Source organism: Hesperophylax consimilis, chromosome 20 (genome assembly GCF_061612785.1).
Source record: "Hesperophylax consimilis isolate HC1 chromosome 20, BYU_Hcon_1.0, whole genome shotgun sequence".
NCBI classification, from domain to species: domain Eukaryota; kingdom Metazoa; phylum Arthropoda; class Insecta; order Trichoptera; family Limnephilidae; genus Hesperophylax; species Hesperophylax consimilis.
The window spans coordinates 6,934,151-7,006,239 of record NC_142855.1 but is presented as its reverse complement, the minus strand read 5'-3'; the positions used below and the strand labels follow the sequence as shown (position 1 = coordinate 7,006,239).

Below are 72,089 nucleotides of genomic sequence, written 5' to 3'. Positions count from 1 at the left end.
TGAAGCAAACATAAGAGTATCACAATTAAAAACATAAGAGTATCACATATTAAACTTATATTGGTTGCATGGAATTGTGCTGAGTTCCAGTGGCAGAGGTTGTAGGAGTAGGTAGGGGATTGGGAAGATAGTGGTCTTTGTCAATAGGGAACAACTTAAGTATTGGGTTTCTATTGAGGTTGATTTGACTGTTAATGACTTGGCCATTAATTTGTTTCACAAATAAGTTTTTAAATGTAGGATTCTTCGAATACGCGATCAGTGTGTTCAAGCTCCCTTATTATAAGGGCCTTGTAATACTAATTAATGAATGTTTATTAATTAAACAATTACCATCACATAACAGCAGTGCCATGGACCTTCCCAACCGAGAGAATTTTTCCATCAAGACGGAACCAGGATCCCAGGAAGAAGGCGCAGGTGAAATACCGTATATGGATATAGACATCCACCTTCCGGATGTAAAGAAGGAATGTTTGCAGTATGCTGAGAGTGTTCAGCCAACTAGTAAGTTGCATTACGTATATTATCACAAAGGAGTTTTAGACGACGCAATACAATATTAACATATATGTAAGTGCATATATTTGTATTGTAAGTGTGAGTATAGTTGGTAAAATCTCGAACTTTTTATGGTTTAGTTATGTTTGGTTTGGAGTTTATATGTTTTGAAAAAATAAAATATCTTGATTTTTGATCCAGGTTGTGATATGTTTTTTGTGAATGTTTGCGGATGTATTTGCAGTTAGTAGTTGCTTCAGAGTAATGGGCATACAATTAAACCTTTGTAAAATTGGAAACTGTCGAACTAAGAAAACCTGAACTTATAATGCCCGCAAACAATTGCTCAAGCTTCAGCCTCGCCATATTTTACCACTAAAATAAGGAATCTCTTCTAAATGTACTCCATTTCAAAAATAAGTTGAGATTATAATATAAAGTGTATTTTTGTGTTATAATACATTTGTATCATGACTTATTACGGTTGATATCGGAATTTTTCTCCTCCGCTGCTCATCTCACGAGGGAATTCCTGTATCGAGATGAGCACATAATAATTACAATAATATTTAATCAAATCAGTAAAGTACATAATATATACATAGATAGATTATACCGAATATGGGCTTTCTAAGGTATAATGACCGAATGACAGAAGCTACCATATGACCACCACTCTCAGCTACCATGGAATTTTTGACCATTTTCTTGAATAGATTTAACGAACCTATAGTATTTTTAATATTTTTATTGTGCATATTATAAAGCAACGGAGCTTTATAAGAAATATTCCTTTGTCCAAAGTATGTTCTGGTAATCACCGGCTGGTAAATTAAAGAAGAACCCAATCTAGTGTTGCGCATTTGTCAAGTTGATTCAGTCTATACTGATTTTAGCAAAGCATTCGACAAAGTTAATCACTATCTGTTGTTAAAAAAGCTTCATAAATTAGGAATAGCAGGGTATTTATACGTGTGGTTTAACAGTTATTTAAGTAACAGGCAATTGGCCGTTAAAATTTATGGCTTTATTTCTTATACATTTACTGCTACCAGCGGTGTCCCACAAGGGTCACATTTGGGATCAATTTTATTTTTGATATTTTTGAACGATGTGCTCACTATATTCATCGATGTTGAAGTTTCAATGTTTGCGGACGATATGAAAATAAACAAAGCTATAAGAAATATGAACGACTGTTGAATATTGTCAAATAACTTGTTTAAACTATTTGTTTGGTGCCGAGAGAACTATCTACAACTAAATATAAACAAATGTCTAGTTGTTAGATTTCATAGAATAAAAAATCCAACTATTTATGATTACTCCATCAATGATGTAGTTCTAACCGCTATAACCGAGGTGAATGTAAACGGTTTAGTATCAATACCAGACATTCTGGCTAAAATAGGATTTTATGTCCCGGATAATTTCGCGCGAGGCCGCCAACACAGGCTTTTGATTCTTCCTAGGTGCAGAACTAACTTACCAATGGTGATGCCCTTGGGAAGAATCACTAGGTTAATTAACTGCCTCGCAGGAAATGTGGATATTTTCCACATGTCCTACAACGTATTTAAACGTGAAATATTATTATTCAATACTTAAAATTGTAAATCTAAATTTGAAACTTTTTTCTTTGTCCCACTTGTAAATGTACCTATTTGTTATTCACTTTTTTGTAAATGTTAATTATCGATATTGCAATGTTCTGGTTCATACTGTTTTTGCAAATAAACAATAAATAAATAAATAAATAAATAAATAAATAAATGATTTAGGTGTAAACTTTGACCAAAAACTGAATTTGAACCATATTGAAATTATATCAAATAAAGCTTTGAAAACGTTGGGTTTTGTTATAAGAATTTGCAGCCAATTAAAAAATATTCAAACCTTTAAAAAATTGTATATGTCATTGGTTAGGAGTCAAATTGAGTACAACTCGACAGTGTGGGCACCTAGTTACGCTAGTCATTCACTCACGATAGAAAGAATTAAAAAAAATTCTTAAGATATATTAATTTCAGAATGGGTATTACAAGGGAATGCGTAAACTATGATTATCTACTATGTCAAATCAATTTATTAAAATTATCTGAACGTAGAATAGTTAATTACTTAAAGGTTTTATATTAAATCATAAATTGTATAATTGACCGCCCTTTTTTTTTATTTTTTTTATTTTTTTTATTTTTTTTTATTGAATAAATAGTTAATACATAATATCAAAAAACAAGTCCTGCTAAGCCGATTGAATTGGCTTGTCAACAGGTGCTTAAAGTTAGTTTCAAATACATTTTTAAAGTTATAATTTACATCTTATATCTACAGAATTAACAATTTTTTCATACAATATTTCATACATATTAAAATAAATATTTTTTTTCCGATAGCCAATTTTTCACCATATATTTAACCTTATTCATAGATTTACATTGCTTTATAGTGTCAGGTAATAAATTAAATATCTTCGGTATGTTGTATTCAAACGTTCTCTGTCCGTATTTATTATTAAATTTCGGAACTATTAACCCGTCATTGCGCGTGAATCTAGTACTGTATTTATGTTCTAATTTTTCTTTATGCTGCGGGGTAAATATATACTGAATTATGATTTTTTGCCATAGTATAGCCTTAACAGGTAAAATTTTGGCACTCTGAAACAGCAACGGTGTATTATGTCTCTGTTTAAAAATATTAGGGACGACTAGTAATTTTACAATTGCGTTTTGTACAACTTGGACTTGTTTCAGATTGGTTGTACTAGTATTTCCCCATATGGTTAATCCATATCTTATAATAGATTCTGCCATTGACATATAAATTATTTTAAGTGTTTCAATTGATAGGAAAAAATTTAATGTGTACATTCTGCCAGCAATTGATCTGAGTCTTTTACAGGTTTTTTTAATATGTTTGTCCCATTTGAAAAAGCAATCTACTGTAACACCAAGATAGACATATTCTGTAACTAATTCTAAGCTTTCACATTTACAATTAGTCGGGATATTTTTATGGATGCAATTAAAACTATGAGAAATAATATTAGGATTGAATTGAAATCTGGCATTAGGTGATCTTATATGCATAACTTTGGTTTTTTTAGCATTTATTAATAGTCCTGCATCATGTGACCATTTACAAAGTTGATTAAAGTCAATTTGCATGAGTTCAATTGCAATTTTTAGATCTTTATGTGATATGACCAATGCCGTATCATCTGCAAATACAAAATGTTTAACAAAAGAGAAAAGTTTTTTCATTATATTTACATAAATTATATATAGTGTAGGTCCCAATATGGAACCTTGTGGAACTCCTGCAGATACATTCTTTGTTTTACTAAAAGTATTATTTATTTTGGTACATATTTTTCTATTTCTAAGATAATCTTTAAATAAATTTAACACATTTCCTCTTATTCCAATTTTTTCTAAGGTTTCTAGCAGTTTTTTAGAGTTAATTGTGTCAAAAGCTTTAGAGTTATCGATAAATAACACAATAACATGTAATTTATTATTTAATTGATTATTTATGTAATTGGAAAAATCTTGCAGTAATTTTTCAGTATTTTTTTTTCTTTGAAAGCCATATTGATTGGGATCTATGATAGCGAATTTTTCAATGTAATTATTTAATTTATTTGATAAAAATTTTTCGAGAATTTTTTCTAACGCAGGTAGTATACTAATAGGCCTATAATTTCCCAGTTCAATGTGTTTTCCACCTTTAAATATTGGTCTAGTAATGCTACATTTAAATTCTTGTGGAATTTTTGCTTGCTTTATTATCGTATTGATTAAATGAGTAATTATTGGCCCAAGAGTTTTTATATTTCTTTTTAAATCAAACATTCTTATATTGTCAATACCTGTGCTTTTAGAGTTCTTCATTTTTTTAACAATGTTTTCAATATCAGTTATAGTAACTCTTGGTATAAATAAACTGTGAGGCAGTTCTTCCAGTACAATATTAGTAGCTTTGTGATTGCATTTATGTAACATGTTGCTGATGCTATCCGAGAAGTAATTCACAAAATCATTTGACACAGAATCCTCAGTTCTATCTTTTAACATATATCGTGTTATTGTTTCATCACAATCGTTTTTGGGTTTACGTCCTAAAATATTATTTATCACATCCCAGGTTTTTTTTGTATCATTAAAACAGTTTTTAAATTTATTATTATAGTAGTTAGTTTTATCTTTATTTATAATTTTATTGACAAGGTTTCGTGATTTTTTGTATTCTGTTTCATATGTTTTGTTTGTTGGTGTACTTTTCCATTTTTTATATTGTTTATCCCTTTTATTTATTTGACATAATAATTCACTGCTTACCCATTCATTTATTGCATAAGGTCGTGTTTTCGGGTTTTGCACTATCGTTTTAGAACTACTCTTGTAAAATTTATTAAATAAAGATTTTATTTTTTCATATAATGAAATACAATCCTTATCCTCTATAAGTTTACTCCAGTTATAATCTCTGATATGTCTATCAATATCCTTTTGTGAGATGATTTGAATATACTTATTTGCAAAGTCTACCTGACGTTTATGACATTTTATATTAATAGCAGTGATAAAATGATCGGCAATATTATTTTCACAGACGCAAGCTGTTATTTTCTTGCCTCTAAATTTGACAAATATATGGTCAATACACGTGCGAGTAATTTGTCCATTTGATACAGCTTCTCTGGTTACTACATTGATGCATTTAGTTAAATAATGGTTAGTAAGTAAGTTTTCATACGAAGTTACAATATTATCTTGTTCATCAAGCAAATTAAGATTTATATCTCCAAGTAAGATAATATTTTCCTTACTATTAATTGTCTCAAGATATGATGATAATTCCGTCAGAAATGAAGATTTACTGAAATTAGGAGGTCTATAGATAGCTATTATATTGACTTTAGTTTTGTCCTGGAGTATGAGCTTTCCTGATATATTTTCAAAATGTATTGATTTTAATGTTTTTAGTCTAAATTCAAATTTGTTTCTTATATACAATATAATTCCTCCTCCTGACTTATCAGTCCTGCGGTAGTTATATGCATTATATCCAGGAATATTGTAAATACACATACTTTCATTTTGTACAGATGTTTCACATAGCATCAGAATGTCAATATGCTTCAAACAATTAATTAAATATATATGCAATACATCCCAATATTTTTGTATAGATCTAATATTTAATTGAATACAAACAAGATTATCAGACGAATTTATGTTTTGTTTTTTTATCCAATCTTCTAAATTATTTACTGTACTACTTTCTATTTCATTATCATTATCTATATAAGAAAAATTATTCTGCGCCATTTAATTCGTGATGGTAATTAATTGTTTTCTTGTTTTGTTTAACAGACATATTTTGAGTATAAATTGAAGAATTTAATGTTAAATATTTAACAAAATAAAAGTGATTGTATTTGAAGCTAATTGGTACAAGTAATTTTTGATAAAGGCTTAATAAATATAAAATAAACTGTATGTTCACATCTAGTGTTATTTCAGAATATTTTTCATATTTAAAAAAAAATTTAAAAGCTGTTTTTATAATTATGAATGTGAAATATAGTACACAGTGAAAAAATGCATGTTTAAGTAAACAAAAAAATGTTTTTGAAGGTGACGTTATGATATTACTATTAAAAAAATAATGTAATATAATAATGTTATTTTTGTTAGTTAATTTGTGATTTTTTATAATTTTTATAACGATATTTATGTAATAAAATGTAATAACACTAAATCTATTTTGAGACAGGTTTAATCTTATTTCTAGTCAATATTCTATTTTTTCTTTTGCTAAAAAGCTCATTTTTTTATACACAATACATTTCGTTTTATCGTTTGCAGAATGCCTGATGTCAATATTCCAGTTCATTTTTTTATTTTTTTTATCACAATTTTTACATTTAGGTTCTTTATCTTTGTTAGCACAATCTTTGTAGGAATGATCACCAGCACAGTGTGTACACAATGGTTTGTCCTTTTCTTTATGAAGACACCTTAACTATTATACTTGATTTCTTTACATATACCTCGCAAACCAACATTGAGGCATTATCTGCCGTTCTATTGTGATAACTCTAACACATAATCTCAATTCTATACCCCCGTTCGCCATATACAAAATTTGGGTAGTGACTATAAAGATGTTGTTGATATATTCAACACATCTTTCACCAAATATAAACAAGTCATTACCCAGTTTATTTCAGAAAGAAGAATATCAAATATAATATAATTTAACTATAGAAACTACGTAGCTCTGTTTATCTTACCACATAATCTCAATTCTAAACCCCCGTTCGCTATATACAAAATTTGGGTAGTGACTATAAAGGTGTTGTTGATATATTCAACAAGTCGTTCATAAATATTTCAACCAATACATACGCAACAACTGTCATTGTAGCTCTCTTGGAATATAAAATGTAATCTGTTTATTGCAGTGTAATACAGTAATTACTGTGCTGATAAAATAAAATAAAAGTGCCAAGTTACCCGTGTGAGTGTTAGAAATGAATGCTGTTGTAAACACATGCGTAATTTTGTCTTAATAATTTTGACAACTTTAACATTGACATCAGTGTGTGGTAGTGTGTGTGACAAGTGACAACTACCATAGACAAAGTACCTCGGCAAGGTGCAGTGAGAAACGATTTCTATGCGAGGTGCAGTCGGGATTTAAAAGTGCTGCTATAATTACAACTATTGCTCCCATATAATTCAACAGATTTTTTTTGTATTTATTCTCGCTCTGTGCATTAGTCGCGATACTGTGTCTACATTCAAATTAAAAATAAATATTTAAATTCCTATAAACATGAGTCGACAGAGGAATGCACAAAAGAAATCAACGACATCTAGTGACGCTGAGGAAGATGACAATAAAATCATTACTTATATCGATAAAAAATTTCGAGAAATGAACGAAACAATTAATACGAAACTAAATATTCTGCCAGACATAAAAGACTCCATCGGCTTCATTTCCGCCGAGTACGAAGACCTGAAAAAATGTTATCTGATTCATTGGGCACAATAAAAAGTCTACAAGCTGAGAATGTTAAGCTAAACTCAGAAGTGCGCGATCTTAACGCACGCGTGTCCCACATGGAACAGACAGCCAGGGAAACCAACGTCGAGATCCAGTGCGTACCTGAGCATAAATGTGAGAACCTGATATCGATCGTTTAACAACTTGGAACCGTGATTTCTCGCCCCTTTGCCGAATCGGAAATACTCAACATTCATCGAGTCCCCAAGATCAAAACAGATTCCAGAAGGCCCAAGTCAATCGTCGTGAAGCTCCCGAGCGTGAGGACAAGGGATGAAGTCCTGGCTGCAGTCATCAGCTACAACAAGAAAAACATGAACTCCAAGCTAAACTCAACACATCTAGGCATCGACGGCATCAAATCACCGGTATACGTCAGCGAACACCTCACACCAGAAAACAAGGCCCTGCATGTAGCCACGAGGATTAAAGCGAAAGAAGCTATTTATAAATTCGTGTGGATCCGTAATGGTAAAATATTTGTACGTAAAGATGAAAACTCAGCGCATGTAGTGGTGATTCGCAACCAGGACTCGTTAGCTTCGCTTGCCTGATTCCTACCGTATTTTGTTTAATTTCAATTGGTATATTATCTGTGAATTATGTATACTGACATGGACAACCTAAGAATTTACTACCAGAATTGCAGGGGTTTAAGAACTAAACTTAATGAAGTTTATCTAGAAATACTTAATAACAATTTTGATATTATTATTCTAACTGAAACATGGTTGAACGACTCTATATCTGATGCAGAAATTTTTGGCTCGCGTTATAATGTTTTCAGAAGGGACCGTAACAGTTCTTCTAACCATAAAAGTGACGGAGGGGGTGTATTGATAGCCGTTTTACAAGAGTACCAAACTAACCGCTGCAAGCATTGGGAAAATACCTTGGAAGACGTATGGGTGACTATCAAATTCAGCCAGAACAAATTAACGAGATGTCTCTATATCTGTGCTCTTTATATACCTCCCCCGTTGCTTGTTGATAATTTTGAATACCTTTTAAAAAAATTAGCAATGTTATGGAAGGCGTTGGTGAATCAAATTTGTTAATTATAGGAGATTTCAACCTGGCAGGTATTCGTTGGAACCGCAATGAGCCTAACCAGACTCAAAATATAATAATGACATCGGCAACCATCTTGTGAACTTTCTTGCCATAAATAACCTCAATCAATTCAATGACATTGTGAACAGTAACGGTAGAATCTTAGATCTCGTTTTATCCAATTCACATGCACTACAAGTCAGGCAAAGTACCGATATCTTAAGTCGCATCGATGTACATCATCCACCCTTAGAGATTGATTATAGTTTTGATTTCAAATTAACAAAAATGCTAAAAAATAAAACCTTACTTAAATATGATTTTAATAAAAATGATTACATTCAATTCAATCGGGAATTACAAGAACTAGATTGGTCATTACTTTTACCTGAATTCATGTCGGTAGATAATATGGTTTCTTTATTTTACACTCATCTGAATCGTATAATTGAGAAATGCGTAACCAAAATTGTAAATTGTAACAAGCAGTATCCCCACTGGTACTCACCAGACTTAGTTAAACTTATTAAGGAAAAAAATAAATTTCGACTTCTCTATAAAAAATATAAAAATTCTCGTGATAGAAATTCTTACGAACTCTTACGCACCCGTTGTTCCAAACTCATTAGTAATTGCTACATTAAATATATTCAACAAATCGAATCGTGTCTGGTTAATCATAATAGCGTTAAAACCTTTTGGAGATTTATCAAACAAAAGAAAAAAAATAACAGTACTATCCCCCAAAATATGACGTATGGAGAAAAAAAGTCATCCAATGGCGAGGAAAGCAGTGAACTATTTGCCCAACACTTTTCATCAGTATATGAGAAAGATAACATAAGAGGCAACGAAGAGACTCAACCTCATCCCTTTCCAATTGATCAATCAAACGGCGTTCTGCACACAGTAAATATTAGTGTGCACGATGTAAAAATAGCAATGCTTAACCTCGACCAGAGCAAAGGTCCGGGTCCCGACAAAATTCCACCTATCCTAATTAAAAAATGTGCACACAGTCTCGCACTCCCTCTGACTATCATTTACAGGAAATCGTTGTCTTCATCCGTTTTCCCAACAAGATGGAAACAAGCAAATATTGTACCTATACCTAAAAGTGGCGACCTTCACGACGTCACAAACTATAGACCCATCTCCATTCTCTGTTCATTTGCTAAAATTTTCGAAAAAATAATTTGTCCAAGTCTGAATTATCATCTCAAAAATCTTATTACTCCAAAACAGCATGGATTTCTCTCCCAGAAATCTACATCCTCTAATTTACTTTGCTATGTCACTACCTTAACCGAAGCTGTCGATAAAGGTCAACAGATAGACAGCATCTACACTGACTTTAGCAAGGCCTTTGATAAGGTAAATCACAGATTATTAATACATAAACTAAAACGCATGGGTGTTCATGGTACCTTGCTAAACTGGTTTTACTCCTATCTAACTGACCGTGAACAAAGAGTAGTATTTGATGGTTATGAGTCAAAAGGATTAGATGTACCGTCTGGAGTACCTCAAGGGTCCCATTTGGGCCCGATCTTGTTCCTTGTTTTTATAAATGACTTGTGCGATGTTATTTTGGATTCTGAAATTTTATTGTTCTCCGATGATTGTAAGATTTTTAAAATTATCCACACATTACTTGATTCAATACTTCTTCAAAATGATATCAACAGAGTTTCTAAGTGGTGCATTGACAATAGAATGTTTTTGAATTCTTTAAAATGTGTCCACATAACTTTTACACGTAAACGCAACTCTATCTCAACTCAATATTTTATCGACGGTACTAAACTCCAGGAAGTCACAACCATTCGGGACCTAGGCGTAATATTTGATAAAAAAAACTAACTTTCACACCTCATATCGACAGCATTATTTCTAGATCCCTGAAAATGCTAGGATTTATCAAACGAAATAGTAAAAATTTTCAGAATCCCAAATCAAAAATAACGCTGTACAATTCCTTCACCCGAAACGTGCTGGAGTACGCAAGTTCTATATGGAGTCCAACCTACAAAGTTCATATTCAGCGAATAGAGCGGGTTCAAAAACATTTTATGTACCACCTAGCGTATTGTGATAAGCGAGCTCGATCACTTCCTCACTACACCGATATACTAAATTTCTACAATGTACGCACCCTTGAACAGAGAAGACTAAATATTGATTTAAATTTTCTTTTCAAAATTGTTAATGCTCTAATAAACTGCCCTTTTTTACTCTATCAAATTATGTTCAACGTTCCTAGAATTGGTTGCCGACTTATACATTATATTCCGTTACATATTAAAAAATATAAAACTAAGCTGGGGTATGACTCACCTTTACCGAGAATGTGCCGTTATTTTAACGAGACATATAAAAGTCATCCCATTGATTTGTCAATGTCATCACTGGCCACCTTCAAATCAAACGTAAACAAGACTTAAAGCTACCTATCGTGTTGATCTAAAAAATAATTACTGTTGCTGTTATTAAATGTATATGTAAGTGTATGTATGTGTGTATACATGTATGCATGTAGGTGCATACATGTACATTAGTCTTTACTTACAGTGTTGTGTTCATCAATGTTGTGTTTGTCTGTAATTAGTAGTATCAACCAAGTTTAATTAATGTAATTGTATTTCGAGAGCTTTGATATGAATCACTGTTGACAAACCTAAGAAAAAAAAAAAAAAAAAACACATCTTTCACCAAATATAAACAAGTCATTACCCAGTTTATTTCAGAAAGAAGAATATCAAATAAAATAAAATAATTTAACTATAGAAACTACGTAGCTCTGTTTATCTTACCAAAGTTTTGTAATTCTCCCAGTATTATATTTTTCCATCTTGCATAGTGGAGTGTCTAGTTTCCACTTTATTTCTTTTTGACTTTGTTTTTGTTTAAGAGGTTGTGTTTTATTATGTCTTGTATGATTTTAATATAATTTTGTTTTTTTTTTTTAAATTTTGTTGTGTTTATTAAAATGTTCTTGGTAAAAAAATAAGAAAATAACATGTAAAAGCACAGCCTGGCGTGAATTTATAAATAAATAAATAGTTTTTTTTTTGATCTTTTGGGAGTATCAATGTTGTCGAAAAATTTACAGAGAGCCGTTATACATTATGTACAACGTACTTGCTGACATAATTTTTCTTTCACAATACAATAACTGTGATGAATACATTTTATAAATTATTTTTTGTTCAACATTTAAAGGCTCTAGGGTAGTCTCGTGACAAGTACCGAAACAGACAACATTATATAAAAGCATTGTTTGAACAAGCGCGTAGTATACAGTTTTTAATGAAACTATTTCCAATATATTTCTCAGAGTCTTGAATATGTAGGCTACCTTTCTTATTTTGTTTATTAACACAGTAACATTATTGTTCCATTTTAGATTTCTATCGATTATTAAGCCAAGATATGTTATAGTATTAATTGATAATTATTCGATTGACATTAAAAAACTAGATATTATCAAGAATAGAACACAATCTCTGAATATGTTCTAACTGCGGCCATCTCTTGTAATGTTTATTAGTGAAATCCCTTGGTGATGGCATAATTTATTTTGTTTAAAGTCAAATAATTTAAGGTTAAATTATTTTATATGAAAAAGTGAATTTGTCTTTTTAATAATATATATTATATTTATTCTCTTTGAAATTTGTACCCGCAAAGTATATGTTACTGCAAGCAGCTAAACATTCAACAGTTCTTTACATATTATTGTATTGTTGTATTGTTATTCCAGGTAGCATTAATGTGGAGACTGTTCCGATCCAGGCAGGACACAGAGAAGAAGACGGAGGTGGGATTCCTTATACGGAAATAGACATAGACCTGCTGGATGTTAAAAAGGAATGCTTAGAGCACTCTGAAAGTATTACCCAGACTGCAGGTAAAATCAGTTTTGGTTTGTCTGAATTTGTTTTTATAATTTTATTTTATTTATTTATACGCCCATCGGGCTTTTACATACATAGTTCATAAAAAAATAATATTCTGAAGATTGTAAGTTCACAAAAGTAATAGTAAAAATACATATAACCATATCCATTTGACATATTATAACATCAAGTAAATAATAAATGCATACAATAATTATTTGTAGGTATAAACCTGTTGTACAAAAAATAGGACTATGCCTACTCCAAAGTGATACAAACTTAATTTAGTTATAAAGAAATTTTAAGTTTATATGTAAATGCTAGGTAGTGGCAGCAGTAACATGATACAATACGACACACAGTGTATGAGGCCTTTGAGTTATAAAGTTAACGAAATGATAATTGGCAGTATTGTTAACAAATACACTGCGTTTGACAAGTTTTCGTGGCCTTTTTAATCGAGGGCGTTCGGTCTTCCATTTAACATACATATTTTACATAAAAAAATATTGTGAAGATTATAAATATAGAATAGTAAAGCAATAATATAACCTTCACAATTTGACATATAAAACCAAGCAAAAAGCAAATCTAAACATGATAGTTTGTAGGAATAAGCCTGTTGTAAGAAAATAAGAATATGTCTACTTCTAAGATATAAAGACGAAATTTTTTTATAAAAATTTTAAGTTTATATGAACATTATTTTCTGTTTTCTTTTTAGATACATACTTATTGAGCTTTATTCACTATCTTTTCAGACACACTATCGGACCTGAAGACACTTCCTGGAGGAAAATCTTATTCATGTTCCCATTGTAACTACTTCAGTCACAGCAAGTCAATGTTAACACAACACTTGCCCACCCATACTGCAGAAAAACCTTATTCGTGTTCCTTGTGCAGCTATTCTGGTTGTCAGAAGGGAATTTTAAACCGGCACATGCGTATCCATACTTCAGAAAAACCTTATTCTTGTTCCTTCTGCAGCTATTCTTGTTCTCAAAGCGGAACTTTAAAAAATCATATGTTTACCCATTCTGGAGAAAAACCTTATTCTTGTTCCTTCTGCAGCTATTCTTGTTTTCAAAGCGGAACTTTAAAATATCATATGTTTACCCATTCTGGAGAAAAACCTTATTCATGTTCCTTCTGCAGCTATTCATGTGTAGAGAAGGGAAGATTAAAACGTCACATGCTTACACATACTGGAGAAAAACCTTATTCATGCTCCTTCTGCAACTATTCATGTTATGAAAAAAGAAATTTAAACCGGCACATGCTTACCCATACTAGAGAAAAACCATATTCATGTTCCTTCTGCAGCTATTCATGTTCTATAAAGGGATATATAAACCGTCACATGCTTACACATACTGGAGAAAAACCTTATTCTTGTTCCTTCTGCAGCTATTCTTGTTCTCATAGCGGAACTTTAAAATATCATATGTTTACCCATTCTAAAGAAAAACCTTATTCATGTTCCTTCTGCAGCTATTCATGTTCTGTTAAGAGAAATTTAAAACATCACATTCTTACCCATTCTGAAGGAAAAACTTATAATTGTGCATTCTGTACCTATTGCTCCGCTTTCAAGGGGAATTTAATTCGTCATATGCAAATCCATACTGGAAAAAAACCTTTTAAGCGATAAGATAAAACCCATATCGTTTTCGTTGCCAGCATAATTCGAAGAATATAAATGATATTAGTCACATTAATTTCCACGATCGTAAAATGAATCATAACAGTAGCATCAATTACTTGTACGTACATTCATTGTACATCTAAGAATTGTAGATGTTCATTATTGAAACCCATTTCTCTACCCAACCTTAGAATGTACTATGAACTATTTATCTTATAATAAATTGATTTGTCTTTCCTATTTGTCTACGTTGATTTAAAAAATTAAGCTGTTATCAAACAAGTATTTGTGAATTGTATCGAAATGCCCTTTTTATTTTGTGGAACACCTCGCTCGTTATAACCTACGTTTTCGTAGATAACGTTAATTAATTTATTTGGTTGAAATAAGCTATTGCTTAACAATAATAACTAAAAGAATAATTCATATTCGTAAGCAATTTTTTTAAAAATATAATTAATGATTTCACAGAATATAATCATTTATATTTACTAAAATAATTCGTTAAATTAATTTTGACCGCTTTTGATTTTTATAATTTTTCTCTTATATAGAAGCAGTCGTGTTTAAAAGAGTGGTGAGCATTAATGTGAAGAATAATAAGTGTTTTTAATGAATTATGATTTAAGGAAATAAGATTTAAAAAAATATATATATGTAAATAAACAAAATAAAATTTATATCAATTATGAAGATAATTTCATCATTTTTGTATTTTTACACTGAATTTTTCTTTAATCGCTTTTAGTGGCTGTTTATCGTTTCTGATTGTTCGATATATTCTGGTGGGCCGTTGATATATGTAAATAAATAGTAAATATATGTTAAACAAAACTGGTGTAACATTTTTGTGTTTGTAATATATGTTTTTGACAAGTATGACTAAAAGCTTGAAAAGCTGTGATTATTGTTTTTTTATTATTTTAATAATTAGGTTTTTTTCGGACAAGATCATTAAATTTGAAAATTTAAACTCTTCAAAAATCTGGTATGTTGGATAATCTCTTAGTTTTTTATAATTAGACTTTGTACGATTTCAACAGGGAGTAGATTTATTATTAAAACCATCAAAAATATTTTTTAAATTGTCGCGATTCTAGGTAAAATAATAAAAAATATGTTTTTATACATCAACACAGTTCGACAATCGTCACATGGTTACCCATAATGCAGGAAAACCTTATTCATGCTCCTTCTGCAACTATTCATGTTATGAAAAAGGAAATTTAAAGCGTCACATGCTTATTCACACTGGAGAAAACCTTGTTCATGTTCCTTCTGCAGCTATTCATGTTTTGAGAAGGGAAGTTTAAAACGTCACACGCTTACCCTTACTGGAGAAAAAACATATGCATGTTCCTTCTATAGCTATAATTTAAAATACTTCGTTGCGCGTAAACCCATAAATAATACATTGATTTATAGAACAGATTCAATAATACATAGATTCTAATATATCTTATTGATAAATTTAGTTCGAAATATAATTAATCGGATTTCAATAGTAGAACTCGCGTTTGGCGTAATTAGCTCTGGATTTCAACTGTCGCTGACTTGCTCTTCAAAGACAACCGTAATCTAAAGAGATGTGCAGATAAACTAATTTAAAACATTATTGACTCTTGTGGGAAAGCAGGGTAAGTTAAACATAAAATTAATTATTTATTCGTTTATATACCAGTAAAACTTTAAATTAAAATGGAGTTCTACATATTTATCTTTTTAACAGTATATAAGTACACAAGATAAATAAAATAATATTTATTATTTAATATATTACTATTTATTTATAATGCCTCGAGCTTGTTCAGTACAGATCATCCATTTTTACACTTTGAAATCTAACAACAACGTTTTTTAAAAATCACGATTTTTTTTTACTATTAACGATTATGTACAAAATATATTTAACTGAGAGGGAGACACAATATAAAATAACATAAATGATACATGAGATAGAAATAGATTACAATGGAACAAGTGGTAAATATTACATATTACGTTTAAATATTACACATTTAGTAAATATACAGATTATTATTGTTGACCCCTCTATGAATATTTACTATGTTATAGTACATGCTACTCTGGGTCAAACTACAGATTGAATTAACATTAAGTATTATAGTAATAATATCATTAATTATCCATTTATTATTTCGGCTACTGGCATTATACCTAGCTCTCTTATTAAAAATTTAGGAGTATTAGATCTATCAAAAAATTTATATATAAAAATGCAAAAATCTGTAATTTTAAATATGTACATGTAGGATAACGAAAGATTGTTTAAATATTTATGTTGATGGATCAGTAGGATTTATAGGCCCTGTTAGGAGTTCTAGTGAGCCGAACCCTCTGATATGAAAATATCTGGAGTCGGAGAATTATTTTCCTATTTGATCTCTGGTGAGTTGACGTGTTGTTCTTGTATTGTTTTGTATCTATTTTGGTTATATAATGCACTTGCATAATGTTGATTGACTAGATGATCATTTGTGGAAAAGTGTGTGAAAGGGTTTAGATTTTTCCTATGGGGAAGATTTAACCCGGACATAAAATCGGAAATTTATAAAATATCTTAACGTAGGAGCCGTGTTTTCAGCATAAATAGGCATCGTTTTAATTGGAAATTCACATTCCTTAATATTACGTGGTAACAATTCCATGGTAGTGTTTAGAACGTCGAACAATGAATATATTCCTGTTTTATGACAGTTACAGTTATATTACAGCAAAGATAAATAAAAAAAAACTGCTAAAAAATAAGACAGAAAATAAATACGTTGAAATCGTTACATTCAGTGTAATACAGAAAGAAGTCATAACAATAAGAAAACAACAAAATAGCCGATATAACCATCGGGACGTCCTGTGCGAAGGATACCAGAGGATGTGGTAATGCTAAATGGCAGAACGGCTGTGGTAATTGTAACATATCCGTATACATCTCCGGGAACTAGCTCAGAATAATATTTAAATAAATTGCAGTTTTATACTTACCTCGTATATTCTGCCTTCTCACCAACTCGGGTCGCTAGGGTGGGGACAAGGGAGGTAAATTTAATTATAAACATCTATTAATTATGTGTCTGGTTTTTAATTAGGTTTGTCGAGTTATAAAAACTGCTGATAAGAGAATATTTGCTTACTGGGTGATGCAAACGTTCATACAATGAACCGAGTCAGCGATCCTGTGGGTTTGACGTCCAGCCGCTACTCCAACCGGTGGCAGACAAGAACAAAGGAATCAGCAGCTAAATTAGCGGTGGAGGACCTAAGTACATCATCATTCCATTCAACAAGTTTGACACGACATCATACAACTCGAGAAGTCCGACTCGGCGTAGCGGAGAAATCAGCCATCATGGCCGGTTCCCCCCGCGTCACGCTTCGATCTTTCTTCACCACATCGCTACACACCTACACCCGAGCTTGCGCGGACTACAACCATGGACTCTTTGGGTTTTCACCTCAACGCCCTGGCCCAGGCTATCATTCCTGGCCAGCGCTAACCTCACGCGCCTAGACCCTGCGACCAGCTCATCGCCGTCTGCGCCTTGGCTCTACGACCATCGTCACAAGCCTGTACCTCCCCTGATCTGCCGACCAAGTCCATCGCACCTTCGGCTACCTCGTTCACGCTGAAGTACCAGGAAGACTCCTCGCCTTCACCAGTGCTGAACAAGCCCACGAGTTCGATCTCCATCAACGCGGTGTCGACCCACTGACCCGCATCTCGACCATTCTACCGCAGTCATCGCCGACTACGCCTGGTGTCATCATCATCATCGATCCAGAGCCATCTCCCAACTGCGCAACTCAACTGATGTGTTATACTGACTCACAATAAATGCTGCAACAACAAAAACATCATATTTTATTGTCTCACTACCAAGTCCCCATAGTGGTGACCCCGACGTGATCCGGCAGCCCGACGTGATCCACTACCAAGACCCCATAAGGTAAAGGATTTCCAACTCGGAAGGTAGATGATGGAAGCAGAAGGAGCCAGAGGGTGCGTTTGACCAATAGCTAAACGGGAACGGGAGAAGGCGTGGTTAACGGTGACGGTACAAATAAGATGCCAGAAAAGGGGTGGAGATACTTAGTGATTTATATGACGTTGATGTTAAAATATTACTATTTTTATTAATATTAGAATTTTCGGGTGAACGTACTTCCTACAGCCATTAAAAATTCAAGGTTGATTAATTTGAAATTTTGAGGGATTCACAATCTTTTGTACCACAAGCGTTGGTACGTACGTCACAAGAAAGCGTTGAAACAGAATTTTAATTGGAGAAAAAGGTTTACGATCACTTTAAGTTTGGAGTAGGTATCATAACATGACTTAGAGAAGACTGGAGAGGTCCTTCAGCTGTTGAAGTATAAAAAAAACTCAGCATAAGGAATATATTAAAAGATAAGTATACGAAATAATAAAAATTAACGATGCGTCAACTTATTAAATTTATTGGTTTTTTCGGAGTTATCTGGATTCATCTTAACAGTTAATTTCTTTAATATTAATATTAATAAATAATTGGTCTAGAGGTATGATTTGAGATTTTCACGGCCGTATTAAAGTGATTTGTTTTTATTGAAGTGTTATTCTCAAGTCACCTACCAGGTAAGTATGGTACTGTATATTATCTCCATATATAGTTGTTATAACATAGATCATTGTAGAAATGTATTATATATTTGTACAGCACCCCTGAGGTAATTTTGCAAAAAAACGGCGCTATACAAATCATCCAAATATTATTATTACGAACACGTAGGTTATAACGAGCGTTGCGTTCAAACTTAAATAGATAAAAGTAGTAAATTTTTCACAAAATAACAAAGTGCAAATCGATACAATTCACAAATACTTGTTTGACAGCAACAATTTTTTTAAAATCAACGTAGACAAACACGAAAGTCAAAACAGATTTTTATTATTATTAGTCGAATACATATGTCATAGTAAATTTTAAGGTTGGGCACAAAAAATCGGCTTACATAGATAAGAGGCAAAATTCTTAGATTTACAATGAATGTACCTTAATTCATTGTTTGCTACTGTTATTATCAATTTCACGATCGTAGAAATTTATGACAAATATTATTTCTATTCTTAGAAATCGCTGAGGGTTTTATCTTATAGCTAGTAAGGTATTTTCCAGTATGGTTACGCATATGACGGTTTAAATGTCCCTTAAGTGCAGAGGAATAGCTACAAAATGAACATGAATAAGTTTTTTCTTCAGATGTGTAAGCATGTGACTTTTAAATTTTCCTTTGAGAACAAGAATAGCTTCAAAAGGATTATTAATATGGTTTTTCTCCAGTATGGGTAAGAATGTGAATTTTTAAAGTATCCTTTCGAGAGGATGAATAGCTGCACAAGAACATGAAAATGGTTTTTCTCTGGTATGTGTCAGCATGTGCCATTTTAAATATCCCTTTTGAGAAGACGAAATGCTGCAGAAGGAACAAGAATAAAATTTTTCTCCAGTATGGGTAAAAGGATGAGCATGTGACGTTTTAATTTTTCTATTATCAGAACATGAATAGCAACACAAATGTGTTTTTTTTCCAGTATGGGATGTGATGTTTAAAATTTATCTTGACAGAATATGAATAGCTGCACAAGGAACACGAATAAGGTTTTTCTCCAGTATGGGTAAATAAGTGACTTTATAAATTATCCTTTGGTGAAGATGAATTTTTTAATTTATTTTAATTCGTTAAAAAAAATTAGAGAATATATAATACCTAGGTATATCATTAGTAAGTAAAATACCTATATGTAAGTTAGTAACAATGACATTGTTGAAAAATTAATGTTACAATAATAGAACAGTTTCTAATAGAAGAAAAAGTAAGTTTGTATGAGTGTCATAAAGATTTGGCATAATATACTACATTTTAAGTTGTGCAAAACCTACCTCACTAGGCGAACCTGTGTTGTAGTTAATTATTTCTCGCATTTTGTCTATGTTTTACTTATAAATGTTTAATATAGGTACATATAAAGCAATACATTATTTTAGGTTACATTTTTATTACCATATACGCAATACAAATACAGCGAGTTTGAGCACAATACATACTATAATAACTATCAATGACCTGGCGTTTGGTTAGGTTACATTAGTGTTTGCATATGCATAATACAAATACAGCAAGTTTTATCACCATACATACTACAATAACTGTCAGTGACAAGGCGTTTTTTGCGAGGGCACCAGTATATGCTCGATCATTTGAATAAATCCAAATTTTAATATATTTTTAAAACACTTTTTCACTTCGATTCGTTTAATATTTTCTGGGAACATGTTGAATATTTTTGTGGCAAAGTATCTAAAGCTAGGTTCACCAAAGGTGGAAGAGTTTGCAAATTTCTTTGTTCGAATTACGCGTAAATCATAAATATTTTTTTTTTCCTAAAGTACGTGTTTGTTTTTAAAGAGATGCATGAGAATATTTTTTACATAGATCTGTCGAACATAAAAAACTTTCATTTTGTAGAAAATTAAGTTACTGCTTGCAGTTTGAGGAAGTTTGAAAATAATTGATTTCTGCGCCTTTTCAACAGGATCTAGAGCTGATGCAGTACCCCCTCCCCATGCAATGATACCATACTCAATGATAGATTGGGTTATTGCAAAATATATCGTTTTTAGAATTTTTAAGTTAAGGAAGTTCCTTATGGATCTGAAGAATTGTATTGTTTTCCTTATTTTACTTGCAATGGTCTGAGTATGTAGATTCCATTTGAGGTGTGGGTCAATAGTGAGGCCGAGGTACTTCATCTGTGGAGTGCGCTCTATACCTACTGGGGCACTCATTACATCTGTGGAGTGCGCTCTATACCTACTGGGGCACTCATTACATCTATGGAGTGCGCTCTATACCTACTGGGGCACTCATTACATTCATTGGAATTCGTACAGTTATGTTTTTTTATGGAGTAATCCTCATTAGGTTGGCTTGTAGTATTGATTTCGGAGTTATCTGGATTCATCTTAAAAGTTAATTTCCTTTCGTGCGTGCGAGGTACAAAATAGGGGCAATGGTAGGTAGAAATTAAAATCGGATTATAATTATCAGATGTACATTTTAGTTAACCATTTCAGAACAAAAGCTAGGTAGGAATTAAGATATGCTTTACCCAAGGGATATGGTAGTGTAGCCTGGACACGCTGGGGACGATGATTGTGTTCTGATTGCCAATCACCGTTTATTGTTTAGCAAGTGGAAGAGCCAGCGAAATTTGAAAGAGATTTCATTTCTATAGTTACCCCTGTTCCTTCCCATCCTCTCCCCACGCATTCCTTTTCCCGAGATAAGACTAAGTGGTTAATAACAAAACTTACACATATCAGAACAGGAAGAAAACATGGATAAAAACGTCGGCGATGACGACCCCAAAGAGAGATGGCAAGAAATCATCAAAACCCGACACCCTATGCTTATCGATTCAATACTTCACCAATTTATGCAAATACAAAACTATTTCATTTTCTCAATTTTTAAAATTAAAAAAAAAATTACGGAAAAATTAAAAAATCAAAACATACGAGTAGAGACTACAAGATTATGGTTATATGTCCTGTAACTTATTGACCTTGGGATAGAAAGTAAAGATTTCATAGGGACATAAGTATAAGGAAAGAGATTCATTGAGATAGGCGTGTGAAGATAAACCCAGGTGAGAATTGTAGCAATCATAAAGAAAGGGAGGAGAATGATTTTTCAAGAAGAGATTTGAATTAACCCCATACTTTAAGCATTGAATTTTTTGAACCAAGGGATGGGATGTTATTGAGCGTAGTTTGGAAATATATTTTTCTGCTAGGCATCGAGTTCTTATATGTAAAGGAGGTTCGCAGCATTCTACTTGCATTGCGTTGATTGGGGAAGATTTCATGGCTCCTAAGACAAGGCGAAGAGGGTCTATGGTATGTAATAAACTTCTTCTGTTTTTTGTCAGCCTAGCCAAGCACGTTGTTTTATTGCGAACCTAATTATTGTCATATTATTTACAGTAGCTATGGGTAGGATCGAAACATTTACACGATTGAAATATTTTGTTCGAAACATAAAAATAATTGAGTGATAAATCGATTGAATAGCTCGGAGTTCAGCGGGAGCAGTAGCTGCGGAAAGAGGCAGATTTTTATCGGTTTGGGGAGAGGGAGGGGCGTAACCTAAAGACAAAGTATGTTACATTGGTCATTTGCTGTATTTGTTTATTAAAAAAATGTCAACTATGTTTGGCCAAGATCACCATAAAAACAACTACTCCAGTACCTACTAGCGATGGGCGGAATCGATGAAATTCGATGGTTTACTCGATCTTTTTTACCATTCGAAATATCTCGATTCATTGTCAGAATTAATTCGAATGCAACTCCGAGACAATCGTTTTGAAACGTCATCGAAAGTCGTCGCTGTGATTGGTCAGAAATAATCGATGCCAGCCAAGCGTTGTGATTGGTCAGAATTAATTAGAATGCACGGTCCGAAATAATCGTTTTCAAATGTCATCGAAAGTGGAATCGAGACAATCGCTCTGAAATGTCAGAAATCATTCGAATGTTCAGTCCGAGACAATCGTTTTCAAACTGTCAGAATTCGTTCGAAAACGCAAAATCGATTCTCACATTCGAGAGGTTATATTTCGAGATGTCAAAATATCTCAGATTGCTTGACACAAACGAAATATTTTATAAATACATTGTTGGCTGCCTACTGAACCATGTTGATGTTATAATCAACCTCGTGTGTGAATTTTAAATTATGAAGTAATACTTTTAGGTGACGATTTACGTTTCCAGTAGGTAAAATTTTATGTGTAAAAGATTTTCATGGTGATAGTTTTTCACAATTGAAGGTTTAATACCTACCTATGTTATTTTTAGGTAATGTATCACCTATTCGGGACATTCGGGTAGTGTATATTTAAAATAAAATAAACCAATAACTTAGCAAACACCATTTTTATATTTAATGCTGATCGGGTTTCACTACAACCGTAGCTTCTTCGGGCAGTATACAATATTCAGTATATATTAAACTCATCAAGTGACATGTGTTCGTTCATATAAACATAATATATCTGCTACCTATGCTACGAACAAATATATTTAATTTATTTGAAATTAACATGAATGAAATTAACATCGGTGTCTCTTAGTTAGTAATTAAAATGAAACGCTTTCTGTAGTAAAATAAATTTATTTACTTAATAATAATTTTTGAATTGCATACAAATTACAAATGAATGAATGGTTTGTTTTGGGTTCTAGTAGGCTCCTACAACGTACATGAGATTTAGAGGTTATTTTTAACAAAACGGCATGTAATTATTGTCTTATTATTAAGAGGTACATTATAAATATTATTAATGGGAATTTGTACCTACTGGCTACACTAAGTAGCTATTCAGCAGGAGCTTACAATATTGTATAAAACAGATATCAAAGTACAGCAAATGAAAATTACAGCACAATAATAATGTACATAAAAATATTTTTCTTTGTACTTAAAAAACTTGTATAGTAATTTATTTTAATTGTACGTATGTAGATATTCGAATCTTATTAATTATTTATAAAAATGTTAATTGCATATGCATACATATTTGAAATTCGTGGCTAACAGGAATAATACTAATGTTGCTAGCAGACAACAAGGGAATCATTGCCAGGAATGAAAATTAGTGATTGAAATTTCGCTAGTACCTGCTTACCAAAAATATTGCCATACTAATGAAAATAAATTACAACCGGAATATGCAAACAATTTTTTTTACGATAGGAATAGTCTTGATATTCGAGTTTCTATTTTCGAACCCTACTCCCCCCCCCCCCGACGGAAATTTTTTTACCCCTGTCCGTAGCTATTGCTCCCGCACTCCGAGTGATTCATTCGAATGGATCATTCGATTGTTTTGATGTTTAGGTTAAAAAAAATCGATTATATAAATATTTCGATCATTCCCATCACTACCAGGTAAAAATCAAGGTATCTTTCCTTACGGCACATTTTCTCAGGACGGCGCTTTGTAACTTGAAAATCTGTCGTCCCGCGGCCGTCGTAAAAATAGCTCAAAATTACTTGAAATTTGAATTCCTTTACTTTAAAAGGAAAAACATTTTTAAACAATGATTGTGCTTTTCTACGACAGCATTGAATGTTAACATTACTCTGTTTATCAGAAAAATGAAAAACTTTGATACATGTTGTGACGTATTGCTTATCTTATTTCAGTAAGATAACAGAAAAAAAAACAAATAAATTTATAATCACAAAACTCATTTTAAATGTTTATGAAGCCTGCCACTGATGCTTTTTTGGTTTAAATATTCATTTGAGTCTCTAATATTGTTTTAAATGATTAAATATTTCAATTTGAGGATTTAGTCATGAAGTTATTAAAAAATAATTTGAATACAGAATCAGAAAATAATATTAGAAAAGCGAATTTCTTTGGTCTTATAAGAAGGGAGCCACGATTCTTACTTTGGTTGTATTGCATAAAATATAAATTTTAATGGTTTTAAGTTTTTTTTAATGATTAATATATAATGTAAATTAATATAGTTATTACAGAAACAAAAGTTCCTTGGAAAATTATTAATATAATTTGTATTTTAATATAAATATTACAGAAACAGGAAAGCAATAATATATAAGCACGAAACACAATTATGGAAATATTGCACATAAATGCCCTAATAAAATAAAGAATCCAAAATGTATGCATTGCGCCGAAGACCACCAATACCAGGGATGTAAAATCTCGACCGCCCCCCAAATGTGCCAACTAGTGGGTTTCCAATCTAAAGAAAAATCAAAATTACCCAACAGATCACCTACCAAACAGTTAGAAATTAAGTTTAGAAATTTCATGTCAAACATTGCTAAACAGAAAATCGATAACAATTCGGAATAAACTGATATTACCCAAAAACAAACCATAAACCAAACTAATTTTAAATTTATGATTTCATATCAAAACAATTAGAAAATATTTTCGAAATTCGGATATACGAATGTACAAGCACTAATACTTGTCATGAATTTTTCCCCAATGTTTCAACGGTTTATTAATAATTTATCAAAATATTCGATGTATATCCAGCAATTTCGATGAGTTCATTATTAAAATCAATAATTTGAAAATTCCGCCGAACTGCATAGTGTTAACAGAGACATTCACAAATGATGAATCTCCCGCCTATCACCTACCAAACTGTAATTTCATCCCGACAACAATAAACATTAATAACGATAGCGGAATTATCAGTGTTCATTCATACTAAATTCAGTATTGTCATTATTTTAGAACACCCGATATTTCTTACTAACTGCATTCAAATTGAAATAAAACTCGATAAATATATTTATCATATAATTGCCATTTACAGAACACACGAATCCAATATTTTATTATTTATAAACCAAATGAAAAATATTTTATTAACACTACAAGATAAAACCTGTTTGGTTCCTGGCAAATTTAATATCCATATTAATGAAAATTCAGAAAGTCTTTTTAAAATGAGTACATAAATTGTATGACTAAATAGATTTTAAATCATACTCTTCTTCAAAGATAAATTATACTACCAATCTTTTGTATGTATATGATAAATTGATGATGTCCACTGAAAAATTCACATTATTACCCTTCATTAGTATTCTGGGCAATGAGGAGCAGTGTTGGCTCGTGGCATTTGGGTATACCAGAGTGCTATTTATAGTATTGTATGTAGATTTTCAGGAAAACCGAATTTTCGATAAAATATTAACACTCGTTTTGGGCTAAACTTAGCACGCTTAGTTGATGAGTTCATGTTATGGTAATTAGTCCTAGAATTTATGCACTGAAAAAAATCCCGATTTCTAGTAATCTGGGATTGGTGAATGTTGCGTGTCGTATGTTGTGATTGTCCTGTTTTATATATAAATTCAGTCAAGCCTAAACTCTTTCACTTTCTCATGTTATAATCTCGACGTGTAGAGCCTTTAACATTATCTTTTTCTGTCTATGCCACCTTTTATTTAAATATTTTTGTCTATGGCACGTCATAGTGTAATATTCTAATGAATTTCGCGTCTATAAAATCTTGTGTTTGTGGTCACGTCAAATATTGTTTTGTTTAAAAATAGGGTGGTGATTCCAAATTAGGATTCAATTCTACATTATCATTCAGTCTACGTTGATTATCAATCAACTCTCGCTTCTCTTTCTGAGTTTTAAGTCTACCCTCTTGTTTGTGAATTATTCCTTGAATAAACTAAGTAGCAACCATATCAAGCCAAAGCACAAGTGTTTTACTTAGAAAGAGAACCTCTCTACACCTCAATCTCTCTCAAAACGGCAAGCCAATCCTTGGCGAGATAACGAAGGAAGCCAACAAACCGATCAGCCTTACAACCTGACTGGAGGCTTCTGGAAGTCACGATCGAGGACGCTGCTCAGTGAAAACATATAAATGAAATATAAAAGTTAGTCAAAAATGCCCATAAACAACATATTCCGCTTTTAATGATGTTAGTAGGAGTTACAAACAAAAATACTAGAGAAATTTACGGGCAAAATTTTTCCTGCTTATATCGTCTTTGGAAAAATGTAAAATTACAATTTTTTTATAAAATTAAAACAATGGTTTGGCAAACAAATATTAATGACCACCATAATTATTTATATTTTTATAATAATGAAATGAAAACGGAAAGAAATGTTCCAATTACCAAAAAAAAAAACAGTTTTTCGATATTAGATGAAAAATTAAAGTAGAAACTTCCTATACAATATAACATTCCAACAATGTTGAAAAATGTTCAAATATGTTTAATAAAAAACTTAACAACAGAGGTATCATTACACACAAATTCCAAATTCAGACGTCTACAACCTTGGATCATCACTTGCGGTTTTATAAAATCAATTAGATAAAAAGAAAAATTACATAAAAAATATTCATATGATGAAAAAGCCAAGAACTTTCTAAGAAAATATAGAACTAAATTAACAAGTTTCATTAAAAAAAGTAAGAACGACTTCTTTATAAAAATTATTTCTATTTCCGAAAACAATCTGAAAGATATTTGAAAAACGGTAGATTATGCAATCGAAAACAAGAAAAAAATAATACTATTAAATAAATTAAACACTAATATAATATTATAGATGTATCCAGAGACCCTAAACAAACAGCAAACATTTTTAATTATTATTTCTCTAAAGTAGGAAATAACCTCGCTGAAAAAGTCTCTAAGCCTCTACACTTGCCTAAGCCCGCAACCTGTAATACACAAAACCAAAATACACTATCCGTTTTTTAAAAAACTACTGACTCCGAAATACAACATATAATAGAAAACATAAAAGGCGGCTCTTCTCCAGGTGTTTTCTCTGTCTATACCAAAGAAATTTTAAATTATCTGTTGCATTTATTGTCGAACTGGGTTGATGTATGAAAACATATTTTTTTATTATTTTACCGAGAATCGCTACAATTTAAAAAAAAATTAATGGCTTTAAAAATATGTGTTTTAGGAATACAAAAAATACTGATTTATTTTTAAATGTATTTACGGAGATATGGAAGATTTCAAGAGCAATATAGGCCATAGTTACATTATAAACGCAGGCGGGTTAAAGAACATAACAAAACTAACCGCACAATAAACTGTTACTCATCGAAAACTTCCAATCAAATTAAATACTTAGGAATAATTTTAGACACAAACCTAAAGTGGGAAGATCGAATCAACCTTTCCATAAAAAAAAAAATTAGTTGATTTATTTATGAAACATCTCTTATTGGACCATCTAACGTCAATCTGCCAAGCTATAGTACAATCAAATCTCCAATACGCTGTAGAGTCAGCTGGGGAGCTGCATACAAAATAAATCTGCTTCCTGATGAAATTGTGCAAAGTGTTATTTTAAAAAGTCAAGAGATTAACAATACACCCAATTTTTGATGTATTGTTAATGAAGAGTTTAAAGTTTCGAATTTAATGATCTTCGAAAAAAATGTAAGTTTTTTTTATTTTTTTTATGTTCTTTATTCAGTAAAGTTTATACATTACAGTAAACGGGTAAATTTTTGGCCACCACACTAGGCACATGCCCGTGTATTAAAATAATAAAAGAAAACATAATCACAGCTTTTTAACTGATAGTCATACTCGTCAAAAACATAAAATTCAAACACAAAAATGTAACACCACTTTTTCTCAACATATATTTAATATAACAAAGTGTATATCGATACCATTCACAAATACTTGTTGGACAACAAGTTAATTTTTTAAATCAACGTAGACACACACGAAAGTCAAATCAGATTATTATAACTTGTTGAAATACATAATTCATAGTAACTTCTAAGGTTGGGTACAAAAATAGGTTTCCATAATTAACAGCCACAATTCTTAGATGTACAATGAATGTACATACAAGTTGCTGTATGCTATTGTTATTATTAATTTTACGATGGTAGAAATTATTGTAACAAATATTATTTATATTCTTAGAATTATGCTCGCAACGAAATTGCTATGGGTTTTATCTTATCGCTAAAAAGGTTTATTTCCGATATGGGTACGCATATGACGAATTAAAGGCCCCTTGAGAGCGGAGGGATAGGTACAGAATGCACATTTATAAGTTTTTTTTGTCAGTATGGGTAAGAATGTGATGTTTTAAATTTCTCTTAACAGAACATGAATAGCTGCAGAAGGAACATGAGTAAGGTTTTTCTCTTGTATGGGTAAGCATGTGACGGTTTAATGTTCCCTTTTCAGAACATGAATAGCTGCAGAAGGAACATGAATGTGGTTTTTCTCCAGTATGGGTAAGCATGTGACGATTTAAATTTCCCTTTTTAGAACATGAATAGCTGCACAAGGAACATGAATGTGGTTTTTCTCCAGTATGGGTAAGCATGTGACGATTTAAATTTCCCTTTTTAGAACATGAATAGCTGCACAAGGAACATGAATGTGGTTTTTCTCCAGTATGGGTAAGCATGTGACGATTTAAATTTCTCTTTTCAGAACATGAATAACTGCACAAGGAACATGAATGTGGTTTTTCTCTTGTATGGGTAAGCATGTGACGGTTTAATGTTCCCTTTTCAGAACATGAATAGCTGCAGTAGGAACATGAATGTGGTTTTTCTCCGGTATGGGTAAGCATGTGACGATTTAAATTTCCCTTTTCAGAACATGAATAGCTGCAGTAGGAACATGAATGTGGTTTTTCTCCAGTATGGGTAAGCATGTGACGATTTAAATTTCTCTTTCCAGAACATGAATAACTGCACAAGGAACATGAATGTGGTTTTTCTCTTGTATGGGTAAGCATGTGACGGTTTAATGTTCCCTTTTCAGAACATGAATAACTGCATAAGGAACATGAATATGGTTTTTCTGCAGTATGGGTAAGCATGTGACGTTTTAATCTTCCCTTTATATAACATGAATAGCTGCATAACGAACATGAATATGGTTTTTCTCCGGTGTGGGTAAACAAGTGACATTTTAAATTTCCTTTTAGAGAAGAAGAATAGTTGCAGAAGGAACATGAATAAGGTTTTTCTCCAGTAGGGGAAAGCATGTGGCGGTTTAAAGTTTCCTTGTGAGAACATGAATTAGATTTTTCTCCAGGATGCGTCTTCAGGGCCAATGTCAAGTCTGAAAAAGATCGTGGATAAAGCCCAATAAGTTTGTATTTACAAAATGAAAACAAAAAATATTAAGACGGGTTCAGACAAATCAAACCGATTTTACCTGTAGTCTGGTTAATACTTTCAGAATGCTCTAAGCATTCCCTTTTAACATCCAGCAGGTCTATGTCTATTTCCGTATAAGGAATCCCACCTTCGTCTTCTTCTCTGTGTCCTGCCTGGATCGGAACAGTCTCCACATTAATGCTACCTGGAATAACAAAACATCACAAAATGATATTTAAATGCTGAATGACGGCCTGCAATTTGCGGGTACAAATTTCCATTAAATACATGATAAAAAAATAATCTAGATTATTTGTCATTTAAACAAAATTAATAATGCCATTACCGAGTCATCACATGTAAGGAAACCTTTTTTTTAAACAACAATAAACATATTAGTTTTTACAAGAACTTTATGCTTTGAAACACCCTTTCCGCGAAAATGCTGGAGAAAAACAAATACGATTCAAAATAAAATGACGGTACTATTACATATCGCATTAAAGATCTATTGAGAAATAACGAAGGAAAGGGAAATAAGAAGAGATTTTTTTTTTCACTTTTTAAAATAGCACCAGATGGCCGCTTTTTTCAGCGATTGTGTTCTATTCTTGAGAAGGTCTAGTTTCTTAATACCAATCGAATAATGAATTCCGAAATCCACGTCATAAGTCAGGATACAAGTTTAATTTAAAAATACACGTTACAAATATCTTATTGTCTCAAATTATTCTTTTTTTCTTAGGAACAGAAAACGTTTAGAAGAGATACTTTATTTTATTTTATTTATGGTAAAATATGGCGAGGCATCAGCTTGAGGAACAAGGAATTCTTTGCGGGCATTGTAAGTTCACATTTTCTTAGATCGCCGGTTACCAGCAAAGCAATATTACAAAGATAAAATCAAAAGTACTGATGGACGACAAGAGGTGATGAAGTAAAAAAGCAGCTGTCCTGACTGCGTCGTCTGAAACTCTTTGGTGATAATACACTTAATGCAACTTACTAGTTGGCTGAACACTCTCAGCATACTGCAAACATTCCTTCTTTACATCCGGAAGGTGGATGTCTATATCCATATACGGCATTTCACCTGCGCCTGCTTCCTGGTATCCTGGTTCCGTCTTGATGGAAAAATTCTCTGGGTTGGGGAGGTCCATGGCACTGCTGTTAGGTGATGGTAATTGGTTGATTAATATCAATTTGTAAGCGAGTCCACAACGACCCTTATAATAAGGGAGCTTGAACCCACTGATCACGTATTCGAAGAATCTTACATTTAAAAACTTTAGTGCGAAAAATTAATGGCCAAGTCATAAACAATCAAATCCACTTAAATAGAAACCCAATACTTAGGTAGTTCCCTATTGACAAAGACCACTATCTTCCCAACCCCCTAACTACTCCTACAACCTCTGCCACTGGAACTCAGCACAATTCCATGCATCCCATATAAGCTTAAAATATTGGAAAGACATGTTACTGGTAGTTTGTAGTTATAGCTTAGATTATAAGTCCATTTCGTCAGTTTTTTACTCTGGAGAACATATACAACATGACTCCCGCTACATTAAAAAAAAAAAAAATTGTGTGCTCTTGAAGCTTCGTTAATAATTAGTATAAAAGGAAAAAATACGAACATCGGCACATAAATACCAATGATGCTACTCAAATAATAAAAAAATATATATTTTTGCGGTTTCATTCGCTACATCCTTTTAAATACATTGAACTGTTCCAAAAATCTCTATCAAAGAACTTCTTGCTTGTAGAATACACAATGCTAGTCAAATCATTAAACATGTAATGTCAAAAAATCCGTCAAAACATCACGTCCTTTAGTCATGCCTGACATTTTATTTATTTTATCAGTTAAATGTACTCTTACAAACAATTATGTACGACGGCTCCCTAGGCCGACTGAGAAAGGTTGATTCAACCACGAAACAGATGATCCAACTTGGTTGAACGATTGTGTGATTGGATGTTCTAACCGTTCTCCTTAATAGCCACGACACATATCACATACAACGCATCTCCACATGGTTCAACTTTAGGTTAAACTCAACCAGATTGATACAACCGCTTAGCCAAACTAAATGGTATGTAAGCACAATGCGTGAAGACGCACATAACCTCAATTAATTTGAACACAAAATATCGAAAACGATCGATGACAAAACTCTCGGAATAATCCAGTAATATTTAAAGAAAATGGGTACTCACATTATCTTCTTACTCACAGTTAGCTGTTCAATGATCACAAGGAATTGCACATTTGATATTTACAACACATCAAGCTGTAAAGCGTCTTGTTCATTTGACAGGTAGGCCGCAGCCATAAATAAACCAATCACTAGATTGATTACTTCGGCCTTTAGTAGGGGGAAATTTTGTCTATGGATGACGTCATTACAAGATTTGAGTCATAAACAAACCACTCAGCAAAGTAGAGGTGACAATAAAAAAAAGCGCGGCCATAGACAATATGATCTTGCCCAGGTAGGCACCTAGGGAGAAATCAAGATATCTTTCCTTACGGCTCATTTTCTCAGGACGGCGCTTTGTAACTTGTAAATCTGTCGTCCCGAGGCCGTCGTAAAAATAGCTCAAAATTACTTGAAATTTGAATTCCTTTACTTTAAAAGGAATAACATTTTTAAACAATGATTGTGCTTTTCTACGAGAGCATTGAATGTTAACATTTCTCTGTTTATCAGAAAAATGAAAAAACTTTGAAACATATTGTGAAGTATTGCTTATTTTATTTCAGTAAGATAACAGAAACAGAAACAAATAAATTTATAATCACAAAACACATTTTGAATGTTTACGAAGTCTGCGACTGAAGCTTTTTCTGGTTTAAATATTCTTTTGAGTCGCTAATATTGTTTTAAATCATTAAATATTTCAATTTGAGGATTTAGTCATGAAGTTATTCAAAAAATAATATGAATACAGAATCAGAAAATAATATCAGAAAAGCTAATTTCTTTGGTTTTATAAAAAGGGAGCCACGATTCTTACTTTGGTTGTATTGCATAAATTATAAATTTTAATGCTTTTAAAGTTTTTTTAAAATTATTAATATATAATGTAAATTAATATAGTTATTACAGAAACAAAAGTTTTTTGGAAATTATTAATATAATTTGTATTTTAATATAAATATTACAGAAACAGGAAAGCAATAATATATAAGCACGAAACACAATAATTGAAATATTGCACATAAATGCCTTAATAAAATAAAGAATCCAAAATGTATGCACTGCGCCGAAGACCACCAATACCAGGGATTTAAAATCTGGACCGCCCCCCCAAATGTGCTAACTAGTGGGTTTCAAATCTAAAGAAAAAACTAAATTACCCAACAGATCACCTACCAAACAGTTAGGACCGGTTGTTTCGGAAAATTTGAACAATTCATCAAATTTCAACGTTAATTTGCGAGTTCTGTGAAAGTCCTATTCAAGTTCTGATATTATATCATTATAGGCTAGTTGCTTGACAGAACTGAAATAATATATTTTTCCATGCCCAAAATTAAACACTTCCTTTGCACAAAATTATTACACTTACCGGGCAAGAATTTTTTTCAATCGACTACCTGAAGAAATTATAAACATTAATGATAACATCCAAATAATAAACACTGTGAAAAAATATTTTAAAGACAAACTTACAAAAAATTTTTTTTTCCAATTGAATTAATCTTAAGAATAACTCACTCCAAATAAGTTTAAAATCTTTTTATTTTTAATTACTTACTTATTATTATTTATTTTTTTTTTACTTTTAAAAGAAAGACAAACATTCCCGGGTTACGAATAACCCGACAATATTTGAAAATCTCCTATTACCACCACAGAAAGCTGAAAATGTTGCTTGTGTTGTGATGGAGGACTTGAACACGCTACGCCTGAGTGGGACCCAAGCGAGATGTCAACTCGGCCACCACCGACCACTTATTGTAATAAAACAATGTACACTCCTTTTCCAGCCACAAGCTAATGCTTCTATGGAAGAGGGGTCTTGAAATATTTGATCAAATATTGTAACAAATAAACAAAAATGTACTTATATAATAAATATAATAAAAAAAAATAACAGAACTAGAAAATATCTTTCACAGAACTCGCAAATTAACGTTGAAATTTGAATAATTGTTCAAATTCTATGAAACAACCCGTCCTTAGAAATTAAGTTAAGAAATTTCATGTCAAACATTGCTAAACAGAAAATCGATAACAATTCGGAATAAACTGATATTACCCAAAAACAAACCATAAACCAAACTAATTTTAAATTTATGATTTCATATCAAAACAATTAGAAAATATTTTCGAAATTCGGATATACGAATTTACAAGCACTAATACTTGTCATGATTTTTTCCCCAAAATTTCAACGGTTTATTATAATTCACCAAAATATTTTATGTATATCCAGCAATTTCGATGAGTTCATTATTAAAATCAATAATTTGAAAATTCCGCCGAACTGCATAGTGTTAACAGAGACATTCACAAATGATGAATCTCCCGCCTATCACCTACCAAACTGTAATTTCATCACGACAACAATAAACATTAATAACAATAGCGGAATTGCAGTGTTCATTCATACTAAATTCAGTATTGTCACTATTTTAGAACACCCGATATTTCTTACAAACTGCATTCTAATTGAAATAAAACTCGATAAATATATTAATCATATAATTGCCATTTACAGAACACACGAATCCAATATTTATTATTTATTAACCAAATGAAAAATATTTTATTAACACTACAAGATAAAACCTGTTTCGTTGCTGGCGATTTTAATATTAATGTTAATGAAAATTCAGAAAGTCTTTTTAAAATGAGTGCACAAATTGTATGACTAATAGATTTTAAATCCTACTCGTCTTCAATGATAAATTATAATACCAATCTTTTGTATGTATATGATAAATTGAAGATGTCTACTGAAAAATTCACATTATTACGCTTCATTAGTATTCTGGGCAATGAGGAGCAGTGTTGGCTCGTGGCTTTTGGGTATACCAGAGTGCTATTTATAGTATTGTATGTAGATTTTAAGGAAAACCGAATTTTCGAAAAAATATTAAAACTCGTTTTGGGCTAAACTTAACACGCTTAGTTGATGAGTTCATGTTATCGTAATTAGTCCCAGAATTTCTGAACTGAAAAAAATCCCGATTTCTAGTAATCTGGGATTGGTGAATGTTGCGTGTCGTATCTTGTGATTGTCCTGATTTATATTTAAATTCAGTCAAGCCTAAGCTTTTTCACTTTCTCATGTTATAATCTCGTTGTGTAGAGCCTTTTATATTATCTTTTTCTGTCTATGCCACCTTTTATATTAAATATTTTGGTCTATGGCACGTCATAGTGTAATATTGTCATGAATTTCGCGTCTATAATATCTTGTGTCTGTGGTAACGTCAAATATTGTTTTGTTTATAAATAGGTTGGTGATTCCAAATTAGGATTCAATTCTACATTATCATTCAGTCTATGTTCATTATCAATCAACTCTCGCTTCTCTTTCTGAGTTTTAAGTCTACCCTCTTGTTTATGAATTATTCCTTGAATAAACTAAGTAGCAACCATATCAAGCCAAAGCACAAGTGTTTTACTTAGAAAGAGAACCTCTCAACACCTCAATCTCTCTCAAAACGGCAAGCCAATCCTTGGCGTGATAACGAAGGAAGCCAACAAGCCGATCAGCCTTACAACCTGACTGGAGGCTTCTGGAAGTCACGATCGAGGACGCTGCTCAGTGAAAACATATAAATGTAATATAAAAGTTTGTCAAAAATGCCCATAAACAACATATTCCGCTTTTAATGATGTTAGTAGGAATTACAAACAAAAATACTAGAGAAATTTACGGGCCAAAATTTTCCTGCTTAGATCATCTTTGGGAAAATGTAAAATTAAAAAACTTTTATAAAATTAAAACAATGGTTTGGCAAACAAATATTAATGACCACCATAATTATTTATATTTTTATAATAATGAAATGAAAACGGAAAGAAATGTCCCAATTACCAAAAAAAAAACAGTTTTTCGATATTAGATGAAAAATTAAAGTACTTCCTATACAATATGAAATTTCAACAATGTTTAAAAATGTTCAAATATGATAAATTAAAAAAACTTAACAACAGAGCTATCATTACACACAAATTCCAAATTCAGACGTCTACAACCTTGGATCATCACTTGCGGTCTTATAAAATCAATTAGATAAAAAGAAAAATTATATAAAAAATATTTATATGATGAAAAAGCCAAGAACTTTCTAAGTACTAAATTAACAAGTTTCATTAAAAAAAGTAAGAACGACTTCTTTTTAAAAATTATTTCTACTTCCGAAAACAATCTGAAAGATATTTGAAAAACGGTCAATTAAGCAATCGAAAACAAGAAAAAAATAATACTTTTAAATAAATTAAACACTAATATAATATTATAGATGTATCCAGAGACCCTAAACAAACAGCAAACATTTTTAATTATTATTTCTCTAAAGTAGGAAATAACCTCACTGAAAAAGTCTCTAATCCTCTACACTTGCCTAAGCCCGCAACCTGTAATACACAAAACCAAAATACACTATCCGTTTTTTAAAAAACTACTGACTCCGAAATACAACATATAATAGAAAACATGAAAGGCGGCTCTTCTCCAGGTGTTTTCTCTGTCTATACCAAAGAAATTTTAAATTATCTGTTGCATTTATTGTCGAACTGGGTTGATGTATGAAAACAATTTTTTTTATTATTTTACCGAGAATCGCTACAATTTAAAAAAAAATTAATGGCTTTATAAATATGTGTTTTAGGAATACAAAAAATACTGATTTATTTTTAAATGTATTTACTGAGATATGGAAGATTTCAAGAGCAATATAGACCATCGCTACATTATAGACGCGGGTGGGTTAAAGAACATAACAAAACAAACCACACATTAAACTGTTACTCATTGAAAACTTCCAATAAAATTAAATACTTAGGAATAATTATAGACAAAAACCTAAAGTGGGAAGATCGAATCAACCTTACCAAAAAAAATTACAAAATTAGTTGATTTATTTTTGAAAGTTTGACACATCTCTTATTGGAACATCTAACGTCAATCTACCACGCTATAGTACAATCAAATCTCCAATACGCTGTAGAGTCAGCTGGGGAGCTGCATACAAAATAAATCTACTCCCTGATGAAATTGTGCAAAGTGTTATTATAAAAAGTCAAGAGATTAACAATACACCCAATTTTTGATGTATTGTTTTTGAAGAGTTTAAAGTATCAAATTTAATGATCTTCGAAAAAAATGTAAGTATTAAAATAATAAAAGAAAACATAATCACAGCTTTTTAACTGATAGTCATACTCGTCAAAAACATACAATTCAAACACAAAAATGTAACACTATTTTTTCTCAACATATATTTTCTATAACAAAGTGGATATCGATACAATTCACAAATACTTGTTGGACAACAAGTTAATTTTTTAAATCAACGTAGACACACACTAAAGTCAAATCAGATTATTATAAGTTGTTTAAATACATAATTCATAGAAAATTCTAAGGTTGGGTAGAAAAATGGGTTTCCATGATTAACAGCCACAATTCTTAGATGCACAATGAATGTACGTACAAGTTATTGTATGCTATTGTTATTATTAATTTTACAATGGTAGAAATTAATGCGACAAATATTATTTATATTCTTAGATTTATGCTGGCAAAGAAAATGCTATGGGTTTTATCTTATTACTTAATAGGTTTATTTCCAGTATGGGTACGCATATGACGAATAAAATGCCCCTTAAGAGCGGAGGAATAGGTACAGAATGCACATTTATAAGTTTTTTTTTCAGTATGGGTAAGAATGTGAAGTTTAAAATTTCGCTTAATAAAACATGAATAGCTGCAGAAAGAACATGAGTAAGGTTTTTCTCTTGTATGGGTAAGCATGTGACGGTTAAATGTTCCCTTATCAGAACTTAAATAGCTGCAGAAGGAACACGAATAAGGTTTTTCTCAAGTATGGATAAGCATGTGACGATTTAAATTTCCCTTTTCAGAACATAAATAGCTGCAGAAGGAACATGAATGTGGTTTTTCTCCAGTATGGGTAAGCATGTGACGATTTAAATTTCCCTTTTTAGAACATGAATAACTGCACAAGGAACATGAATGTGGTTTTTCTCCAGTATGGGTAAGCATGTGACGATTTAAATTTCCCTTTTCAGAACATGAATAGCTGCAGTAGGAACATGAATGTGGTTTTTCTCCAGTATGGGTAAGCATGTGACGATTTAAAGTTCCCTTTATAGAACTTGAATAACTGCATAAGGAACATGAATATGGTTTTTCTCCAGTATGGGTAAACATGTGACGTTTTAATATTCCCTTATTATAACATGAATAGCTGCATAACGAACATGAATAAGGTTTTTCTCCAGTGTGGGTAAGCAAGTGACATTTTAAATTTCCCTTTAGAGAAGAAGAATAGTTGCAGAAGGAACATGAATAAGGTTTTTCTCCAGTACGGGAAAGCATGTGGCGGTTTAAAGTTTCCTTGTGAGAACATGAATTAGATTTTTCTCCAGAATGCGTCTTCAGGGCCAATGTCAAGTCTGAAAAAATCGTGAATAAAGCCCAATAAGTTTGTATTATTATAAATGAAAACAAAAATATATTAATTTGGATTCAGACAAATTAAACGGATTTTACCTGCTGCCTGGGTAATACTTTCAGAGTGCTCAAAGCATTCCTTTTTAACATCCAGCAGGTCTATGTCTATTTCCGTATAAGGAATCCCACCTTCGTCTTCTTCTCGGTGTCCTGCCTGGATCGGAACAGTCTCCACATTAATGCTACCTGGAATAACAAAACATCATCACAATGATATGTAAAGATCTGTTGAATGAAAATCTGCCTTCGATTTGCGGGTACAAATTTCCATTAATAAGATGCAATTATATGAATACAATATATTTTATTGAGACAAAAAAACATTACTCTATTTTTATATTAAATAATTTAATCACCTAGTGATTAGAGGTAAGGAAAACTTTTTTTTAAACAACAATATACATATTTATTTTTACAAGAACTTTATACTTTAAAAGACCCTTTCCGAGAAAGTGAAAAACAAATTCAAATACTTTCTAAATAAAATGACGATACCATTACTGATAAAATTTAAGATAATATCGAGAAATCACCGAGGAATTGAAAATAAGATAAGAAAGTTTGTTATTATTTTCACTTAAAAACATTACTCGAGATAACCCCTGTAAGAACGTTTTCAGCGATTGTGTTATATTCTTAAGAAGGTCAAGTTTCTTTATGTCAATCGAATAATGAATTCCGAAATCCCCGTCATACGTCATGATATAAATTTAATTTAATAATAAACGTTACAAATATCTTATAATCTCAAATAACTCTTGCAATGGAGAACGTTTAGAAGAGATAGTTTATATTCATGGAAAAATATGGTGAGGCAATCGCTTGAGGAACTAGGCACTGTGTGCGGGCATTATAAGTTAAACGTTTTCTTAGTTCGACAGTTTCCAGCAAAGCAATATTACAAAGGTAAAATCAAAAGTACTGATTGCGTCGTCTGAAACTCCTTTGTGATAATATACTTAATGCAACTTACTAGTTGGCTGAACACTCCAAGCATACTGCAAACATTCCTTCTTTACATCCGGAAGGTGGATGTCTATATCCATATACGGCATTTCACCTGCGCCTTCTTCCTGGTATCCTGGTTCCGTCTTGATGGAAATTCTCTGGGTTGGGAAGGTCCATGACACTGCTGTTATCTGGTGGTTATTGGTTTCAGCTTACAATAAAGTATAACTGTAACAAAAAAAATAATTAATAAACCCAACAAGGCCCTTATAATAGGAAAGCTTGAAATATATCACCCACTGATCGCGTATTCGAAGAATCCTACATTTAAATACCAATTTGAGAAACATTTATGGACAAGCCATCAACAGTCAAATCAACGTTAATAGAAACCCAATACTTAGGTTGTTCCATATTGACAAAGACCACTATTTATTTATTTATTTTGTAAGAAACAAACAGCTTTTATATAATATACAATATATAAATATACAAGTTAAGTCAAGCCACAGAAGTTTCTTATGTAAAAGTGCATTAGAAATGAAGTTTTAGTATCTTAAAATTAATTTGGTGTTAAAGGAAGGGGAGAGGAAGAGGAAAATAGGAAGAAGATAGGAGATGCTGCCGATACATTCCATACTCTCATATTAATAATCGATAGTACGCATTACTTCATATCGATATTTCTTTAGGTTATTACCAAAAATGTCAATGCTGTAAAATTTTGTATAATATCGTGCACATATGCGAGGAATTGGGGATTTTTTTCGAATGTTTGTTCTACAAGAGGGTAGATAAAATAAATCAGATTGTCGGGTTGATGTAGACGGAATATGAAGATTTATTAAATTGATAAGTTCTGGTGAGTCGGGGTCTGGTGATTAGGATTTTAAATAATAAGATTTGATCAAAAATTTGACAACGTGTTTGGAGGGAGTTAAAATTATGAAATTTAATGGATTTCGTATAATTTGAGAAGTGCAAGTTTAATTTATAATTTATGTGTTTAAAATTTTTTTTTTAAATTCTTTCTATTCTTTCGATACGGGCTTGGTACAAAGGAGTCCAGATCGGTGTACAGTGTTCCAGGTGCGGGCGAATATATGAGGTGTAAAGGGAATATAGAGTGTTTATGTTGTGGAAGGGTTTTGCTATGCGAATTATAAATCCCAGCATTTTATTGGCTTTGTTAATGATGTCATCGGTGTATTGGATAAAGTTTAATTTAACATCCAGTGTTACCCCAAGGTCCCTGATATATTTTACTTCATTGATGTGTGTGCCGTTTAGTGTGTATACAAAGGATATTTTATCTTTATTACGTGTAAATGTTAATTTATTGCATTTTGCGATGTTAATAACAAGTTTGTTTAATTCGCAATAGACAAAGAGACGATTGAGGTCCTTTTGAAGTTTAATGCAGTCGTTGATTGATTTAATAACTAAGTATATTTTTTATCATCTGCATATGCTAGGTAATTAGCATGTAAAAAACATTTGTGAATATGTTTACTATCTTCTTATAATATGTTTCACTATCTTCCCAACCCCCTACCTACTCCTACAACCTCTCCCACTGGAACTCAGCACAATTCCATGTAACCAATATAAGCTTAATATACTGATAACACATGTTACTGGTAGATTGTAGATTTTAAAATTCAAAATATTATTTTACAGCCCTGATGAAACTACAGTTGTAGCGAAACCGGGTAGGCATTAAGTATAAAAAACGAAAGTGGTATTTATAAAGTTATGGTTAAACTAGGTACTTAATAAAAACAAAATGATTACGTCTAAAAGCGATCCAAATGATAATCTAGTCTCCTTCAACGGAAGCAATCTTCCGAACAGGCCTTCCATTGATATGCTTGGTGTAACTATAAGTGACCATCTCAGGTACGTGGGCTCCATCGAAGCCAGAGTAAAGTTGGCCTCTCAGAAGCTGGGCGTACTGTACAGGGCCCGCAGATACTTTAATAGTACACAACTGCTGACCCTGTACAATTCGCAAGTGCGCCCTACTGTCGAATTTAGCAGCCATCTCTGGTCCGGAGCCCCTAAATACCTGAAAAAAACCCTTGACTCTATGCAGAAACGGGCGGTCCGTTTGATAGATTCCCCAATCTTAACAAACGGACTGCAATCTTTAGAGCATAGGCGTCAGGTAGGTATGCTGTCCTTGTTCTATCGGTATTACAATGGAAGATGCTCTGAGGAACTAGCGTCATTGATCCCTTCGGCACCGGTGCGTAGTCGGGATACACGCCAAACGCGCGCCCAACATTTGTACACGGTTGATATTTGTCACATGATAACGGGTCGCTTCTACAATTCGTTCTTAAGTTCAACAGCTCGGCTGTGGAACGAACTGCCGGCCTCTGTGTTTCCTCCCTCCTACAACTTGGGAGTCTTCAAGATCCATGTTCACTCCTTCCTCTCCACAAAAAGACCCTCCACACAGTATCCCCAAAGATGACATAGGCCCTGAGGGAAATTATTTTCTTCAGGGCCTCCTGTGTGGAGTTAATATAAAAAAATGTAAATTAAGTATTAAAGAACCCAAATGTGGAAGATTTTTTTGGGTAATGTTAAGTTAGGCTCGGTTAGGTTAGTCAATGTTAAGTTATGGATATCCTTTTCATCAGTTGCTTCTCTGAAGAAAACACACAGCATGCCTTCCATTTTATAAAAAAAACGAAATATTGCGATCGTTCCAGTAGTTTTTTTTTACTATTAAAACGAAAGGAAAAAAAAACAAACTTCTACACAAAAACTGCTCTTGGATCGAATTAAATTCAATCACATGGTACCAAAAGAATACAAATTTGCGTTTTTAGATTTCATTCGTTGCATCCTTTAAAAAAAATTTGAACTGTTCCTAAAAGTTAAGAAGAACTTCGTTCCTGGAATCTCTATCAGAGTACATCTTGCTTGTGGTATACCCAAAGTAAGTTAAATCTTTATACATATTATGTCAAAAAATCCGTCAAACTTCAAGTTCATTAGTTTTACTTGGTTTTATTCTTTAAATGTACGCTTACAAACAATAACGCACGACGGCTCCCTAGGCCGACTGAGAAAAGTTATCCAACCGCTCAATCACGATACATACGATCCAAATTGGGACGACCGAACGGTTGGGGGTTGTATAGCATTTAGATACTCTGGTGGTACAACCGTTCTACTTGATAGTCACTTCAACTTTACGTTCAACTCAACCAGATTGATACGATCGCTCAACCAAATGGAATGGTCCTCGGGGCACATTGCGTAAAGAAGAACATAACCTCAAAAATAACACATCTGCCCTGATGATGGACACTGCAATGCTGACCAAAACGTTGGCTTAAGAAGGAGTTAGCGCATTACGGCATAACACCCCAAAAACAAATAACAAAAATACTTATGGCCGTGAAAATCTTAAATCATATTTAACATAACCTCAATTAATTTTAACACGAATAACGAATAACACGATATAAAAAAGATCGATGACATAACTTAATAATATACTGAAAAAACTCTCGGTATAATTCTGTTATATTTGAAGATAAATGGTACTCACATTATCTTCTTGCTCACAGGTAGCTTTTCAATAATCACTTGGAATTGCACATTTAGTATTTACAACACACCGGGCTGCATAAAAGCGTTTTGTTCATTTGACAGCTAGGCCATAGATGTTTGTTAAAATAGATGGCCAGTTTACTACATTCGCAATACGGTAGGTACTAGAGTCTAGAGCAACAAATGTTCGCGCATCGATTCAAATATACCCCAATTCACAAGTACCTACTGACTATACTAACTTTAACTCATATTCGTGTTCATTTTAATATCGTTTCCCACCCAACACTAGGCGAGCGACAATTAAAAACCCACGAGCATCAGAGAAATCATATTGATATTTTACATTAACTCCGCACTGGAAAGTTTTCTCTTGGGGCTAATGTCCCTTCTGGAATTGCTGTGTGAACTGCTTTTTGAGAAAAATAATGTGCGTAATAACCTGGGTCTTTAGGAGTCACATGTTTTAGGGAGGAATAACCCAGAGGCCGGCAAATCAGTCTTCGGCCGATAGAAGCGACCCGTTCTCTTTATGGCATTATTTATTTATTTATTTATTTACGCCATAAAATGGATTTACAATAGAGTGATACAATAGAGTGATTACAGAACAAGTAATGTGTACACAAAAACATTGTTGCAAGTTATACAGTTGTTAACAGAGACATTCACAAATGATGAATCTCCCGCCTATCACGTACCAAACTGTAATTTCATCCCGACAACAATAAACATTAATAACAATAGCGGAATTGCAGTGTTCATTCATACTAAATTCAGTATTGTCACTATTTTAGAACACCCGATATTTATTACTAACTGCATTCTAATTGAAATAAAACTTGATAAATATATTAATCATATAATTGCCATTTACAGAACACACGAATCCAATATTTTATTATTTATTAACCAAATGAAAAATATTTTATTAACACTACAAGATAAAACCTGTTTCGTTGCTGGCGATTTTAATATTAATATTAATGAAAATTCAGAAAGTCTTTTTAAAATGAGTGCATAAATTGTATGACTAAATAGATTTTAAATCATACTCTTCTTCAATGATAAATTATAATACCAATCTTTTGTATGTATTATGATAAATTGAAGATGTCCACAGAAAAATTCACATTATTACCCTTCATTAGTATTCTGGGCAATGAGGAGCAGTGTTGGCTCGTGGCTTTTGGGTATACCAGAGTAAGATTTCCAGGAAAACCGAATTTTCGAAAAAATATTAAAACTCGTTTTGGGCTAAACTTAGCACGCTTAGTTGATGAGTTCATGTTATGGTAATTAGTCCCAGAATTTCTGCACTGAAAAAAATCCCTATTTCTAGTAATCTGGGATTGGTGAATGTTGTGATTGTCCTGTTTTATATTTAAATTCAGTCAAGCCTAAACTCTTTCATTTTCTCATGTTATGATCTCAATGTGTAGAGCCTTTTACATTATCTCTTTCTGTCTATGCCACCTTTTATATTAAATATTTTTGTCTATGGCACGTCATAGTGTAATATTGTCATGAATTTCGCGTCTATAATATCTTGTGTCTGTGGTCACCTCAAACATTGTTTTGTTTAAAAATAGGGTGGTGATTCCAAATTAGTATTCAATTCTACATTATAATTCAGTCTACGTTCATTATCAATCTACTCTCGCTTCTCTTTCTGAGTTTTAAGTCTACCCTCTTGTTTGTGAATTATTCCTTGAATAAACTAAGTAGCAACCATATCAAGCCAAAGCACAAGTGTTTTACTTAAGGTAGCATTCGGATCTCGGCAGTCGCGGCCCGGCAGCCGCGGCCCTGCAGCCGCAGCCGTGGTCGCGCCGTACCGCTTTGTAGGGATTTGTATGCAATAGTTTCCGACACAAGCGACCGTGCAGCGCGGCCGGGGGGCGTGGCCTGCGCGCGACCCTGGCAGCGCCGCCGAGCCGCTCCGGTGGCAGTATGGTCGCGCTGCCCTCCACGCAAGTCGACGAAATGGCAACGTTTACCGATGAAATTGACGAGTTTCTATTAGAGTTAATTGCTAAAAATCCACCTCTTTACGATTCTCGACTTAAAACCTACAAGGATAACGTTGTTCGAGATAATATATGGGAGCATATTGGAAGAAAACTCAATAAAACTGGTAAGTACCTTGTATTTTTATTTTTACAGAATCAATACAGATTTACTACATTCAACTCACAAATCAAGCTTGCTGTGCGTAGTTCATACCTATTCTAGTTCATTCTATTTATCCACTGTTCTTGCCATGAGACTTTTCCAGCTTCTGAGGTAAAGTAATCTTTAAGAATATCTCTGATTTGAAATCAATCTATGTTCAGAAACCCACCCCTACGCGCCAGTGGAATCATGTTCTCTGTTGATTTCGTTTTTTTTTCGTTATAACTCTAATATGGTATTCCATTTTTTTCTAAATAAGCATCCCGTAGTAAATTATGGAGGCAACAGAGTGTAATGATTAAGTCATCACATATTTCTGGTTTAATTGCTATAGGTGAATACAAAATTCGGAAAACTTGACTTAGAAGTCCAAAAGAATTCTCTGTGACTCGTCTTGTTCGGCAGATGCGGTAGTTGAAAATCGCTTTGTCACGATCGCCTCTAATATGGTTTCTGTAATAGGGTTTCATCATGTGGGCATCTAATGCGAACGCGTCGTCACCAATTAACTAATGTGGGGTTAAGATATCTGTCCCTGATAAGGGTGTCGGTTGAGGCACATTAAATTGATCGGAAATAATTTTTTTTCCCATAACTGACTTTTTAAATATACCACTGTCTCCTTCCTTCCATAAGAACCCACATCAACAGCAATGAATTCGCAGTTTGCGTCTACAAAAGCCAATAACACAGTGGAATAGTAGTCTTTATAGTTAAAGAACATTGATCCACTGTTTTTAGGACACTTGATACGTATAATGTTTGCCATCAATTGCTCCAAAGCAATTTGGACAGTTCCACCTTTTCCAGAAATGTTCCGCTATTTGTTTTAATTGATTTTCCGTTGGCACAGGAAGAAAAATTGATACTAAATTCTTTCGCAAACTTGCGAGAACTTGTTGGACTATTCTGCTTATATAGCTTGCTGATATACGATAATTGAATTCTAAAGATGCTTATGTTTCGCCAGTTGCTAGGAATCTGAAAGTGCAAAAAAATCATTCATATGTTTGTTTTCTGTACAACAGGAGCAACAAGTACGGCATGCATGTGAGTGGCATCAAAAGGAACACGTGTTCAAATTTTAAAATTGGTTTCTTTTTATATAACTAAAACATACATTTACTATGAGTTTTAAATCTGTTTTAGGTGATGACTGCAGAAAACGCTGGAAATTCATTCGAGATTCCTATCAAAGAATTAAGCGAAAAAATAAATTACCAACCGGATCAGCGGCCGGCAGCAAGTAACAAAATGGCCTTTAGTTGAAAGACTGACTTTTTTGGAAAATGTTCCCACTGAAAGAAAGACTATCTGTAATATTGAGAGAACTAATGATGGTAATGATAGTGAAAATGAAGAATCAAATTATGAGGAAACCTGTTTCAACAAAGAAATTAACGTGGAACCTATGGAAATTTGTCTACCAGTGTTGACGTATTTTGACAGCTGCTTCAATTTACCTAGCTTTAACAATCATAATACTAGAAAATCAAACTAAAAAAGTGGTTAACTCGTCTAATCAGGATAGTGCGCGTTGGGACAGTGAATTTTTTATCCCACAAATTATCTCGCTAAGGCGGAATACTCGTCATTATTCTGGTGTTTGTACCACAAAATACAATTCAGTGCAAAAGTGACTCGATCATTATATAAACACAAATAACCTATCCCAAAGGCGTTTTTAGCGTCACAAAGGCTCTGCCATCTCTCATACAAGAAACAAGCATTGTGTCGTTTTTTTCTTTTTGTGTGAAACTTTGAAAAACTACCTTTAAAATGAATACACTATGCTCCATCTGTAAAAAAAACATTGACACCCCTTCAGACTTCATCTCATGTTGTATCTGCGACGATAATTACCACTTCATTTGTGCCGATATCGCAGAGACCTCACGGCGAGGAACTAAGATTTTACAGTGGCGCTGCAAACTTTGCACAAAAACACAAAAAAACTCAAAAAAAAATACGTCTAAAAAAAATCTAGAACTGACATCTATCGAGAAACCTAATAAACAACCTTCATCAACACCAAAATCTACAATTGCCGCCTCATCATACGCCAGTGTGAACTTACCACCAACAACCACAGATGGCACTAGTAATCTGACAATCGATCTATTTTTAACTGAATTCGCAAATTTTAAAGACTCAGTTAATGAATCTGTTGGAAAAAAATACGATGCAATCCTGCTCCAAAATAATGAAATATTAAAAACCATTCAAAACATATCTCAACAGCAAGAAGATTTAAAATATCGAATAAATAATTTGGAAAAACTACATGAACAAGTAAACTCAGCCTTAAATTCAAGACTTGAGGTCTTAGAAAAAAAAAGCGAAAAAAATAAAGAAAATTAAATAAAAATTTGTCTCTTGACAGAACGAAATGAAGACCTAGAAAAAAGAATAAAAGCGATCGAGATTGACCAAGAAAACAGGAACAGACGAATCAACAATACTTGTTTGGAACTTCGAGGGCTTCCAGAATTCAAAGAGGAAACATCACAAACATTAAAAGACATTATATTCAACACCAGTAAAATAGTAGACTGCCAACTAAATACAAATGATATTTATAATATATATAGAGTATCACAAAGAAACAAAAATATTCCTCCAACAGTTAAACCTAGGTCAGTGGTAATTAACTTTAATTCAATACCGTTAAAAGAGGAGCTCCTTAATGCTATAAAAAAAATAACAGGTCTTGCGAAAAGATTGGGAACAAACTAAACACGGGAACAATCGGATTGTCTGGCCCCATTACACCCATATACGTCTCAGAACTCCTCACGTCTAAAGGCAAACGGCTTTGGTATCTAGCTCGCCAACGTGCGACGGAATGTAAATATAGGTACGTCTGGACGAAAGCAGGTCTAATCTACATGAAAAAAGATGACTCTTCTCGACCTATATTAATAGACTCAGAACAAGCTATACCGAAGCTCTGACTACCTGCTCTTTATTCTGATTATCGTGATAAAACAACTGACTACCGCTTTATATCGCCATTTCATACTCTATTTCATAACAACACTATATTATATGAACACCTAGGTTTTTGCATAACTCCAATTTGTACTGGAACAATTTTAATCCTAATTTTAACTTTAATTTTAATCTTTATTCTCTCTAGAATGGTAACTACACTTATTATAAGATTATTATTTGATTTATTAGTAATATTACTAATAATTCGGCAAAAGAGAACTCTAATCAACATATTTTATATAACCCAGATATTACTTATTTTTCATACTTATACTACTTTTTACTGTCTTTTGAAAGAAAAAATGCCACACACCAACTACATACGTTATTTATTTCCTGGATTTTATTTCAGATATTATTTCTTACTCATATATATTTTAATTTTCCTAATTACATCATTTTGTTTACAGTTTTGTCGCTACATATTTCGTACTACAAGTATTTATATGATAATAAAATACTGTTTTATAACTTTACCCAGAAAACAACAATTAATTTTTGAATTCTAATGGTAATAAACGATCTTCAACATGAAATCGATAGTATCTTAGTGCCAAATACTGAAATAATTTTTGAAAACATTAACAAAATTATGCAATTTAATTGGGAATCTAATAGGATTAATATTGTTCATCAAAATATTAGAACGATGGGAAACTTGGATGATTTTCTTATATTTTTGGAAGAAATAAAAGCTGTGGTATAGTTCCATGTACTAATTCTCACTGAATGCAGGTTAAATGATTCATACATAGCCAAAAAAATTTCAGGCTATAACGAATACCATACAACATCGCATATTAACCAAAATAGCGGAGTAGTAGTATATATCGACAACACATTAAATTCCTTAGTACAAGAAATAAACATAAATCAGTGTAAATATGATTTAAGATTTTCACGGCCGAAAGTATTTTTGTTATTTGTTTTTGGGGTATTATGCCGTGTTGCGCTAACTCCTTCTTTAGCCAACGTTTCGGACAGCATTGCAGTGTCCATCATCAGGGCAGATGTCTTATTTGAGGTTGTGTTAAAATGTGAGCTTAAGTATGAGGTTGTGATACCGTGTTGCCAGCTCCAACCCTCTGAGCTAACATTAACGTATCATTTTTTTTATTTAAAGTGGTTTTCTTCGTTTAGCTCTGGTGTAGCCGTCAATTACCGGATACCAAGAACTATTAAGCTTAGCTCCATCGTCTCTATTGATGTTTACGGGATTTTTATGAATTTCAATGGCCTCCGTAATCAGCCGTGCTCTATAAGTTTTCGGTCTCCCCAGGATTTCAGGAACAAATCCAAAGTAATGCCCGGTGTCAATCAAATGCTCGGCAATTGCCGATTTGTCAGGGTGGCCGAGTTTACAAGCTCTGAAGTGTTCCGAAATTCTTTTGGAGATAGTCCGCTCTGTCTGGCCTACATAGACCTTGTCACATCCGGAACAGCTGAGTTTATACACTCCATCTGTTTCCAGAGGAAACTTAGTCTTTGCAGACCTCAGTAAGTCCTGTATCTTTGTTGTTGTTCCGAAGACAGTCTTGATATTTTCCTTTCTCAAAAGCTTGGCAATTTTGTCTGTCACATTGTGCACATAAGGCAGGAAGGCACAGCCTTTCGACTCTTGTTCAACTCTGTCTTCGTTTGGTGCAGATTTGGCTCTTATGATTTGCCTTGTCTGACTTGCTGGGTAGCCGTTACGCTCCAGTGCATCGGTCAGCTTCGTAAGTTCCGCTCCGATTTTATGTTCTTCGCATATTCTGGTCGCTCGGGTCACCAATGTATGGATAAGTCCTCTCTTCTGCGCTGGGTGGTGGTGCGAATCAGCGTGTAAGTACCGATTCGTATGGGTTGGTTTCCTATATACAGTATGCCCTAGGCTACCATCGTGTTTCCGCATCACCTCCACATCTAGAAAGGGCAGGATTTTATCTTCGTTTTCCAGTTCCATTGTGAATTTAATTTTGCTGTGGAGAGAATTAAGATGGTCCAGGAATTCGTTTAGTTTCTCCGTTCCATGAGGCCAAATGGCGAAGACATCGTCGACGTAGCGCCACCATACTTTAGGGACAGCCGAAGCTGTGTCGAGTGCCACTTCTTCAAACTTCTCCATAAAAAAGTTGGCTAGTACTGGCGATAACGGACTGCCCATCGCAACTCCCTCCAATTGCTCAAATAGTTCACCCTGAAATGCAAAGTATCCCGTTTTGAGGCAGTGTTCAAAAAGTTTGCAAATGTCTTCCTCATATATCTCCCTGAGCATTGTCATGGAGTCTTCGAGAGGCACATTTGTGAAAAGTGACACGACGTCAAAGCTGACCAGAATATCTCCTTCCTCAGTCTTAACTTTCTTGAGCTTACTTATCAGATCTGTTGAATCCTTAATCCACGATTCAGTTTTACCAGTTTGCATCTGCAGTAATCTTGAGAGGTATTGGGAAAGTTTGTATGTAGGAGCGCCAATAGCGCTGACAATCGGTCTCATTGGGATTTCCTTTTTATGTATTTTTGGGAGACCATACAGGGCAGGAGTTCTAGAGGCTTTTACAAAAAGCTTAGACCAATCCTCTTTCCTGATGCTAGAAGCTTTCACTAGTTCCCTTGTCTTTATGTCAATCTTGTTGGTGGGGTTGTTTTTAATCTTCTTATAGGTGCCTGAATCGCACAAGAGGTCTTCCATCTTCTTTGTGTAGTCTGCCGTATTAATCACGACAGTGGCATTTCCTTTATCGGCTGGCAGAACCAAGATTTCCTCATTGGCGCGTAATTCTTTTAGGGCCATAAACTCTCATTTCGTGATATTGGGGCGGGGTATTTCAGCCCTTTTCAAAATATGGCAAGTCTCTTGCCGGATGTCCTCTGCTTGCACCTCTGACATTTTGTGTACTTTCATCATTGTATGTAGTGCAGTCTCTACACCACATACGATGGATTCCACAGGTATCTTTTTGGGGGCCACTGCAAAATTCATCCCCTTTGCCAGTACAGAAGTTGCGTCTGGGCTCAACGCAAGGGTCGAAATGTTGATGACAACTTTATTTTTATCGAGTTGTTTTCGCTCACCTTTTTTGTCTCGGTTGAGCCTTTCAAACTTTTGTTTCTGTCTCGCATCTGTTGACTGCTTAGATCTTACTGCTTGTTGGTAAGTCATGTTGTCAACTTTTCTCCAGTCTTCTTCGGTAAGGGTTGCACTTAGGTGCAGATGTAGAGCGAAAAGGTCCCGAGATACTCCATCCAGCTCGCCTCGCACATTGTGGATCCTCTCCCTTAATAGTGCAGCCTCCGCTCTTTGGAATACTCTATCTGCTGAATTTGGGCGGACTTGAGACTTGTACAGGGTCAGTAGCTGGTCACTGTTGAAGAATCTCCTAGCCCTGTACAAGACGCCCAACTTTTTGGAGGCCTGATTTACTCGGGCTTCTATGGATCCCCGATACTTGAGCTGGTCTGATATAGTAACTCCAAGCATTTCAATGGAGTCTTTATTGGTGAGAGTGCTCCCATCAAACTGCACCAGACAGTCATTGATCTCCCTCTTTGCCGAAATCAGACACGCTTGGGTTTTTGAGACGTTGAAACTGACCAAGTTGGCCTTACCCCAGGCACAAACCATCTCTAGATTGTGGTCAATTTTTCGCTTCAAAACTTCCCGAGCTGTTCGGACATCATAGGTGGAAGGGGGCCTGTCAAAAAGATAACCCTCGTGAACGGTGCTGTCATCAGCGTAGCAGTGAATTGGTGCACATTCAACGAGATCGTTGATGTGCAATAAAAACAGCGTCGGAGACAGCACAGATCCTTGTGGCACCCCCGCATTGTTTTGGTGCGGTGAGGAAAAAGAGCCGTCAACCACGGTTTGAATTGTTCTTCCCCTCAGAAAGTCCGCAATCCAACTATGCAGGGTTGGGTGGATCCCATACGATGGTAACTTCCCGATAAGCGCCCGGTGCCAGACTCTGTCAAAGGCTTTGGAGATATCCAACCCAACGGTTTGGGTTTCACCAAAACGTTCCATGTACCGCCCCCAAATATGCGTTACATATCCGAGTAGATCGCCACACGATCGGTTTCGACGAAATCCATATTGCCGATGGCTTAGGATATTGTTATTCTCGAGATATGTGAGCAATTTGTTGTTAACCACCCTTTCTAATACCTTCGAGAGTATGGAAGTGATGGCTATGGGGCGGTAGTTAGAAGGGTCGGAACGGTCCTCCTTTTTTGGGATTGGGTGGACGATTGCCTTTTTCCAAAGATCTGGCACCTTTCCACCTTTGAGAGAGAGCCTAAATAATTTCGCGAGCACTGGAGTCATTTCTGCAGAACACCTCTTGAGGACCAAGGCAGGTATTCCGTCCGGCCCACTGGCTTTGTCGACTTTCAGCTCGTTCAAGACTCGGAGAACCTCTCTGTTCCGGATCTTCGGTTCCTCCATTTGAAAACCGCAGTGCGGAATGGAAGGGGGAGTCTCTCCGTTATTTTGAAGAGTTGAGTTTTCCGCGAAAATTTTGCCTAATAATTCAGCTTTCTCGCGGGCCGAGTTAGCCAGCCGACCATCAGGCTTGGTCAGAGGTGGGAAAGTGGTTCTGCAGAAATTTCTTCCGATCGAGCTAGCGAGTGACCAGAAAGCACGGCTACCAGTGGGGCAGTCAGCCAGCTTTTTCGCAATTCTCTGATCGCTCTTAGCTCTATTTAGAACTCTCTTACAATCCCTTGCCCGTTTTCGGTATTCCGAAAGGTTATTCATGGAGCTAATCTTCCGGAGTGCATTAAAAGCCGTATTTTTGAGTCTGACAGCTTCAGCACAGCGATGGTCAAACCACGGTTTTGTGCCCGCTCCAGAGGATTTGACGGAGAAGGGAATTCAATTCAATTCAATTAGTTTATTCCTTTAAAAACATTACAAAATTACATTTTATTTCGTTTTTAAGTACATTTGTAAAATGGTATTACATAATAAGTGGTGTATAAACTATACCAGCATCAATAGAGCTTGCCTTTTAAAGGCAGCTTCACCGATGCTAAATATGTCGATATCCGAATTAATTCTGTTCAACAGAAAGACTGCTCTCCCCACCGGCATGACCATTGGCAAGTTAGTCCTGCAGGCCGGGAGATAAAACAGTCTATGCTGTCGGTGACGGAGATAACCATCAGGAACATAGAGACTAATACTCTCCATGATAGTCGGATTTACTAACCATCCACGAATCAGTTTGAAGAAGTGTGATACAATATGCACATCTCTTCTGACCCGTAGATGGTTCATACCGAGCATGCCCAAGAGAAAGTCAGTAGGATAGAGCCACGGGTAGTAGCCATACTCCCTCAGGTAGAGGAATCTCAGAAATTAAGGAATGGAATGTAGCAATCCATTGCTGATGTGATTACTTCTCCTACCTCGCGTGCACAAATTGATGGGTCCTCGGAGCTAAAGCATACAGTACTCCAAGGAAAGGCGCCGAAGAAAGACCGCATGCCATCCCATTTTGCTGCCCTGTAGTGCCATACCTTCCTCTTTACATGTTTGTCGGGTTGACGGTTCATGGAGGATGGGACAGAGGTGGTAATCAGGCAGTGGTCAGAGGATCCTAAGGGCGCTGTCACCTCCACTCTGTACCCGAGTGGCTCACTAGTGAGAAACAAATCGAGTAGGTTGGCTCGATGTGATGGGATGTCTGGTATTCTGGTCGGAGATTCTACGAGTTGGCTTAGTCCATGGATAAGAGCAAAGGATTCCGCTGATCTACCGGCAGAGTTTGTTGGGCCCGAGAACTTCAGCCATTGTTCATTATGAACATTGAAGTCCCCCAGGATTACAAACTCGGCCGATGGGTAACGGGGCAAGAGAATATCTACAGTGTCACTCAAGTATTTAAACAACTCAACAGTGTCTGAAATCATAATTTAGTAGTTATATGTACCTATTATAATGGGTGTTTTGTTTCAATCAGGCGATTCTGGATATACAATCAAGCCTTATCTGATGACACCAATATTGAATGCAGTCGAGGGGAGTGCCCAATACAAATACACAAAGGCGCACTGTGAGGCGAGATGTTCCGTAGAACGCCTATTTGGGGCATGGAAGGCTATATTCCGAAAGACAGAGTTCTCCATTATGAGCCCGATGCTGCTGCTGGTCAAATAATTATTACTTGTGCTATACTATACAACATGATGAAGCACTATAAGTCAGTTTCCTTGTTGAACTATATGCATTTAAAAAAGTAAGGCAACAGTACAAAATATTAATAAATTGTTCTCTATTTTCAGATTAACAGACGATTATAATGATAATGTAGAGTTAAGAGAGGTTGAGCTGCTGCACCAGCCTGAAGATGTCAGCAGGGTTGTTGCAGCCCGCAGAGTGAGAGACGAACTAGTGCGAAAGTACTTCTCCCACGAATGATAATATATTAAACAAGGAAACTGACTTATAGTGCTTCATCATGTTCAAACATTGTATCGTATGTACCTACATTGTAAAAACAATTCACGCCTCACAGAGACATTGCGAGAGTTTGAAGAACTGCTACTAATCAAGTATACATATATGCAAAGCGCTGCATGCAATATTTCTCAAAAAGAACTTCAATAGTACTTTAAAACATTGTATTGTATGTACCAACACTGTAAAAACAATTCACGCCTCACAGAAACATTGCAAGAGTTTGAAGAAATGCTACTAATCAAATATACATGTATGCAAAGCGCTGCATGCAATATTTCACAAAAAGAACTTCAATAGTAGTTTAAAACATTGTATTGTATGTACCAACACTGTAAAAACAATTCACGCCTCACAGTGCAAGAGTTTGAAGAAATGCTACTAATCAAATATACATATATGCAAAGCGCTGCATGCAATATTTCACAAAAAGAACTTCAATAGTAGTTTAAAACATTGTATTGTATGTACCTACATTGTAAAAACAATTCACGCCTCACAGAGACATTGCAAAAGTTTGAAGAACTGCTACTAATCAAGTACATATTCATTCAACAATACTCCTCGGCAGTGCAAATGTCAAAAAATTGTCTCTTGTTTAAATAATAAAAATAAACATATTTACAGTGAATCTTAACACTAAAACTATACATATAATTAACAAACAGTGCTAACTTTAGTGAATTAAGTGTTAAAACTTTCGTTTTTAGTACCATTTAACCAATAAAGCAAAAACATAAACATCAAATACACTTCTTGATAAGTACAGTACCTATACGAACTACCTATCTGAAACTTGTGACAGTGAAGCTCAACCAGTGGCTCAAAAATAAAGTTTAAATATTTATTAAACAAAAATTTATAAAAACTGAAAAACATATTTTTACTGTCACAATGGATGTCCAGGCATTTATCTACAACGCAGAAAAGGCAGTAAACGCTATTAACAAGGTACTTCTTGACCCTACTAATAAATTTACCAAGGACCAAATAGCAAAAATCACGCCAATATCATGTGAAGTCTTGGCCGCAATTGGCAGCATGTCGGCAGCGATAGCTGTCAAAACTGGCACCTTGGAAGGTGAATTGCAGGCATACAAAGAAATGCAAAAAAACATTCCTCCTCAAATTCCGTCATCTGTAAACAATGTGACCGACATCTGTGAGATGCTAACTGAGTTGGAGGAAAGGAAGTCAAGATCTAAAAACATTATATTATTCAACATCCCTGAGAGCAATTCACAATCAACTGCAACGAGAATCACTGAAGATATACAGATTAAGATTGAATTCAAGGATTCTACGATGTCCAAATCCATTCTGATGAACAGAGCAAAGTTGAAAAACGGTGTCAAAGCAGCAAACGACCTCACCAATCTCCAAAGAAATGAACTTGCTCTTTTACGAAGTGAACTCGAATCAAGATTAAAAAACGGCGAAACAAACATTACTATTAAGTATGTCAATTCTACACCGAAAATCGTGAAGGCTCAAACAAAAAACTATCAAAATCTAGCTCACTAAACCTTTACTATCAAAATTTACGTGGACTTCGAACGAAACTAGATAACTTTAGAATTTGTATACCATCAATAATATGTGAAGCTGTGGTACTGACTGAAACATGGTTAGATCCATCCATCAATTATTCTGAACTAGGATTAGCCTCCTATAATGTTTATAGGATGGACAGAAACCACGTAACCAGCTCTAAGTCAAGAGGAGGAGGTGTCCTCGTCGCAATAAAAAAGAAATTTTCTTCTAAGAAATTAAAAACAAAAAACAGCAACGTTGAACAATTATTTGTATTGGTGAAATGTAAAAGTGAGAAAATAATAATTTGTTCTGTATACCTCCCCCCCTCAGCCAACATTGTTATATTTTAAAACCATTATGAAGACGTGGAAATATTTAAAGCAAAATACCCTGATGCCAAATTTATTGTCGTAGGTGATTACAACCTTCCAAATGTAAATTGGGATATGCACAACCCTGAACTGTCGAATACTTGTAATTTAACTACCTCCGAATGTGAAAGAGTAATACTCGATATGTCAGTATATTTAAACTTAAATCAACATAATCTTGTTAGAAACATTAACAATCGTGTATTGGATCTCGTTTTCTTCAATTCTCAATCTATAAAAGTGAGTAAAGCCATAGAAGTTGTCATACCCCCTGACATCCATCATCCTCCATTAAATATTTGTATAACAGACTTTGGCGAAAAAATTCCGAAACCTACGAGATCATGCTATAATTTCAAAAATGCTGATTATTCAGGTATGTGTGACTCGCTTACATTAGTAGACTGGTCTTTCTTAGAAAGTGATGATTTAAATCATAATACAGAACAGTTCTACTTAATTCTAAGTAATCATATAAACCGCTTTGTCCCTTACACTCAATATAAGGAATCTAAATATCCAGTCTGGTTTAATAAATATTTGATTAATTTAATTATACGTAAAAAAACAGCTCACAAAATGTATAAGGATCACGGAACCTCAAAGTTGTACATAGAATTCTCTAAAATAAGAAATGATTGTAATAAACTTTCTAGGGCATGTTATAACGACTATGTAAAGCAGACAGAGAATGATATTGTTAGCAATATAAAACGCTTTTGGCGATTCAGTAAAACATTAAGAAGTGGAGACTCTGATATACCAAATACTATGTATCTTGAAGACCGAAAGGCTGATGGTATCAAAAATATTGTCGATCTTTTTGCTGACTTCTTCAAGAACGTTTACGATAAAAGTCAACCCAAACAGTTCTCTTTACCTAACTATTCTCCTAATTTCAATATAAACCTGTCACATGTGCACATCGAACTAAACGAAATTATTAAACAAATTAAACTTCTTGATCCCAATAAAAATGCTGGTCCTGACAACATTCCACCACTACTCTTACAGAAGTGTGTCACCGTTCTTGCTTATCCCCTGTACACACTCTTTAGTCATTCTTTATCGAAAGGTATATTTCCCGATCTATGGAAACATAGTTATATAACACATATCTTCAAGAAAGGGGATAAAAACGAAGTAACTAATTATAGACCGATATGCATAGGTACTATCAACAATTCCAAAACTCTTTGAGAAGCTTATCCTGGATAAAATAATTAGTTCATTTAAAGATATTATATGTACTGAACAGCATGGTTTTATAACCGGAAAATCAACACTAACTAATCACATTCTATATCAAAATTTCATTTCCGATGCAATGACGAAGAAGCTTCAAGTTGATTCAATTTACACTGACTTCAGCAAAGCGTTCGGCAAGGTTTGTCACGCTATTCTCGTAGAAAAACTGTTTAAAGCTGGAGTTCGTGGAAATATGTTGAATTGGTTTATAAGCTATCTTTCAAACAGAAAACTTAGTGTTAAACTAAATGGGGAATCATCATATGATTTTTTTGCATCCAGTGGGGTACCGCAAGGTTCCTACATTGGACCTGTATTATTTATATTTTTTGTGAACGACATTTGTAATATTTTTAAAGGCATCGACGTACTTATGTTTGCAGATGATTTGAAACTTTTTAAAGCAATTAGAAACCTGGACGACTGTTATATTCTCTGAGCAAATTTGTCAAAATTAGTTCAGTGGTGTAACGATAATAAGCTATACCTTAATGTTAATAAATGCACAACTATGAGATTTTTCAAAATAAAAAATCCGATTTATTTCAATTACTCAATAAATAAAATCATTCTCGAATCTGTTTCCCAAATAAATGACTTAGGTGTTACATTCGATACCAAACTAAGCTTCATACCTCACATTGAAAATATCTCAAAGAAGGGTTTAAAAATGTTAGGTTTTGTACTAAGAGTGGCTAAAGATTTTACCAACATTAAAACATTGAAACTTCTTTACACATCACTAGTGAGAAGTCAGGTTGAATATAATTCAACTGTATGGTCTCCCGACTATAATGCACATTCTCAAACAATAGAAAGAGTACAAAAAAAATTCTTAAGCTTTTTAAATTATAAACTAAAAATACATAAAGAACAAATAAACTACACTTATCTATTACGGTTATCTAATCTATTAACTTTGAGTGACAGAAGAACTCTTTTCGATCTAGTATTTCTATTTAAAATCTTGCATAATACAATTGACAGCCCTGAATTATTGGCGCTCATAAATTTGAATGTGCCAGCCAGAAACACAAGGTCAGTAATACCGTTTTATTGTGGTAATACTACGACCAGGACGCAGTTCAATATACCACTCCACAGAATTCAAAACTTGGGAAATATGTATTCGCACATAGATTTATGGAATATGTCACTGATACAATATAAACATGAAATAATCAAATCATTTATCCATGATACAAGTTCTCACTAAGGAAGTTCATTGTTAAATTTATCAACTACAGCGGAAAATTAAATGTATGATTCATAGAAGCATTATAAACCATCATTATCTGTTATATTATTTAGTTATAAAAAAAAAGTTTTTTCATCATTAAAATTAACTTATATAAAATATTAAAATACAAATCGGACAGTTCCGAACTCCTGCAACTAGCTAATTCCCCGGTACAGCGGTTTCGTACTATGCGAAACCAATACCGAACCAATACCGTAACAATAATGTTGTGATTCTCTGATCACAGTACTTTAAATTTTGGTCTTTATTTTTCACTGAACTTAAAATTTAAATTTTTAATGCATTTATTTTTAATTCATTCATGTATGTATGTATATTTCTTTCTCATGTTAAATTGTACTGCCTTTATGTATATATGGAAAAGCCCTCTGGGCGTAAAATATAATAAATAAATACATAAAAAGAATTGAGAGATAAATCGATTGAATAGCTCGGAGTTCAGCGGGAGCAGTAGCTGCGGAAAGAGGCAGATATTTATAGGTTTGGGGAGAGGGAGGGGCGTACCCCCAAAGGCAAATTATGTTACATTGGTCATTTGCTGTATTTATTTATTAAAAAAATGTCAACTAAGGATGGCCAAGATCACCATAAAAACAACTACTCCAGTACCTACTACATACAGTAACGCAAATGTAGTAAACTAATCATCTAATTTAACTCATATATCTATGGCCTATCTGTCAAATGAATAAGACGCTTTACAGTTTGATGTGTTGTAAATATAAAATGTGCAATTCCTTGTGATCATTGAAAAGCTAACTGTGAGTACCCTTTAACGTTAAATATTACTGGATTATTCCGAGAGTTATGCATTCCATTCCATATTTTGTGTTCAAATTAATTGAGGTTATGTGCGTCTTCACGCATTGTGCTTACATACCATTTAGTTTGGTTAAGCGGTTGTATCAATCTGGTTGAGTTTAACCTTAAGTTGAACCATGTGGAGATGCGTTGTATGTGATATGTGGCGTGGCTATTAAGTTGAACGGTTACAACATCCAATCACACAACCGTTCCACCAAGTTGGATCATCTGTATCGTGGTTGAATCAACTTTTATTTTTTGTTGAATACTTCAAGCAAGATGTACTCTGATAGAGATGCCAGGAACGAAGTTCTTGTTATATTTTTAGATCAGTTCAAATGTATTTAAAACGGTGTGTACTCCAGAGTAGCAACTGACGAAATGGCGACCCATAATCTAACCTATAACCCAACGTAAACTAACCTAACCGAGCCTAACCTAAAATCCTTTTTTAGGTTTGGGTTTCTTAATATAAGCAGATACTTCGTTATGCATATTATAATTTAAAATAAAAGAATAACTTAGTAAACACCATTTTCGTCTTTTTACTTAATGCCCAGACTTTATATTACTGTATTTAACTTTAAAATCTAAAATCTAACATTAAAACGTGTGTGATTAATATAGTAAGCTTATATGGGTTACATGGAATTGTGCTGAGTTCCAGTGGCAGAGGTTGTAGGAGTAGGTAGGGGGTTGGGAAGATAGTGGTCTTTGTCAATAGGGAACTACCTAAGTATTGGGTTCCTATTTAGGTGGATTTGATTATTGATGACTTGGCCATTGGCATTAATGTTTCACAAATAAGTTTTTAAATGTAGGATTCTTCGAATACGCAACCAGTGAGTTCAAGCTCCCTTATTATAAGGGCCTTGTTATACTAATTAATTAATGTTTATTAAACAACCAATTACCATCACATAACAGCAGTGCCATGGACCTTCCCAACCCAGAAAATTTTTCCATCAAGACGGAACCAGGATACCAGGAAGAAGGCGCAGGTGAAATGCCGTATATGGATATAGAAATCCACCTTCCGGATGTAAAGAAGGAATGTTTGCAGTATGCTGACAGTGTTCAGCCAACTAGTAAGTTGCATTAAGTATATTATCACAAAGGAGTTGCAGTCAGGACAGTTGCTTGTTTTGTCCTTCCCCTCTCGTCGTCCAGCGGTACTTCATTTTACCTTTGTGATATTGCTTTGCAGGAAACTGTCGAACTAAGAAAACGTGAACTTATAATGCCCGCAAACAATTCCTAGTTCCTCAAGCTGTTGCCTCGCCATATTTTACCACTAAAATAAAGTATCTCTTCTAAACGTTCTCCATTCCAAGAATAATTTGAGATTATAAGATATGTACGTGAAGTATATTTTTGTGTTATAATATATTTGTATCATGACTTATTACGGTGATATCGGATTTTTTAGTCCCTTCGCTGCTCATCTCACTAGGGAATTCCTGTGTCGAGATGAGCACATTACCATTACAATTATATTTAATCAAATAAGTAAAGTGCATAATACATACATAGATGGATTATATCGAATATAGTCTTTCGAAGGTATAATGACCGAATGACAGAAGCTACGATAAGGGTAGTCCAAAATCACAACTCTCAGCTACGATGGAATTTTTGACCATTTTCTTGGATAGATTTAACAAACCTATACTTTTTTATATTTTCACTGTGCATATTATAATGCAATGGAGCTCTATAAGAAATCTTCCTTTGTCCAAAGAATGTTCTGTTATACACCGGCTGATACATTAAAGAAGAACCCAATCTAGGGTTGCGCACTTGTTGTGATCTTTTGGGAGTATTAATGTTGTTGAAAAATTTGCAGATAGCCTTTATTATTTACATCTGCCTTACCGACATAATTTTTCTTTCATTGTATAATAACTGAGGAACATATTTTTTAAATTAATTTTTGTGCTACATTTGAAAGCTCTAGGGTAGTCTTGTGTGAAGAACCCCAACAGACAACATTAAAAGAAAGCATTGTTTGAATAAGCGTGTGGTTTACAGTTTTTAATGTAACTATGTCCAATATATTTCTCAGATTCTTGAAGATGTAGGCTAGCTCTCTTATTTTGTTTAGTAATACAGTAACATTATTGTTCCATTTTAGATTGTTAATATTATTAAATGATAATTTATTCGATTGACATTAAGAAACTAGACATTATCAAGAATAGAACACAATCTCTGAAAATGTTCTTACTGCGGCCATCTGTTGTAATGTTTATTAGTGAAATCCCTTGGTGATGGCATAATTTATTTTCTTTAAAGTCAAATAATTTAAGGTTAAATTATTTTATATGAAAAAGTGAATTTGTCTTTTTAATAAAATATAGGTATTATATTTATTGTCTTTGAAATTTGTACCCGCAAAGGCCATGTTACTGCAAGCAGCTAAACATTCAGTAGATCTTTGCATATCATTGTATTGTTGTTTTGTTATTCCAGGTAGCATTAATGTGGAGACTGTTCCGATCCAGGCAGGACACAGAGAAGAAGACGAAGGTGGGATTCCTTATACGGAAATAGACATAGACCTGCTGGATGTTAAAAAGGAATGCTTAGAGCACTCTGAAAGTATTACCCAGACTGCAGGTAAAATCGGTTATTGTTTGTCTGAATTTGTTTTTATATTTTTTATTTATGTATTTATACGCCCATTGGGCTTTTACATACATAGTTCATAATAAAATAATATTCTGAAGATTGTAGGTTCACAAAAGTAATAGTAAAAATACATATAACCATATCCATTTGACATATTATAACATCAAGTAAATAGTCAATGCATACAATAATTATTTGAAGGTATAAACCTGTTGTACAAAAATAAGAATATGAATATGCCTACTCCGAAGTTATACAAACTTAAATTAGTTAAAAAGAAATGTTAAGTTTATATGTAAATGCAAGGTAGTGGCAGCAGTAACACGATACAATACGACACGTAGTGTATGAGGCCTTTGAGTTAGAAAGTTAACGAAATGATTATTGGCAGTATTGTTAACAAATATACTGCGTTTGACAATTTTTCGTGGCTTGTTAAATCGAGGGCGTTCGGTCTGCCATTTTACATAAAAAAATATTGTGAAGATTATAAATATAGAATAGCAAAGCAATAATATAACCTTCACCATTTGACATATAAAACCAAGCAAAAAGCAAATCTAAACATGATAGTTTGTAGGTATAAGCCTGTTGTAACAAAATAAGAATATGTCTACTTCTAAGATATAAAGACGAAAATTGTTTATGAAAATGTTAAGTTTATATGTTTAAGTTTAAATGTACATTATTTTCTGTTTTCTTTTTAGATACATACTTATTGAGCTTTATCCAAAATCTTTTCAGACACAATATCGGACCTGAAGACACTTCCTGGAGGAAAACCTTATTCATGTTCCTATTGTAACTACTTCAGCCACAGCAAGTCAATGTTAACACAGCACTTGCGCACCCATACTGCAGAAAAACCTTATTCGTGTTCCTTCTGCAGCTATTCATGTGTAGAGAAGGGAATATTAAAACGTCACATGCTTACTCATACTACAGAAAAACCTTATTCGTGTTCCTTCTGCAGCTATTCTTGTTCTCAAAAGGGAACTTTAAAATGTCATATGTGTACCCATTCTGGAGAAAAACCTTATTCATGTTCCTTCTGCAGCTATTCTTGTTCTCAAACGGGAACTTTAAAACGTCACATGCTTACTCATACTGCAGAAAAACCTTATTCGTGTTCCTTGTGCAGCTATTCTGGTTCTCGGAAAGGAACTTTACACCGGCACATGCTTACCCATACTGGAGAAAAACCTTATTCATGTTCCTTCTGCAGCTATTCATGTGTAGAGAAGGGAATATTAAAACGTCACATGCTTACTCATACTACAGAAAAACCTTATTCGTGTTCCTTCTGCAGTTATTCTTGTTCTCAAAAGGGAACTTTAAAATGTCATATGTGTACCCATTCTGGAGAAAAACCTTATTCATGTTCCTTCTGTAGCTATTCTTGTTCTCAAACGGGAACTTTAAAACGTCACATGCTTACTCATACTGCAGAAAAACCTTATTCTTGTTCCTTCTGCAGCTATTCTTGTTCTCGAAAGGAAACTTTAAAATGTCATATGTTTACCCATTCTGGAGAAAAACCTTATTCATGTTCCTTCTGCAGCTATTCATGTGTAGAGAAGAGAACATTAAAACGTCACATGCTTACTCACACTGCAGAAAAACCTTATTCTTGTTCCTTCTGCAGCTATTCTTGTTCTCGAAAGGAATCTTTAAAATGTCATATGTTTACCCATTCTGGAGAAAAACCTTATTCATGTTCCTTCTGCAGCTATTCATGTGTAGAGAAGGGAACATTAAAACGTCACATGCTTACTCATTCTGCAGAAAAACCTTATTCATGTTCCTTCTGCAGCTATTCATGTGTAGAGAAGGGAACATTAAAACGTCACATGCTTACTCATACTGCAGAAAAACCTTATTCGTGCTCCTTCTGCAGCTATTCCTGTTCTCAAAAGAGAACTTTAAAATGTCATATGTTTACCCATTCTGGAGAAAAACCTTATTCATGTTCCTTCTGCAGTTATTCTTGTTCTCAAACGGGAACTTTAAAAATTCACATGCTTACTCATACTGCAGAAAAACCTTATTCGTGTTCCTTCTGCAGCTATTCTTGTTCTCACAGGGGAAATTTAAAACGTCACATGCTTATACATACTGGAGAAAAACCTTTTTCATGTTCTTTCTGAAGCTATTCTTGTTCACAAAAGGAAACTTTAAAACTTCACATGCTTACCCATACTGGAGAAAACCATATTCATGTTCCTTCTGCAGCTATTTGTGTTCTAAAAAGGGATATATAAAAGGTCACATGCTTACTCATACTTCAGAAATTCTTTATACATGTTCCTTCTCCAGCTTTTCTTGTTCTCAAAACAGAACTTTAAAACTTCACACGCTTACCCATACTTGAGAAAAACCTTAAAGATTTTCCTTCTGCAGCTTTTCTCGTTCTTAAAAAGGAACTTTAAAACTTCAAATGCTTTCCCATAGTGGAGAAAATTCTTGTTCATGTCCCTTCTTCAGCTAATTCATGTTCTAAAAGGGAAAATTTAAAACCTCACACGCTGACAGATTCTAAAGATCATAAATTTTAAATGTGATGAACTTTATTGTCCGCTCAATAGTCTCAGAGCGTGCTGCAGTATTTACTTCGCCACATCAGCCCTCTCCGAGAATTCTGTACTCCCACAACCCCTAGTGTTAAAATATCTTAACCTACAGACTCCAAACCTCCAAAGATCAGATCCAAAGACAGTCCAAGCATCTCACTCATATTTTCTTATTACACCTTTAATTTCTTGTTAGTAAAATGAAAAGATTTAAAGAAATTCAATTAAAAAGGGATTTTCTGATCCCCTTCATATCTGTGTCGAAATTGTTTTTATAGTAACGTAGGTGCATACGTAATTAACTGTCAGCTATGTTATACCTCACTTTGGTTTTTGTATTAATGTCTTAAAAATGTATCCCAAACACCGCGTAAGAAAATCTGTATCGCGTTCTGAAAGAATTTATTTTTGTACTATTTTTGTGGTCAGCAGGCCGGACAGAAAGCGAGGGCCTCATGCAACCCGCGTGCCGCAGGTTCCTTTCCCTTGCCATGAATGATAAATATTGTTCTTCAATTAGTACAGCCTTTTATTATAACCGTATATTATTATTATTCAACACATACCCATTATGATAAATTACTATTAGGACAAATTTATTAATTAATTTGAATGTCATATGTTGATTTTCAAGTGACATTTTCAGCATTTTTCCAGTGCCAATATCCACTTACGGAACAATGTTTTAGTTTTTAAATTAGTTTCCTCAAACTCCTGGATTTTGTAGTAGCTTTATTAGTACGCTGTCCTAGTTCTTGTATGTTCAATAGACCTTTTTTTGCAAAAATGAGTTAAGAATGCCAATATGTTCATTAGCCTATTGCGCATTAATGAAGCTCAAAAAAAACATATTTTTTGGTTTTTAAGTGACATTTTAAGCATTTTTCGAGTGCCAATTTCCACTCACGCAATAATGTTTCCGTTCTTATTTGTTCAATCTCCTGGATATTGAACATTCAAACACTCAACGTTATGAATATGATATATTTTTTAAACTTCATAGATATTTTGTTCAACATCCCGCCGAACGTTGAGGTTTTGAATGTTCAATCTCCACTTTCAACCAATCAGGACGCGGCTAGTTAAAATCAGCGGCCATGTTGATTTTGAGTTGTTTTCTTACAACTTAATTGTTCCACTAAAAATACGTTTAATTGCGAATATATACTGTTATTGAACTGAAAAATGACTTCACCGACTCCAGAATCAATAAACCTTAAATAGAAAGGTAAGTCTTTTTCACCATATTTTACATGTACCTACATCTTGAATTTGCTTGGCAAATATACAGGATGCTTCATTTATAATTTATTTATTCAATTATTTATTTACACCCTTAGGGTTTTTATACAAAATGAGTATAAATAAATTATATTAGTGAATTAAAACTCATTTTTATTCAAGAAGTACAACAAAAGATCCAGGACATGGAAATGTGCAAGAAGTCGACTCTCCTCATAGTCTGATTGAAAGACACCTACGACACATATTTAGTCCATTATCACTGCTGAGATCGCTGATGAAAACGAAGTCCAAATCTTTGAATTTTAATTCATTCAATTAAAAGTCACATAAAAAACAATAAATAAATTTTTATGTCGGAACTACTATAAAACCAACTAAGCACACGACTAACAATAATAAATGTATTTTTACGCATACCCAGATATATACTAGCGCATACCCAGAACTCAAATATTTATAATAATTCTTGGATTTTAAGAGCTGAAAGTATTTAAAAAATAATATTTTACTCACGATAATCAACTTAGATAATAAGGTCACTGCAAATAAGACCTTTCAAAGGAATTTTATTTTTTTCTGAAGTAAGTAAACTTTGTCAAATGTAGGTAACGAAACAATAAAAAACAAACCAACACAAATTTGAAATAAAGAATCATTAAATAATTTATTCGATTTAATACTAATCAGTTCCAATTTTCAACTGAAAATTGAACTTGAATAATTTTACGCATCAGTAATTTTTAGCCAGTGAGACTATGGAATCCCCAATTGGGTTATATTCGTATATTGTGAGGCTGAAGGTAGTGTGCAGGGGAAGGAGATGGAGAGGAGAAAGAGAGGAAGGAGAAGAGAGAAGGTAAGTGAGTACCTATTCAGATCTGGTCACCAAACACGGCTAAGGCCATTTCAATTCTGATGGTGGTCTTTACACCATATCTTCCACTCTGGAACATTGCGCAAATAAACTTTATGTTATTTTAAATGAACAATTTGTGAAATAACATAAATGAATCAAATAAAATTAACTTGCGCACGCCGGGGTTTGAATCCGCGACCTCCGGATCTCTAGTCAAAAGTAACCCTAGACTAGATGTAAAAATATTTCACATCACGCATGCACCGACAGCCGATAGTGGTATATTAGCGGTAGGTACCTTTGTACTTGTACGTTGTTTTCTAAACTTAGGTACATAATATTTGGATGATTCATATAGAGCAGTTTTTGTAAAAACCGCCTAAAGTACGCTGTTTGTATTTTTTAAATTAATTCTTTAACTACTAACTAAGATAAAAGTTATTGGAGTTAGTTAGTTAGTGGAGGACCTAAGTACATCATCATTCCATTCAACAAGTTTGACGCGACATCATACAACTCGAGAAGTCCGACTCGTTTATAATGGAGGAATCGGCCATTATGGCCGGTTCCCCCCGCGTCACGCTTCGATCTTTCTTCACCACATCGCTACACACCTACACCCGAGCTTGCGCGGACTACAACCATGGACTCTTTGGCATTTCACCTCAACGCCCTGGCCCAGGCTATCATTCCTGGCCAGCGCTAACCTCACGCGCCTACACTCTGCGACCAGGTCCATCGCACCTTCGGCTACCTCGTTCACGCTGAAGTACCCGGAAGACTCCTCGCCTTCACCACTGGAGGTTATCCACCGCTTACCCGCCCTAGTATAAGTAACAGATGGTTACTGCTTCAGGGCTCTCACAAGGACTCTAATTTTTTTTTGTTTAACGACTCTACATTTATTATAAAATGATTCTAGACCTCCAATGTCCCTGCATAGTGGTTAAGCTGCAGGATGCCTACAATATACACAAAAACACAAATAACAATATTGAAATATGTATAGTAAAATAAAATTAGCCTAAAAGTAATACAGGACGAAATAACTGCTTAAAGACTAGGCCATTTGTAGAGAAAGAAAAAAAATGAAAAGAAACACATATACATTCGTGTTTATACTGTAGGAATCTACATTTAAACATATATAAATATTACCGGAGAGTATCACACCCGTCCACTGGCAGTCCCATCGAGAATGTGCATGGCGATCGGTCTGTCCGTACACAAAGAACGACTACCGCGCCCCTTCGCTGGATTACCTGATTATGCCCTGAAGAAAAAGTATGTGGGAAGGTCGGGGGCGTGCCTGAATACCCTAGGGACTAAGTGAGCGTCAGGCATTCGGAGGGTGGGCGGAAGGTTGCCGAGCTTGCTCGGCCATTCCTCAAGCCCGCCATGGCGATGGGGGAGGCGCAGTCGACTCTGTGTGAACACTTGTCCGGTGTGGGAGGCGTCTGATTAGGCAGGGACGAGGTCTATTTCACACCCAAAACGGGTTGAAGACGGTACAGGACGATTAAAGTTCAGTTCCGGCTTACTGCACACACTCCTAATAATATGTAAAGCAAAAAAGAAGAAAAAATGATAAAGGACAAGTCAATTAAAAACTCAAATTAAATTAACTAAATTCATTATGACGGATTGTGCGATGATGTCATCGCTCACGGGGTCAGTCTCGCATGGAATCCCGCTGAAATAGAAACAATCATAACAAAAGAAATAATCAAAATAATAACAGATACTTTGGAAAGAAAAAAAGCATTAACAGACAAAATTAAAAACAAAAAACAAATAAATCAAATATATAATGCATAGGTGATTGTAAACCTAAATGTAAAATGAAAATAAAAAATAAAACAGACATCATAACGAAGGTAATATGATAGCAAGAAAAGAATTAACCGAGGAAACCAGAAGCAGTCACACATGGCACCTGAAACTCTGAATGATTTTAATCTAATCAGCAACTCTAAGATCAGGCCATCTCTCTACCCAAACCTTTGTAAACTTCCTCAGGCACTCAAAGTTCACCTCATTCGAAACGAGATCGGCATTCCATACCGGCCTTGTGATGACGTTCAGACCTTCCAACATTTCCTCTCTTGCATCCGTCAAAATCTCACAATGCCACAGAATATGCTCGGCAGTCTGGTCAGTATTGCCACATGCGCAGTTTGGATGGGGGACAGGACGAGACTGTGAAGTCTCCCCCTGAATTCCCCATGCCCGGAGAGAAGTTGGGTCACATGGTGATCCAGGATTAAATATGCCCCTTCCATTCTGAGTTTAACAGACGGGAAGAATGAGTAAGTCCATCTTCCCGAATTTGACCTGTCCCATCGCGCTTGCCATTCACTCAGCGTTATTTCTTGCATCTCTCTAAGAAGAGCAGGGAGAGACACAGATCCGCCTGGTATTAAGTTAACACCTAGGTGAGTAGCAGGTCTTCCTCTGATAAGCTTCTTCTTTGTTAGCACCTCCCTAATTTCTAAATCAATTGGCAATATGCCGGCCAAAACTTGCAAAGCGTCCGAGGCAACTGTTCTATAGGCACCAGAGAGTGCCAACAGGGGGATTCGCTCGCCCCTCTTGAGTGCCGACTGGATTAATACATTATCCAGACGGTGCTCCCACACAGAGGCTGCATAGGTGACTTGCGACACATACACCCCTCTGTATAGAAGGCAAAGCGCTGGAGAACGCAATCCCACTCGACAGTTGAGATCCTTCTCAGTTTCAAGAAGAGGGCTTGGGCCCTGCTTGATACACTCTTAACATGTGCCAAGAAAGAGGACGATCGATCCAAGAGAACTGGTTTTGGCAAATTTAATGTTTGAATCTCCCATTTTGATGCAGGGATTTCTCCCTCTATTGAGGGAGCCCTTCATCAGGAGACCAACGGTCTTTTAGGGAGCAAAGGTCAAACGATTTCTCTTACCCCATTCTAAAATTGAACTTAAACCTTCTTCAGCTTTGCACTCTACTTCTTTTCTGCTGTTCCCCGAGACCAAAAACAATTTGTCATCAGCGTAATCGACCGAGATACATCCCTCAGGCAAGGGCAACCTGGAGGAGTCGTCAAACAAAATATTCCAGTAATCTGGAGCACGAACCGAACCCTGGGGACAACCCATATTGCCCATATTACCCATATATCGCCTTCACCAGTGCTGAACAAGCCCACGAGTCCGGTCTCCATCAACGCGGTGTCGACTCACTGACCCGCATCTTGACCATTCATCATCATCGATACAAAGCCATCTCCCAACTGCGCAACTCAACTGATGTGTTATACTGACTCACAATAAACGCTGCGACAACAACAACATCATATTGTATTGTCTCACTACCAAGTCCCCATAGTGGTGACCCCGACGTGATCCTGCAGCCCGTCGTGATCCACTACCAAGACCCCATAAGGTAAAGGATTTCCAACTCGGAAGGTAGATGATGGAAGCAGAAGGAGCCAGAGGGTGCGTTTGACCAATAGCTAAACGGGAACGGGAGAATGCGTGGTTAACGGTGACAGTACAAATAAGATACCAGCAAAGGGGTGTAGATTTATATGACGTTGATGTTTAAATATTACCGTCGAACTTTTGGGTGACCGTACTTCCTACAGCCATTCAAAAATCAAGGTTGATTAACTTGAAATTTTGAGAGATTCACAATCTTTGAACCTCAAGCTTTGGTACGTACGTCACAAGAAAACGTTGAAACAGAATTTTAATTGGAGAAAAAGGTTTACGATGACTTGATGAGTTTCGAGTAGGTATCATCACATGACTTAGAAAAGACTGGAGAGGTCCTTCAGCTGTTGAAATATAAAAAAAAACTCAACATAAGGAATATAGTAAAAGGCAATCATACGAAATAATAAAAATTAACGATGCATCAACTTATTAAATTTATTGTTTTTTTCGGAGTTATCTGGATTCATCTTAACAGTTAATTTCCTTTCGTGCGTGAGAGGGACAAAACAGGGGCAGTGGTAGGTAGAAATTAAAATCGGATTGTAATTATCAGATGTAAATTTTAGTTAACCATTTCAGAACAAAAGGTAGGTAGGAATTAAGAGATGCTTTACCCAAGGGAAATGGTAGTGTAGCCTGGACACGCTGGGGACGATGATTGTGTTATGATTGCCAATCACCGTTTATTGTTTAGCAAGTGGAAGAGCCAGCGAAATTTGAAAGAGATTTCATTTCTATAGTTACCCCTTTTCCTTCCCATCCTCTCCCCACGCGTTCCTTTTCCCGAGATAAGACTAAGTGGTTAATAACAAAACTAACACATCTCAGAACTGGTAGAAAACATGGATAAAAATGGCGGCGATGACGACCCCAAAGAGAGATGGCAAGAAATCATCAAAACCCGACACCCTATGCATATCGATTCAATACTTCACCAATTTATGGAAAAACAAACTATTTCATTTTATCAAATTTTAAAATTTAAAAAAAAATTACGGAAAAATTAAAAAATCAAAACATACGAGTAGAGACTACAAGATTAGGGTTATATGTCCTGTAGGGAAAAAGATGAAGTAAGACGCACGGTTTTATGAGAAAAGTTTTAACAATTTCATTAGTAAAGAGGTCACCCACTCTATTTAAATGGAACTGGATTACAACAAAACATATGCATTAATGGATCGTTCTTACAGGGGAAGCTTCATATGAATTTAAATAATAAAAAAATCACGCAACGCTGAAATATAAGCATTATTGTGAAATAATTCTCAAGATATTGTATACTCTGTC

General features: G+C 34.1%; 1 protein-coding gene across 1 annotated transcript; it reads right to left on the bottom strand.

Annotated features, from left to right (window-relative positions):
* Window positions 1-17,972: 17,972 nt before the first annotated feature.
* Window positions 17,973-43,263, bottom strand: LOC149413989 (uncharacterized). Its single transcript, XM_089643960.1, has 7 exons — window positions 43,186-43,263; window positions 39,643-39,845; window positions 38,709-38,855; window positions 38,160-38,611; window positions 30,088-30,144; window positions 29,455-29,590; window positions 17,973-18,040 (listed from the first exon to the last, which is right to left on the bottom strand). Exons 2-7 carry the CDS (start codon window positions 39,722-39,724, stop codon window positions 17,973-17,975), a joined length of 942 nt encoding a protein of 313 aa, XP_089500086.1. The 5' UTR covers window positions 39,725-39,845; window positions 43,186-43,263.
* Window positions 43,264-72,089: the final 28,826 nt, after the last annotated feature.

What these genes read in the sequence shown, in the direction of transcription:
- LOC149413989 (XM_089643960.1), bottom strand. Translation starts at nt 39,724, where the DNA reads ATGCCGTATATGGATATAGACATCCACCTTCCGGATGTAAAGAAGGAA. An exon ending in TTGGAGTGTTCAGCCAACTA is followed by an intron (nt 38,856 to 39,642) that starts GTAAGTTGCATT and finishes TTGTTATTCCAG; the next exon opens with GTAGCATTAATGTGGAGACT. An exon ending in ACACAGAGAAGAAGACGAAG is followed by an intron (nt 29,591 to 30,087) that starts GTGGGATTCCTT and finishes TGTTCTGAAAAG; the next exon opens with GGAACATTAAACCGTCACAT.